General features: G+C 39.8%; 1 protein-coding gene across 2 annotated transcripts; it reads right to left on the bottom strand.

Annotated features, from left to right (window-relative positions):
• Window positions 1–1,834: 1,834 nt before the first annotated feature.
• On the bottom strand, window positions 1,835–37,566 carry SPOPL (speckle type BTB/POZ protein like). 2 transcript variants are annotated; one of them, XM_054971438.1, is made up of 11 exons: window positions 37,214–37,566; window positions 21,420–21,556; window positions 17,210–17,331; window positions 15,289–15,440; window positions 12,582–12,709; window positions 9,262–9,439; window positions 9,126–9,181; window positions 7,806–7,928; window positions 6,579–6,721; window positions 6,432–6,485; window positions 1,835–5,768 (listed from the first exon to the last, which is right to left on the bottom strand). In XM_054971438.1, exons 2-11 carry the CDS (start codon window positions 21,495–21,497, stop codon window positions 5,624–5,626), a joined length of 1,179 nt encoding a protein of 392 aa, XP_054827413.1. In that variant the 5' UTR covers window positions 21,498–21,556; window positions 37,214–37,566; the 3' UTR covers window positions 1,835–5,623. The 2 variants fall into 2 exon arrangements, with proteins under 2 accessions (XP_054827413.1, XP_054827414.1); XM_054971439.1 differs by lacking the exon at window positions 37,214–37,566 and having other exon boundaries at window positions 17,210–17,284; window positions 21,420–21,518.
• Window positions 37,567–60,948: the final 23,382 nt, after the last annotated feature.

The following is a 60,948-nucleotide window of genomic DNA, read 5'->3' as shown; positions in this document are numbered from 1 at the left end:
TTAGGAGCAACGAAGATGCATGGCCTTTGCCTACATTCAGATGAAAGTTATAAACCAAAACCCATAGCTTGGCCTGAAGCAATACTGCAAAGGGTCCTGAGGATATGAGCTGTCGGAGACCTGGACTTGGTCAGTGACTACTCAATTGCTTTGCCCAGAAAAAGTAGATCATAGACTTGATGATAATTGGCCATATCATTTTTCTGTAGGGACTTTTTAAAAAAGTAGTGTCCAAGGGAAGGCACTGCCAGTTAGTGATTATGATGAAATCTAGGGGCTCAGTGATGTGGTCCTTACATGAGTGTAGCAGCCAGAATGGGCAAGGGTCCAGGTCTAGGGTGAGACACAGAGACCATATTACTCTAGTTTTGTTCCATCTTCACTGTCTTCCAATCTGCTTCCAGACCCAATTCAAGGTGCTGGTGTTGACCTTTAAAAGCCTTGTACATCCTGGGACTTATATACCATTACAATTATCTTCAGGGCCCTGCTTAGGACGCCACAGCAACTCTCCTAAACTAACATCTACTTCAGATTCTACCAAACAACTGAAGGTTGTTAGAAAAGTAGAATCGGAAAATAAAGAGCAGGAAGTGGAGTTAACATCTGCTCTTGAGGAAAAGTGTGCAACTGTTCTGTCTGTACAGACAATGCCTGAGGGAGTTAAAAGGGAATGTGTGGCATAACACAAGAGCAGAATTTTCACCAATGCACCAGAATTTGGCTAAATCTGAACAAATTAGGAAGGACAAACCAATTAAAAGGAGGCTTCTCAAGCCCTGGTACCTATTAACTGTAAGGGATGGAGTGGCCTCTGGCAGGTTGCACTGGTCAGCGATATCCTAGAGGCTTTGATCTTGGGAAATTATCTGAAATAGTAAAGTGTGTTTTAGTTCTCACTTATAATCGGGCCAAGAGACCAGTTACCATGGAGACAGAAACAGTGACTAAAGTGGGGAAAGCTAGTGCTACAGCTGCTGAACCACCAACTACTGTTACAACACAGTAATAGCAGCTGATAGATACCTGTATAGATTATCTATGGTTATCTATGAGAAGACTCTTTTGTTCTGAGTAGAAAACAAAAACAACTTGCGGTCCTTAAGAAGTACTAACTTCAGTTGCTGGAATTAGTATGATATTCCTTGTGGAGGACATCTAGGTATAAAAAAACCCAAAGAATATTTGGCCTACAACTGTCTTATATTGGCAAGACAAAGAATTTTGCCAAACTTGACACATGTCAAACTGTGGGAATATCAGGAGATAAAAACAGAGCACAACTTTATCCATTGCCAGTAATAATTACATCAACAAAAGAATGATCCAGGCTTATGTGGCAGATCACACAAACCACTGGAACACCAAAGTACAGCACCTACTGTTTGCTTTCCACGAGGTCCTACAAGAGAGTACTGTGTTCAGTCCTTTCAAATTACATCAGGTTCAAGGCCCATTAGATCTCATAGTAGATGCATGGGGAGATGAAACTTTGGAACTAGAATACATTGTGAGCTATATGAGTGAGCCACAGACCACCTGGAGACACATTTGGCCAGAGCAAGAGAACATCTACAATGTGCCCCAAAAAAGTAGACCTGGTATGATGCCAAAGCTCGAGCTCAGACATATGCAGAAGGAGACAAGTTTCTAGCATTGAGACCTAAGAAGCAAAATAAATTATAGGTGGCTTTCAGCCTAACCTACCCTGAAGGGAAGTTATGAGGATAAATGGGAGAGGGAAACCACACTCTTTAGAGGAAAGGCAGGATTAAAAAAAAATAACTACCAAGAACTCAGTATCCAAAAGACAAAGTGCACAAAGGCCTTCTGTATAAGTAACAACTTTATTGTAACTTGATGTCCTGAAATGCAAAAATATTTTCAGCAACAAGGTACAAAAAGTATTTCACTGTTAACATCAGGCAGATATAAAAGGCTGAATGGTTTGATGCACATGTTTAACATGATAGGTAATATGAGTAACTTCCAAATAAGACCAGGTTTAAGTTCTTCCAATGTTTAGATTCTAAAACAGGATTCATCAACAAACCTTCATTTTGAAATATCAAAATCCAGGATTAACTAGATTACAGAGTATGATTAACTAAAACCACAGCACACTGACAAAAATAATGAATTGCCATTTCAGGGAAGTCCATTTGCTGCAAGCAGAAAGCAAGCAAACCAATGCAGTTGTGTTGTAGGATGAACCAACAAAAATGATGTTTGTAGGAAGTGTTATGAAAATCCAATCATCTTTCCCAATAAAAAAATTAAAGTTGGGGTAAACTTCAATCATTTTAACAAGTCATACCCTATGATCTAAAACAAAGCGTCCTCAAAAGGTTACCTAATTCCTACAGAAAATTTACTACCACAAAAACTTAGTCTTGAGCTTGAGAGCATGCTCTCATTATAAGGGGGCTTAAGGAGATAATCAAGGAGCATGCAGACCATGTCCTACATTACTCTCTCTGAAGACAAAAGTCATCAAGGTCTTATTACCATTCCACACTTAAATAACAGAACCATCAAAAAGCTTATGTTAATAGCCACAGTTTCGGATTCAGCCCATTAAATGTAAGGAATGCCTACAATGATTTTTTTTGCAGAGAAAGTAAGTATCAGGGCTTCTCTCTAGCTTTCCTAAGTATTTTCAAAATTTTGCATCCTATTCTCTTACATTTGGAAAAAGGCACTATGAATTCATACCTCAGCATGCAGTAAATGGACTGTCAAGTCTAGATGCATTACTGAAGTTTCCTTCATTTGAAAACACTGCCATGGAAGTCATTTAAGTGGAACCTCTTGCTACTTTTAAACTTCCCACCATGTCCTATTTTTCTGAAAATAATCTTTGTTAAAAACCCACACACCACACACAGGACACATGCAGGGTATTCCCCTAGGAAAAAATGTTCAATGGCAAAAACTGATGGGTGTTAAAGGTAGAGCTGGCAAGCCAAACATGGCACTTGGATAATTGTGCTGAAAATCCTGTTAAAGGGGCTTATGCCTACCTTCTCAAGATTTCTAGTTTTCAACCTGAAAATATTTTTAATTGACATTTTCTCCTGCATTACTTTGAACTTACAATGTATTTTTAGGGAGATATTTGAAGTGACTAAGAGAAAATTGTTCTTGCCAGCTCTTTTGGAAGAGTGAGAACACTGCTTGTGGTTCACTAATGAAAAGAGGTGGATTAGTACATCCACTTAATACAACATTTTGTTATACTTTTTTCATACACAGCCAACACACACACAACACAAAACAGTAGATCAACTGTCATGATTGCCTGTTTGTGTAATGTATAGTATGCATTTTGTTAATTTTGACAAGTGGACATTTAAGGAAATATACATAATCTTACAGCACAGTGTTTGATATTTTTGGTACAAAATGCTGCTATTAAGATTTTAAAAACTTTTCAAAACACTTAAGATGTTCCATCTGACAGCCGTATCTAGTAATATTTGAACAAGCTGAAATGGACAATTGTAGTATTAAATATTCAAGTCATTTTGTATAATTTAGCTGCAATTTTCAAGACGTAAAATTGGTCATTATGATTTATTAGTTACACAGCGGCATGAATTTCTCCGTTATGAAGGGATAGGCATCCTTATGTCTGACTCTAAGAACACCCACAAGGCCTTAATTTAGATAGGGATAACTCCCAATAAACATTAAACACTATGATGAATCTCTGGATAGGACGCCTCTCACTCTGTACTTCACTGAATGAAGTGGAGGCCACTGAAAATCACCAGGAGCACAAGTGAAATGGCTCTTTCACTTGTGCCTGAAGGATGCCAGTACAGAATTTTGCATTCAGCTCCGCCCAAATAATGAGTTTGGTTAAATGTAGGGTTTCTTCCCCCCTAGTTTTAGTACTGTGCTGGGATTGGGAACCTGCTATTTGCCCCCAATTGTATTTTAGACATTTACTAGAAATCATAATTCAAGAACAAACATGCTCCAGATCTTTCAGTGCTTCACTGCTGAAAATAGGAAGGACATCCATTTGGAAAAGGCAATAAACCATAACTGAGTTCAGCAAGCAAGTAAGCTGAATAGGCAATCAGAACTCTTCAGCTGTAATATTCTGAGAAATCCCCTTTTCTTCAATTTTACTGCAACTTTGACTGAGCCACAGATATAGCACATCACCAGCATTAAAGTAAAACTCAATGTAATAACTGAAGAAACATTTAGGATGCGCATTGCTGCAGGACAAATTCCTCCCCATTGTAAACAAGCTAGCAAAAACACTGGAAGTGGTGGCATTAAAGCTAAGGTTCGTATCATACAAAACTGGCCCATTACAAGCAGTTTACAGGCTGTTATATCCTTTTTCACATTATGAAGAATTTCAATACCATCCACAATGCTAGTACAACAACAAATGCTAGAAAGAACAAGTCAATGCTTACAAATACTGACATTTCAGACTTCTATTCTTCCTGCTAAGTGTGTGTGTCTGTGCAACTTCCACTAGTGTGAACAGGCTTGTGCGTACACACACTGAGGGAATAAAGCTAAACCTGTCCAAAGTGTGAAAATAGAATGGATTATAACATGAACACGCGAGATATTTACTTTGAATCAACATCTCTCAAGTCATGCTTTCCTTGTTTGCAGTAACAAAACTAAATCCCATGTGGCTATGGGTATCTTAATGTATTTCAAAAGTTAGGCCACAATTACTGTACCATATTTATCAAAACCAAAATATATATGTACCACACAACATACAAAAGTTACACATTAAAAGTGCATACTGAGAATCCATAATTTGGCCCATTTCTGAAATTTACATTTGGTCATTCTTAAGCATCCTTGATCTTCAATGTATTCCATTTAAGGGGGAAAAATTCCTTTGCTACATGTATCATGTATTCGCTTTCCATAGCAAAATGCTAACTTTCATTCTGGTTCAGTAAAATAGCAATAGATCCTAAAGAAACACAGGCCAAAATGGTTACTGTATGTTTCTTTTAACATTTGATGGACACTCTTGCACAGTAAGCATTTACAAACTCTAGTAAAATACATTTCTGGGCCAAAACATTGCATATTTCCCTCACTCACCTGAACCAATGAAAAATAAATTATATTCAGAATAGTGTATTGCCACAGCATGCCTGTCAGCACTCTCTGATGCACTCCAAATACAGTACTTGGACTGGAGTGCTTGCTGCCCCCCAATTCAAGTGCTTTCCATGAGAGTCTAGTTAAAAGCTTCCAGTTACCACAAGACCAAATGCTACCCTTGGAGGGGGGAAGGAGAAGAAGAAGATCCCTTTCAAGAATGGTCTTCATTTATCAACATTACTGCATTATGGAGCTAGTGCAATCCTACATGGCCTGGTCAAAAAGACGAGGCACAATTTTAAAAACAAAACAAAAACGCATGAACTAGAGTAGTTGAATTTAAGGCCTTTCAGTGAACTGGAGAATTATCAGTCTAATTTAAAGCTGATTTTTAAACCATATATTATCCATTCTTAAAAGCTTTCAGGTTATGTTCTGTGGACAGGGATAACAAATTCTGGCTGATGGTTGAGAAGACTCCTCTGGGCGTGGAGGAATATTTCTCTAAAGTCCATGGAAGATTTCATGACTGTTTTAGTCGTTTGCGTGGAATGCCGAACTGAGGACACTGTGCAGATGCTAGTGCTCGAAAGGCCTCAGCTACTAAGTGGGGGTGGGAGTGGATCATTGACTTCCAGCCTGCCGTTTCCATTATGTCTGTCGCTTGGCTGTAAATAAACAGATTTACCAGAATCAGGAGACTAAAGTTGTAATGCTAGGCAACTTTCTAAGAAGCAAGCCCCACTGAGTCTCACAATATGTTCTTCCAAGTAAATATGTATAGGATCCAGCTATAAATAATACAAACCAAGTATTATTTGTACACAGGAGTGCTGAAATTGCTTTTGTGATTGCTCGTGCAAAACAAAAGTACCCCATCTCCTATCTTTACCGTGAGATCTCAGTATCCCAAACTGAGATCCACTGGATGGGACCTGATGCCATGTATGGGGTCCATCAGTGACACAGGGAGAGGCCTGGCGATGTCACATTGAATAACTGAATAATATTAATAGTAACACTACACATCACATAGTATTCATGGGAAATAACTATATGCCCATAATTCAGAGGTGAAATATGACATTTCAGGGTGGGGGGAGTGTTCTAGCAAATGCCCCCCATACTTACGGACCTGACTAAGCAGCATTTACATCTTGTATAAGGAGTTCCTACTATTTATAAAACTGGTTACTTACTGCTATAATAGAATGTTAAGGACAACTGCTTTAATGATTATATCTAGTATGTTTATTCTAGTTTACTAGGACTTAAGGTGAAGACAAGCATGGGTTACTTCTGGATGACCCAGATGCGAATATTTTACTTACTTGCTGTTCCAGTTTTTCCCATCTTTACAACCAAGTTGCCTAAGAACACTGCACCTGTGGCATAAAAAAAATTACCTAGATATTAATTGTAAGAATATTAACTAACAGATGAAGGATTTTTTTAAAAAAAGAAAACCAAGTACGTGCCTGTTAATAAAGTCTATTGCTTGTGCTTTCAACTGTTCTGCACTGTGCAAATCAGCAAGGATAAGAATGTCTGCGACATTTTCTACCGAGAGGTTACTACACAGAGCTTCTTCACACATGACCTTCAGCCGTTCCAGTGCATACTAACAAGAGAAAAAACTTTGCTCATTGTTCCCATTATTTTTTTCCTGTTAAAGTAGACATCTATAACACACACATAATTGCACAGGGAACTGTGAAGTACTTGGCCCTTAAAGTACAAGCAAGCAGCCACTCAAAATAAAGCAATGTATTACAAGGCTCAAATATAATCCTGTAACATAAATCAGCATCCATGACTACAATTGTCCACTAGTCCACCCCAGACCCTTGGAATGGAAATATCTGAGAAAGTGTCAAGAGACCAGTTCAGATTCATTGTGTTCCAAGAGGTAACATCCTAAACTGTTACTCAAAGAGGCTACATTTACATCTTTAATTATGTGTATTGAAGAATGATGTACTTTACCCATTATTCGTTATTGCTAAGCTGCAGCATTCACATTTAAGCCACAAATACCTAGACTTGCTTAAACTACATCTTTGTATCCTTGCTCTTGTGCTCATCTTGAAATAGTAAGTTGGATCTAGCAATCAATTGAGTACAAGGATTGCAGATCTTTCCCATTTCCCCCTCCATGCAGCAATCCTTTACAAGTCCAGGAAAATTTGTTCTTGGAGTTACAGGACCCACGTGCTGAGAGAGGAGGCCGGAAGGGAAGTTTCCTCTCCTTGTAGCCCTGCATGATTACTGGACAATGTGACCCTAAGAAATCACTTTTTCCCAGGGTTAAATTAGACTACAAGAAAGTCTGGCAATCCTTGTGCTCACATATCACTGCATCCAAACCAGCGTGACCAACACTAGACACAGGAGTTTTTCCTGTATAGTTTTTCTTTGAACATTAACTTTCATAAATAGCCCAATCAATCCACAGTTCAGCTATTCATCAAGCTCTCCATAAAGACATCCAAAACATTTCAAGAACAGCAATTTACTTAATTACATAAGCAATTTCCATACAATTTCTAGATCTTCCCTTTTCTAACATTTCTATTACTAATTGCCCAGTTTGTTACTTGTGGATTCTGCTTGCGCTGTTCAGAGTGATATGGAATACTCAAATATATATATTTTTAGGTTGTTAAAATGATCTGTAAGAGCCACTATGAGAGCCAATTACTTACTTTGTCTGCTGCTGCCAACAAGTTGTCAGCCATTTTGTCAAGGTTTGGTGCTTTCCCTGTATAAATGAATCTCATCATTTCTTTAAAAACCTCAGGGTCTACATCATTTATTTCTACGCGATTCTGTTACATAAAACAAAAAAACCTCATCATGTTTATGAATTAAAATATTACAGTCTTCCTACACTGCATAATATATAACACTCAGCCCTTTACTTTCAACAATATTTTAGTGTGAGGAGACTGAATGCTGTTAGGTTCCCATTATAGCTACTTAGGATTCTTTTAAATGTAAGGTTAATGAATTCAGATGTTAAAAGATTAGTTGAATCAGAAGTACAATTGTTTCATTCTGTGAATGCCTCAGTCTTTTTGTGCAAGGTAAACCTTAAAGATTGTACTAACATTTAGAAGGAAGAGACACAAGTCACTCTCAATTTCATGCATCTCAGTAGGAGTTCTCTCTCCTCTCTGCTTTTGAAGCTTGAATGCAGTACTACATTTAAGTGCTTCTAGGATGCTTTTCAAGCTTAAATCAGAGAAACTATATTTTCAGCTTCTCAACCAGTACAGCACAGGAGACAATGGCTCAGCTCCTATGAACAAGTTCCATGTGCATTAGATAGCAGAAGAGGAAGTGTGCAGAAATAAAAACTTCCATTTGCACAACATCAATGGTTTTCAGCGGGTCCACATACAAACGAAAGAGGAAGAGCGCTCTGTAGCAGATGCTATCAGGATACACAGAACTTGCTCACAGGATCCAAACCAGACTAGCAGATTTATTTTTTCTATAGACCAGTAGCAACAGCCATGGCAACCCCATGGTTCTGTCTGTTAAGGGTGCAGCAGCAACTGCTTCATAGACAGCTAGAACCCTCCAGTGTATTACCAGGTGCATGAGCATCTAATAACTAGGATAACTGCACAATAAGACATTTTAGTCAACAACATATTGATTATATCTGCAATGCTCTGCATGATTTATATAGTTTTAAAGAATGAAGCACACTTCCTGTGTTTTGAGATTACCTGCATGATGCAGCAGGCACCATTTTAAGAAACATTCCACCCTGTAAAACAGGAGAGGGAATGCTCTTCTAAGAAGATGCCCTCTGCCCATCATTTTTGTAAGTACTTAGGTTTTAAAAAATTACAAATTCAAAGAATATCCACAAACTGATTGAATTGGTTACCCTTTATATCAAGAAGTTTAGTTAATCTAATCAAATATTGCACCTATACTGTAAATCAAAGCTTAATAAGCCTCCAGGAAACAACTCCCCAAATGTATTATGTCAAAGAACCATATTCACTCACCTTTTTGCTTTCCTCCATTTCATGTTCAAACATTGCATTAAAAACTGGTGAACGAGCTGTGGCAAGGAACATATGTATTAATACCATACCAAGACTGTACATGTTTAGTTAAAATTAGAATAAAAGTAGAGTGTACCTGAAAGAACAGATTTATGAGCTTTGAATTCTTGTCCTCCTACATAAAAACTGCAATCTGTAAATCTAGTTGTCTCCCAGAGATTTCCTAGATCTTCTGCAAGTCGGCATTCTGGTACCTTTAACGTGTTTGCATTAGACTGTCCTGATATATTCACAGAATCCTGTACTACGCTTACCTAACAGAAAATAGCAAGGTAACACACACAATGTTAAAAATCTTGATGCAACTGCTCCCAGAGTTAAAATACAATACAACCTAGATTAGGAATTCATGCAGTTTGTACCATTTGATGCCCAACCAATAATAATTCAAATATTTCATGTATATAGCGAGATTATGTGAGAGCAAAGGAAACTTATTTCAAAGCTCTGGCTTGCCCATTTGTCTGACAAGTCAACAGTATCCACTACAAAGTGTCTAATTAATGCAAAAGATTAGCAAAAATCTTTGAGATCAACAACTATGTATGCAATACAAATTTCGTGCTCTCAGTGGATCATCCCCATGCTAAGCTGATTCAATAACATGGGAGACTTGGACTTAGTTGGAAGTCAACAAATAGAAACTTGGAGGAAGAGGCTTAGGACGCAACATTAAAAAACACCTTCATAGCTAACCCACAAAAAGTTCTGCTAACGAACATCTTGTAGTAGTCTATGCAGGTAAATGTGGCTTTGTTGCTGTTTTCAAAGTTGCAGCAGCACAAAATAGAATGCAAATGTATCAAAGTTCAAAAGGAAATGGCTTTGGCAATGCCAGAGCAGCAGGATTTCTTTTATCTGAGGTATTCAGCCAAGGACTGGCCTTTCTTTTGGAGTCAATATTATTACGACTCTTGAAGAAGATAGGTCAAGTGACTCTCCCGAATTCAAAAATAAGGAATGTTTTAAGGTAAAATTCAGAGCTAGTGTCTCAGACTTGCTATGCCTTTAAAGAAAGTATTCAACTGAGCGACTTTGACAGGAGTATTTTTGTGAAAACCAACGACAAATTCTATTTCCATAAGCCCATCTGAACAATGTACACAACACTTTTTAAACACCCCGTTCATCTCTCACCCCTGTCTTTATTAATATTCACCTCCCAAACAAGTTTGGCCAGCAGCATAAACTATTTGAATTGGGAATATTTTATGAAAGCATAAGGATCCTTTCAGACCCAGAAATGTGTTACATCCACTTACCAACTGAATAATTGTATTCATAACAAATTCATCACATACCTAATTTAGCTTGTCTGTCTAACTAAAATAAGATATATTTGCACCATTTAGTCTCAGGGGCCACATTTCAATTATTCTTCCTACACAGCATAATGACACATAATTAAGTTGTAATATTGCCAAGAAATTTTTTATACATTTCTTGTAAATATAAAGATCAAAGCAAACTTGTTAGCTGTTAGAGAGTCTATCATCTTCCTAAGCCCCTAATCAGTCCACAGCAGCAAGTGATAACCTGCCAATGTATATTTAACACTCACTGTACTTGGATCATAACCTTCTTCACTGGATTCCATTTTTAAGTAACATAAGCAGTCTTACTGGATTTTACTAAGACAATTTAGGTTACTGGAATAATATAGGGCTATTTGCATTTATTTCTCATGCATTTTCTCCCCAAGGCTAATGATATATTCCACCAGAGAATTAACACTCATCAGGTTTTTCAATTCCTTTAAGTAATGTGCATTTGCTCATGCCCTCATGAGTAGTAAGATTTGCCTCCATTTTGTTAGCCTCTGTTGATAGGCCTAAATCTGAAGAGCGACAACTTACTGTTATCAAGGGATGGTTGTTGCAGAAACCTTAAATACAGTAAGCCAAAATGGCTTTTAATGAAGTAGCTATATCCACATTACTAAGGTTTCTACTAACAACAGCATGCAAAATTGTGTGCTGCTTTTGGTAACAAGTGGAGTAAGAGCTCAGTTCCTCAGCTGCCACTGGTGAATTTCAAACTGTACATAAACAAGACCAGCAGACGGTTTTCTCCCCCACTTAAAAGGCACGGTTCAGCCTGTATCTTCTTTCTTGCCTCGCTTCTCTAGACACAAGATGGCCACAAGGGGACAAATGGCTAGCATCCAAAGCACACTGACCCAGAACCCAGACTCATCCAGCCTTAAGAGATTTGTCACCTAATATTTTGAACCAACATAAACATGCTATCTTCAAAGAGAAACACACCTTTGAAATTGCAAACCAACAAAGAAGTGGCCAAAACCTGGTAGTAGGATGGTAGGTGTACATGGCAGAACTATGGGGCATGAGTCCAAGAGCCAGCTGAAAGTGACTGTGTACAAGCCTGGATTTCAACTTGGAACTCACTTCAGCGTAGATGCTCCTCACCCACAGCTCTGCTTATGCAAACTAGCGCTGGGACTTGGATGCCAGTAATCTATTGTTGGACAAATTATACAGGTGGAAAATTGAGTGCTTTGCATTTATTAGGTCTCAAATTCAATTTCTGGTGTCCCTATCTAAGACCCAAAAGGGTGGTAAACTGTCAAATGCTGGACTGCAACAATCCAATACAGCTCCTTATATATTTATAAAATCAACCATGAATCAAAGATATTTAGACAAAAGATTTAAGCATATGATCTCTTGAAATGCAATCAGGGTGACTACACCTCAACACTGGCCTAGCTATATATCACCCTGAAATAAACAAGCCACCACCACAAATAACTAGGCAGAAAGCCACAACTATTAAATGCAACTAAGTGTTAAAGTGTTGTGTGTTTTAAATTGTTGTGATCCGCCCTGAGCCCACTTGGTTGGGGAGGGCGGACTATAAATTTAAGCAAACAAACAAACAAATAAATAAATAAAGCCACTTTGTCTTGCAGTGAGGAGAAACTCACTAAAGTAAGCCTTAATGGTGACCTCATTACAGCTTGCATCAATAAGTGGCCCACAAGAATTATCCAAGCACGACTAGAAGGCAACAGGCATCCTCTGAAAGAAAGACGCATCCCTGTGACAAGGCATTGGGAATTCCTGTCACGTTACTGAAGCCCCCCAAAGTGTTACCTTCTTCCAATCCTCCCCATTTAGTGAGACTGCAGAAAGTCTCCAGCTCTAGTTCTTTTCATCCCAAGCCACTTCATGAACAACGTACAAGACCAGAAGTCAAGCTGATGTAACACAGGATTTACAAACATTAAGCTTTCACATTAAGTTCTTAAAAAAATTGTTATGGTGTTTCTTCAACATAGAATAAATGTAACATTTAAACCCCTCCCCCCCATTTCTCATTCAATGCTGGTGCAAACCAATATTTTGTTTTAAAAAGCACTGCTTGATTACCTACCTCACAAAATAACGTAAGTTTATCATCTGGTAAAAGACCATTCGCTTCATCAAGTAAAAAATCTCTTCGAATGAATTTTTTAAAACCCCAATCCTTGCCTTGAACAAATCGATAAGCTCTTTGGCTTTCTAGTAGCAAATGAATTAAAAAAAAGTATTAAATTAAAACAGTTTTCACTTTAAAATAATGATGTTTGTTTATATATCTATACTTTTTTGTATTTCTGTATGCATTTTAAATGTTATTTTAATGTTTTAATTATATGGTTGTTGCGTTGGAGATCCTGTTTCGGTTGGAAAGATGGCATATAAACAATTTAAATAAATAAAGGAGGTAAGTGAAGTAAGTCAAATCAGAGCTATATTAAGAGAACCTATGTATTGTACTGGCTAGAGTGATGGACCTGGCAACTCAGGTTTGATTTCCCGCTCGACCACAGCAGCTCACTGGGCGATCCTGGGCCAGTCACAAACTCTCCGCCTAATCTACCTCACACATAGTTGTTGTGAGGAAAAAATGGAGGAGAAGAGAATGATGTAAGCTGCTTTGGCTCTCCATCGGAGAGAATGATGGGATACAAATTGAGCTTTAAAAATTAAAAATTGTTAATATATTACTATAATAGACAAAACTTACATGGTTGATTGCAGATTAACACAACTTACTCAAACCTACCAGTGAATAAAATACATACAATACAATACATATGTAACTTGGTTTGAAAGATCAGCACAAAAAAATAGCAATGGTATTATGGCAAGCAGGTTTTTTTTTTTAATTAAGCTGGAAACTTTTGCACATTATTCTCCCATTCAATAAACTAGACTGGCTAGGACTCAATTTCATTTTTATAACTAGCTCCATCAATACATTTTAGACAGCATTTAGAGTATTGCTGACTGCTTTATAATCCTTATGGTGCATTCCTATGCAGAGTTACTCCAGTCTAAGCCCATTGATTTCAATACCCTTGGAATAACCATACAAAGCACTACACTATTTATTCATTAACAAGAGGGTTGCTTTTCAGTAACAGATTGTTACTGAGCTTCAGTTTCTGTATTAAAAACTATGTAATAATTTCCTGACCCTCATCAGAGTCTGTACTGGCTGAGATTTGAAGCCAGGTCCATTACTGAGCCACATTCAAAGCTATTTTGCTCATTAAAAACAGGAAATGAGTATTTGCCATCACATGTGCATATGGCAGAGGACTAAACATAACCTGAATGTAAAACATAACTGAATACAGAAATTATATTTTTAAGTATATACAAAAACATATTGACCTAGATCCTAGGAAGCATGCACATAATGATGTGGTTCTCCCCAACTGCTTTCCCCAGCAGCTCTCAAGATCTCTAAAATACTGATGCTGGAGTTTGTAAGACTCAAGTGGACAAACAGCCATGTGGCCTGAAGAGCTGCAATAAGAAGATGAAAAATGCCATCCCTCCTTTCCTGTTGGTGGAAATTTCACTGGCACAGAAAGCACTGTAGCTGCCCCACATCAGTGGAGCACTCTGAGCTGCATGTCTTGTTGTCCACGTGAGCTCCACAGTCACCAGCATCAGAGTTCTGGAGGTCTTATGGGATTAGTGGGGTGAAGTGGACAAGAACCATATCCAGATTTGTCCTTAAACATGCAGTCTATGGGATCCAAGCTGATACAAGTGACAATCTATGAAAGGGCCCTTTTTACCAAAACAGCTTTTGTTGTAATGTGCAGTTGGAATTTTATACATCCAGCATTTTCACAACCAAAAGATAATGACATCATGAAGTCCTTAGGTAAGATTTCAGAGGCTAAGCAGGGTCAGCCTTGGTTAGTAATTGGATGGACAGCCTCCAAAAAAGACCAGGGTTGTAGAGGCAGGCAGTGGCAAACCACCTCTGTTAGTGTCTTGCCTTGAAAACCCCACCAGGGGTTGCCATAAGTCAGCTGTGACTTGATAGCACTTTCTACCACTACCAGTTTCACAGGAAGCTTTCAAGACTATGAAAGTAGTTTTCGAAGTGGGTACTCTTAAATAAATAAAAGGGCCTGGGAAGTCAGGGTTAATTTATTAAGCACGTTTTTATCCTGCCCTTCCTACAGGGATCTCTAGATGGCATATATAATTCTCCCTTCATTTTATCTTCGTAACTGCCCTCTGAGGGATGGGGGGAGAAGAGAGGGAGTGTGTGTGTGATTGGCTCAAGGTTTGTTTCATGGCAAGCAAGGAATTTAAAAATGATTTTCCTGGCAAGCAGGGATTTTAAGATTGGTCTTTCCAATCCTAATCCAACTCAGTAGCCATGACAGCACACTGGCTTTCTGATGTAAAGCTTCACCCACCTGAATTTGCAACTTACATTGAGAAAGTGTCATGGGTAATGGTTAAACATGCCCTCCTCAATTTTCAAAGCAGCTTTATGGGGATGCTGATTAGTTTAAATGGCCAGAAATTCTAGTCAATATACTGCGGAATAATACCATCTAATTTGGTCTTAAGTAGAAAACTTAAATGCACAAATGCTCAATATTTATCACCTCTCCCAAGAGGTTCAATTTAGCATTTGTGAAGTGGGATGTTTCTGGAGAAGTGAAAACAATGTTTAAATCATCACTTTTCCACTTCAGCTTGCCTGAAGGCCAAGGTCCCTGTATTCATTTCTCAAACTGAAAGTTATTTATCAGTCTAGGAAAATCTAGAAATGTACTTACCCATTGCTTTTGTTTCTTCTCTTTTTGCATTTAAGAGAGAAAATTTAAATTTTGCTCTCACTTCACTTTTTGGACAGCTAACTAGAAGTAAATACAATGAAAGGTAATCTTTGCTTTCATCATCTAATCCTTTAGGGTTTACTCTCAGACACCTATAAATATAAGAATCACCAATTATACACTGTTGATCTATAAAGCCATACTTCACTAGTCTCCCTAGTCTGCTATGCTTGTAGGCAGAGAACAAAGCTCTGGCATATAATCCATTGTGTTTGCAAGGTGTTTCAATCAGAGTTCCCACAAAAACCTTCAAGCTTCCAGGTCTGGTGGAGAATTGTACAGTGCAATCCTTCTAAATGAACAGTGTTATTCTTCTAGGACCATGTAGTTTCAGGTAGGTTTTCGTGTTGATCTGCAGTAGAACGGCACGATTTATGTCCACAGGGACCTTAGAGACCAACAAGACGTTCAGGGTATTAAGCTTTTGAGAGTCAAAGGGCCCTTCTCAGATGATGAAGGGATTTAGGTCTCTAGAGTGCCACTGGACTCAAATCCTGCTGTTCTACATATATATGTGCCTCTCTTCTGCGGTCCCATTCAGTCACATTTTCATCATCATATTCTTTCCGCCTAGTTAGTTACAACTTTTAACCTGCCATCATGCCTTGACAACAGTTCAACGTTCCAGAAACTCAAATGCTAATGCATGCAAGTTCAGCACTTCTTTCATGTTTCAATGCAAAATTTAAGTACATGCCATATCTCCATTCATAAAAATACATCTGTGCTGCATAAAATCTTCATTTTATTCATCTTCATACCCAAGTGCATTTTGCTTTAATAAAATAGGGCATAAAAACTCTATCATTAACTGTTTTAAAGAGATACATTTTTAAATGAGTAGAAAAAGTAGCATAAGCCTCAAGTCACTTAATTTTTCATTATACACACACGCACAAGCCCCAAACATTTTGGCAACTGCCTCTTCTATAATTCAGTACTGTGATTAGTATAATCTGCTAACAGCAACCTTGTAAATTCTGTCAGGTAAATTTAGTAAAGAAATGCAAAGGTATTCTCAGTGACTTTTCTGCCTTTGGAATTTCCTTTTTCAGACATATGTGACAAAGTTACCAAAGGAATGCCAAATATTGAGGTAAGTTTTAAAAAGCTATTTAAATAAGGTTTTAAATAAGCCATTTTTAGTAACAGATAACTATTATTTATAAAGAGCCTTTCAAGCATATGCAAGAAATACTAAAACTTAATAGCCACAAGCTACAGTGCTTCTTTGGACCTGTTCAAGGACTTGTTCAAATCAAACAGAACTTTTTACTTTATTGCATTCATATTCTATCCTTTTTCCCAAGGAACTCAAGATGTCAGACATGGAGTTGTATTATTTACTAATTGCTTTGTTCCATTCAACTCCATCCCCACCTCAAAGCTTGCAATAAAACAAGACTGATAGGTTTGGTTTGTATTCAAATAAAATATCAGTCAAAACAAAGCTGTGAGAACAACAGTAGTATAGTAAAATCAGCCTGCGCCTGTAAAAACCTCAAAAGCAGGAAGCAAGAGGCATGAGCCAGGAACTTTATCATAACTACCTTGCAAGGTAGGCTTGAGTAAAACATTAACTTCCTAACTGGAGATTTTAACCCAATCTGATTTATTTCAGTATGTTCTCTAAATGACAATGACTACTATTACAAACTATATTTCAAGCAGTCAGTTGTACAGATCTCTGAATTGTAGCAAATACTTCGTGGCATTTTATCCCATCTTCATCAAGAAAACTCTTAATACTAGAAGACGTTCTGCCATAAATTAGATGCCTCATGATCTATTCATAGGATCTTAACACCACACACTTAAAGAACAAATGAAAAAATCCCTGGTAAATTAATATCACTCTTACCATTTCATTTTGTCATTTGGCCCTGATGAAAAGGTAGAGCTCTTTAAAACTTCTCCCATTTCTTCTCTGCAGAAACTGAAGTTATTAATGGTCCACATATAAGAAAATTTTACAACTTTAACCTGAATAAGAGATGCAGACAATCATATCAATTTGCTACATTAACTTTACTCCAACCTAACATTCAATAGTGACTAATAAAATCTTAAATTCAATTGTACAGTTTAAACTGAGCAAGGAAAACTATAAAGAAGTTACTGAAGTTTATATTGGAGAAATGTCGTAAAAAAATTAAGATTTCTGTACAATGACAGTTCATTAGTGTAATGCTAGAACTTGCTACATCTAAACCCCTTCAAAAAGCAGCACATCGTTTCCAGGTAATCCTAGTTTAACATTCTAGAATGTTATTCCTCTTTCAGACAATACCTGAATTAACTTCAGATGTACCATTTAAACAGTGGCAGAAGGACATTTCAACATTTATATGGCAAGGGAAAAAACCAAGAGTTAAATACAAAATTCTACAGGATGCGAAGGAGAGGCGGCCTTTGCTTATCGGACTTGAAAGTGTACTATGCTTCCACACGTCTAATGTGGATGAAGGAATGGATGCTTCTGAGAAATGAGAGGCTCTTGACATTGGAAGGTCATGACCTGAGATTTGGATGGCATGCTTATTTGTGGTATGATAAAGTAAAGGTCAATGCAGACTTTAAAAATCGTTGTATTAGGAAAGCCATTCTGAGAATTTGGAATAAATACAATCGGAGATTAGCACAGAAGACACCGTTTTGGATTTCAACACAGGACGCATTTCATAGAAGGGAGATGATTTCCAAACAGGGATGGCTGACTTATGGAGACTTATTATTAGACTTATTAGAATTCTCACAAGGAAATTGCAAATTGCAAACTGAAGACAAGGGAGGATTTAATAGCTAAAGGTTATAAATGTCAATGGTTTTTCTATGCTCAACTTCTAGAAAGGTACAAATTAGATAAAAAGCTATGGGGCTTTTGATTATGAAAAGACTGAGTTTGAAAAAGAGCTTTGTTCAAATGATGAACATGTTGTTTCCAAAATATATAAGCTGTTATTGAAATTTGAAACATAAGAAGAATCTGTGAAAGATTGTATGGTAAAATGGACTAAAATTTTTGGGTATAACATGATGGATCAGTGGGAAAATAGGTGGGTGAAGGGGCTCAAATTTACTTTGAGTTCCAGACTTAAATAATTTTTTTATAAAATGATGTATTGGTGGTATATGTCTCCAAACAAATTAGCAAAAATGAGTAAACGTATGTCAAACAAACGTTGAAAATAGGGGTGAGCAGCCCAAAAAGATTTGGGTTTCCCACTTGGGGTTTACTCGAAGCAGGAAAAAAAATTGCATTTAATTTCGGAATTATGGTATTTTACTCCCTTTGGTATGCTCCGTAAATATTCAGAGCATACTGAAGTGAGGGGAGCAACCCCTCCACCCCCACCTCCTACCCCTCCACCTCCACCCACTTACCTGGCCAGAGGGAGAGCAGGAGGGCCATCAGCAGGGCAGCAGCAACACGAGGCTGCGGCAGCCTGGAGCCAGACAGCTCCTCTGCTTCCGTACTGCTTCCTGAGCCTGCAGGGTGGTGGGGGAAGGCCAGAGCTGCCTCCTCCGGCCCTTCCTGCCCCTCAAATAGCCGCGGTGCTGCAGTGGCCATTAGAGGGGAAGGAAGGGCTGGAGGAGGCAGAGAAAGCCCTTTCTGCCCCTCAAATGGCCACTGCAGCGCCGCAGCTATTTGAGGGGCAGGCGGCAGGGAGGGCCGGAGCCACCACTGCCGCTGACAAGGTAAGTCAGGGTGGGGGGCTGGGGTGATGTTTAAAGCCCCCCAGTGCTGCTTGCAAGCAGCAGTGGGGCCTTTCAAACTCAGCCCCGAAGCTTTCCAAAGCATTACAACTGCTTCGGAAAGCTTTGATTTGGGATTTCCGAATCAGGGCCAGCAGGGAATCCGATTTGGAAATCCCGTATCTTTACGGATCGGGTCTGATTCGGGAATTTTTTCTTAATCGGATTCCCAAACCGCACGCCCCTAGTTGGAAAACAAGAAGGAACATTTTATTATCTTTGGTGGACTTGCCATAAAGCTTAAAAAAAAGGTCTCAAATTCATATGATAATACAAAAAATGTTTAAGACTACTATACAGTTTAAACCAGAAGCCTTTCTGTTGGGATTAATGGACAAACAGTTGGAAAATCAGCATGGTATTTTATTTTTATATATGACTACAGCAGCTAGGCTTTTGTATGTACAAAAATGGAAAAATACAGAATTGCCTTCAATCGAGTATTGGATTATGAAAATGACAGAGTTAGCAGAGATGGCTATACTTACAGCTTTGATCAGAGATAAAACATTGTCTATTTTTATGGCTAACTGGAAACCCCTTATTGACTTTCTGCGTGAAACAAGGAAAAATGATTTGAGGTTTTGATTGTTAGGAAGATAAATTTGGGAAAAAATAAATAGAATGGGGGCAGTCTTGGAAAAGGAAGTTTGGGAGAGATTAAAATTTAAAGTATGATGTTTGTTAAAATAAGATGTTGTAGAGAAAAATGGTAAATGAAACGTATTATTGTTTTCTGCTATTTCTAATTTCTTTCTTTTTTGTATGCTTTCATTATTTCTTCCTTTTATTTCTTTGCCATTTTTATTGGGCTTTTAACTCTATTAATAAAATAAAAATGTCTACATAAAAAAAATCCAAGTTTAACAAACCAGGAAATTTATATAGAAAAATAAAGATCTAACAAAGAGAGGCAGATTTTCATTGAAATGTAAAAAGTATTAGTTCAGTTCAGAATGGACAAAGAGCGACCCAGAAGCACTAGAAACTGAGTTCTGTAACTTCTGGGGCTCTGAAAGTTTTAAAGAGATATAATGGAGTAGAATGAATCCTTTCTGTTTTAGACACCAATTTTACATAATGTCTTGCAATACAGACTCCCTTGGCCTGTACTTAAAGCAGAGGTTCATTCCAGCCATAATTAAAGGACGGTCTCTGCACTTGTACCTGCACATGACTTGGGCAACATGAACTGATGAGGTGCCGCTCATGATAAACATTTTATGAAACTGTTAGTGACCAGCTATTGCAATCTCTGAATTAAGCTCCAAGAACTCCAGTCAGAACCTGGTTAAGGAATTGAAAGCCTAGAGGCTGCAGCAGCAAAGAAGTCTCTGCATTAAAATGGTGATTGTGGTTAAAACTGCACATAGCCAGATACTGAAAAACTCTCTGGAAAGTACTGGGAAGCAAGTGGGGGATAAGTTAAGAAATCTGTGGTTAAGCTTACCAAATTGCCAGGAGGATCTTTTGCATGAGTAGCTGGAAAACTGGGGGAGGGGGGGGGACTTATGTTAAATACTGAAACAAGAACCATGACCCAAAGCAACATGCAAAGACAGTGTGGAGGAAGACGGACCAGAAATGGTTAAGAATAACTGAATCTTGCTCTGGCTTTCGCTTCACATGTACGCATGACAGTATACTCATCTTGGACAAAATGTAATCAAAACATGCATGAGAGAGTTGCAGAGAAATGGCAAAATTGAACCTTTGAGACATCCATCAAAAGCAACAGAAACAGTTTTCTTTAAAAGCAGACCACCTGGCAAATGGGAGTTCAGAGAAAAGGAAGGGAAGGAGAAATCCAGAGAGGAACACAAGAACACAGCTTGCTTCTGTGTTCTCAAACTCGTTACTGTAGGAGTAAAATTAGGTACAACCGTGGAACCAGCTTCCTCCTAGCAATTTCTGAGAATAGATGTGCTCTCTACCTCTAAAGGGATTAGCTGGCCCACCAGTAGCTTCAGTTAGTATCCTTAACTCCCATGGGTGAAATAATATGACGTATTTAGTAAGCTTCTATTTGATTATTTGCTGTTGCTGTTTTGATTGTGTGTGGTCTGTCTTGTTCTCATCAAAATCCTGAAAAGAATCTGTGGCACTATGACTTACGCAGCAAAGTTGAATACGGGGCAATTCTACTTTCTGAAGTTACCCCTAGTTTGCTTTTTGCCTTTTGGTTACTTTAGCATAACTTTCTTATATAGTCCCTTTCTACTTTGACATTACCATTTCTACTGTGAGGTAAATTTGGAAGATTCTGCCAGCACAGTAAACAGAACTCATAAACATATAGAAGTTATTATCATTACCTGTGTATAACACCAGCTTTCAGCTACAGGCCCACTGGACATCTCTCCAGACGGTGGAGGTGTGGGGACCCTTGACATCCCCACTTTATTGCAGAACTTACAGTATAAAGGCAGAAATTCAGTTGTCAGTATTCTTCCTGCATATAGGAAGATGAAAACAAGTAAAACATTTGTGTTATTTCTATTAGTGCAAAGTATTTACTGTTAAATAATGTTTTAAATATGGTAGAATTTAGGCTATTGCTGAAAAATGTCAAAGTCAATTACAAAATTGAAATGACTGATTCATTTACAAAGTATCACACAGCAATGGAAAACTATTCTGCCCATATTCCTGGATTTTACAGTACTACGTTTTGTTTCAATACTGCAGGGAGGATATATCTCAATGCAACCAAGGTGTTGTCAAAATGCAATCTCCTCAATTGGGAAAACTGTTTAGATCTCCTCCAAAGTAGTTTACAAGAGTCAGTGGTAGGCTGCCTGTATTCATCGACTGTATTCTCGATTAGAAAATAAGTAGATCAGTATAACAAGAAAGCTGAGTTGCCAGAATTCTTTCTTAACACTGCTAAGATGCTTCAACCAAAGTCTATCAACCCATCAGTGATAAAAAAACATCACTGCTTTTAGTGGTTCAATTGAACTGGCTGCCTCTGAGCCGCAGAGTGAAGCTTCATTCTTCCCACTACTGCCTAAAAAAGTCCAGTTCTCTGCACCATTTATATAGAGGAAATAATTAGGCAAATTCAACAGGTACGCCCAAATACAGTCTGTCACGCCATCATGCATCTAAACCACATATTATATCATGTTATCTTTGAGTGACTGCCTGATTTTTCTTTTAAGTTTGGTCACAGGAGAAAAAAGATGACACACTGCTAATATGATCAGGGAATACTGGGTGGAGGGGGGCGGCGGCATTTCATCTTCAGACCTTTCACAATTTTCCCAAACTAAACTGTTGTTCTGAGGTTATGTGAAGTTTGGCCCACACATTTTGAAGTCAAAGTATAGTTCAATTTTCCCTACATCCAGTTAATTAAAATAATCATAAATCCATAGCAAGCAGGTACACAAAAATTGTCTCTCTACATCTGTCTTTAACATTTGTCCAGATACTTTTACGTTTCATGATGGTTTATAGCTAAACAATCAGAACTGTGCTAAAATGTTAAGGTTTCCACCCAACCATGCGTTTTCAAAACAAAACAATTAGTACATTTTGTTGCCATCAAGCCTCCATTTTGTTGGCCTCCATCTCCATCTGGGTAACAGAGACCAGTTCCACTTTGGCCTATCTCAGGAGGTCCAATGAAGGAATTTGAAGGTATTTCCACAAGATTAAAAGCCAGCAGAGACAGAAAGTGCAGGATTGAGAATCTCACGGGTAGATTGCTATAAGCCCCTGCTTTACTCTCAACCTCTAGCCACTTCATTTTAGAGCCTTGCTATGGAGACCATCAAACAAAACATTATTGCAGTTTTAAATACCATTTCTAATTTATTTCCAGTGTTCTGATAATGTGGTACTTTTTATATAGTTTAGTGAATGTAAATTTAATTTATAATGTAAATTTAATTAATTATTTCTATCCCACCTTATCCCCTCGGACTCAGGGCAGAGCATACCCTTAGCTATGAAGATAAAATGCATCATCTTTCTATGTGGAATGTATTCCTTTTCTGATGACATTTGATTTAAGCAAATAGATAAATGGAATGGAAATGTTATACAATCTGTTAGTTAAAGTAACTGAACTCCCCCCCCCACACTTATCTTCAGATAACTATCTCCACCTGATACATCTAAACAAATATTTTACTAGTTCCCCTCCACCATGTCAATTCAGAATTTATGATATTTACATTTGCATTTACTCTTGTTTTATTTTTGATTTACAGAATGGCTGTCAAGTGTATTCCACACTGATCTATCCCTTCCAAGCTAAACATCAGAGGTTGGGGAAACAATACAAGAAACTGCCTCAGGTTTACCTGCCATGGCCTTTTCAAAGATGAAGAAAGCAACATTAACTTTGACTACATTATTAATATATACTTGCACTAGGTACTTGTTAAATAGCTTTCCTGATATTTTGTTTAAAGCATTAATCTATTACAAGTTAGAATACAGAAAGTTATTCTAATTAGAAATATCTACCTTCTAGATGATTCTCAAGCTTAAGAAGTTGACTAGAACACCAGATCATAAAGACAGCCCTCCACTCCAATCAAATTGTTCCAATTTCTAGACACTTAGGACCTGGGACTCTGAGACAGTTAACTAGGAGCTTGTTTCCTCCACAACCCCACAGTTCTGTTCAAACAGAGATGCCTGAAGAATGCATTTTAAAAATCCAAACACACTAGTAACTTTCTTCCTCTTTATAATCAGGTTCCAAGGCAACTCCTTATGTTCCATTAAAGAGTATTTGATTTATCAAGATGAGAGTTCAGAAGCTCTTTGGAGAACAAGTTGAAGCTGTAGGACTAGGGTTATTCTATTCCTAAATGAGAATGAGCAAAAGTGATCATGACTTTTACAGGGCTGGGAAGGAAAGAACCCTCATTCCTGCATTAACCAGATGATGATAAGATGTAGTACAGAAGGTAAGCTACCTCCTACATATGAGTTTTTTTACACAGTCAAATAGGAAAGAAGTTGACCAGTATCCTAATTGTAAATCTTCTCTTTGAATGCTGAACACTCTCCCTTCTGCATCTTACAGCGCAATCCTAAGAAGAGTTACAACAACCTTTTTAGTCCATACAATTCTGTTTAGGTTTTACTTGTTCTGTTACATTAAGCCAGCATCTGAATGTCTCACACTTTCAATTACACTTTATTGGACTGGAGCAGCTGAATAAGTATGGGCAATACGCTGCTTATGTATGTAACTACAGCATCTTTATCTTACCTAGAAAGAATAAACTTGAAACAGCTGTAGCTCACTTAGTGAAAGCAAGAGAGTAAAAAGAATAAGAAATCTCACAGCATAATGTAGGTAGTGAGGTTCACTATTTTCACAGTGTTATTCAGTTTCTCAAACATGAGATTTGGAACACTGTACACTGGATATTTGGGAAGTAATTTTTGATTTTTCAAGCAGGGGCTAAGGTAGTTGCAGCCCTCAAATTAAAAAAAAAATTGAAAAAATAGTTTTCAAACATCGTACCAGGGTTTTTCCTCAATGCCACTGAATAAAACTCCTGCAAAATATAGACAACTTTTCAAAATGTGGGGGTATGCCTCTCATACTACCAAATATTAAAAAACCCTATTCTTTTTCAATGAAATCCAGATTACTAACAGTGAGACAGACACAAAAAAAGAGGCATGGTGACTCTTTAGTGGAGATTCTTATCTATACCTCCCCCTTCAATGTGGCATCACAACATCAGTCTAGTCTTGTGTCTGAACTCTGGCTCCAGATGACGTATCCATTTTGGAAAGTAAGGGCTCCAAAAACTATGTGGGTTTAACTTTCACAAAAATCAGATATTTAAGTATTGGCCCAAGTTTCTTTTATTTTTTTATTTTTAGAGCTAATAAATCGAGCCCTATTTTTATCAATGAAGAGAGACTAACATGGTTCCCAAGTAATGGCAGCCACTAAAAAATTTACATCTAAAATTGCTTTCCAATATTTTGGTAGTGAGCCTAGCCTTACATTTACAGTGGATACAATCCAGCCAAAAAACACAATCCAGTCACAGCTAAGTATTGATTTCAACAGAGAAGTAAAACACATGCCTAAAGTCTCTTGCACTGAAATAAAGAAGGTTAAAAATATCTTAACTTTGGTTGGATTCTGTCCAATGTATAGATAAACCATATGTGGGAACCTGAAGCTTTAAACAGAAGTTCTGTCAATAGATGATTGAGAGCCAGTATGGTGTAGTGATTAAAGTGCCAGACTAGAATCTGAGAGAGCCAGGTTCAAATCTCCACATTTATGGAAGCTTGTTAGTGATCTTGGACACATCACACATTCTCAGCCGAACCTACTTCACATGGCTGTTGTGAAAATAAATGGAGGAGGAGAGAATGGATCGCCACCAGGAAGAAAGAAGAAATATAAATGAATTAATAACTAAATTGAGCATATGAAATCAGTATGAGAAATATATAAGTAGTTGAAGGCAATGCTTTTCAAAATTCTACTATGGATGTCTCACCAACAGAGTTCTAAAAAAAGCTTCAACGTGGGTTCGCAGTGCCACAGAAAACTAGCCGCTTCTGCTTGTGGCAAACAACTCACAAAACCTCAGATAAAAACCTGACCTGGCCTCAAGGTATCTCTTATCTAATTTTAAATTTCTGCTGTCATTATTAATGCTTAGCAGCCCATTGTGCTATTTGTATTACAAGACTGATATTGTCCCTTTCAAGATCAAAGACAACATGCACCAGAGGCCCAAAAAGCACAAGGTAACAGTGAGATTAAGATGAATAGCTGTCAAAGCACTTCACAACTGCCTGCTACTGTCAAACTCTCTTTCATGGTTCACAGGACAGCACAGGGAAGCTATTAATGATGGATCTGATCTGAAGAGGTATGCAACATCTGCTTTTCAGATGTTCCACAGTGAACTACTTCAATGCATCTGGTCGGTGCCCTGGGAACAGGAAGAAGCTTACTGTGAAGTCTGATCAAATGGGTATTTCTAGCAGAGCACAGGTTTAACCATCTCAATGATCAAGATAAAATAGAAATTCAGGAGGAAACCAAAATGAAGTAATGAACCACAAGTCTTTACAGTGTCATTAGAACAGCCCGTACATTACCCCCAGTTGAGATTTCATGTTTTGCTAAAAACTTAATATTTCTTCACTTAATGGTACACACTTAGCAGCAAAACAGTGCCAATATAAAATTATATACCAATTATATAGTTAGACATCTTTGATGCATAGTAATGTGCATGTTCTGGCTTATACAAGGCTAACACAACACACTGGGATAATTCACACTCAACATCATGTGTCTATTTTTATTAAAAAGAATAACCATTTTAATAGCATTAGCAAAGAATAAAAAACTGACTGTGTCAAATTCTTCCATCACCAGGACATCTAGTATATTACGTATTCAACTATACTCTAAAACTGCTGTTATAATGAATGCTAAAAAATCCTATTAATATCCTCAACACAGTATTTCCTCTGTCCATCTTCAGGTGATTCATGCCGATTAGGGGCAATGTAAGAGTTCTAAAGAGGTACAGAAACAGTGTTACAATATTGCATTATGTTCACCATCAACGGGTCTGTTCCAAATATTTATTTATTTATTTTATTTTTAGCATGCCCTCCCCGCAAGCGGGCTCAGGGCAAGGTACAACACTGATTAAAATACAACTTAAAATCAATTATAAAAACAGATAAAATAAGGTTTCACGAAATCTGTATCAACATTTTCCTGATTCTACATTCACATCTCAAGGACAAATCAATTTATCCCTAGTAACTAAATATTTAAGAATTATGAATATACAGAGAGTAGAGATGGGCATGAATCGAAATACGAACCAAAGCTCGTGACGAACCAAGCCAGTTCGTGGTTTGCGAACCAGCGGTTTGTCAGAGCCCATTTCTGACAAACTGCCACAAACTTTAGGCTGGTTCGTTTGGTTCATCACTGCAGACAGCCTTGCGCCAATCAATCAGTTCCCTAGGCAACAGGGGAAGGACTTCCTGCAGACCTTCTGTTGACCCAGAAGTGGCCTTCTGCTGGCCCGGAAGTAACATTTTCATGAACCGGTTCGCGAACTGGGGCAGGTTTGTGAAAGTTCATGGTTCATGAAATGAGATGAACCACGAACTGCATGGCACTTTTTTCCCAGTTCGTGCCCATCTCTAACACAGAGTATACAGTCATATTTTCTGCATAAAAGGCAAAGTCTTGGTGACCCTTGTGAGGGAAGAAAGGCATGGTAGAAATGTAAAATAAAATAAATGCAACCAAGGCAATTCTGAAAGGCATGCGATTTTAGGAAGATTACTCAGTATTGTTCAGATATTTTTAGGATCTCAGTGCAATTACCACAATTACACTCAACACATACATTCTTTTTAAAGATCCAGCCCTAGCAAGGGGAACACCGGTAGAAGATTCTTCCATGCTAAACAATAATGCCTTTCAGATTACATCAAGATCACTCTTACAACACTTTTTCAACATCTCTGCTTGCTCTCTTCTCAACTGCATTTTACTTCCAGTTTATACTACATTTCATGAAGAAAGTGCCATATTTGGGGAGGGAGAGATGGACCATCTAGAATTACATACTTTATTTCATGTGCCACTTTGTCTTTAGTCAGTTAAACTAGCCCTATTTTAGAAATGCATTACATCTCTAATATTGAACTGAAGTGTAACCAATGATCCAAATGCTGATAAAACTAATTTCAGTGTCCCGATAGTGACTATAGTGCTTCTGTTCTAAGACTAGGGCAATGGAGCACAAACATGTTTCCTCAAATTTATCTCATTACCTGCAAAGCAACAGAGTTGTTGGCCAAATATCAAGAACTCTTACAACAATGTGATTGGTAATATCTAAAGCAAGATGCACATTTTTGCTTTCTGAGGCAATAGAATAAGTCTCTGTTATTCTATACTGAAGTTTTTACATAAAGAATAAACACTTCTTCCTGGAACAGATTTTAAAAGATGTCAGATATTTCTGTGAATCAAAGTTTATCAAAAGGTGGTGGTGGAGAGTGTCCTCAAGTCATAGCTGACTTATGGCGAACCCAGTGGGTTTTCATGGGAAGAGACTAACAGAGGTGGTTTGCTATTGCCTGCCTCTGCAACCCTGTTCTTTATTGGAGATCTCTCATCCAATTACTAACCAAGGCTGATCCTGCTTATCAGAAGTTGCTTGGTTTTAATTTCAGAATTGGCATAGTTCTTTCCTCACTGCACCTAAGTACTTCTACAGGCCTAGAACATCCTAAACCAAACAGTGATTCACTTATATTTTAATACAAGAAGGAAGTCTAGAATTTTGCTCCGATATCTGCTTTCAATTCAACATCAGAATTTTGTTTTTGTATATTCTGAATATGTGTTCATGATTGGTAAGGAAATATTGCTGCTATCTACCATTAAATGAACATTAAAATGTTCCTGCAGGGTCATTTCCTTCAACATATTACTGAGTGCAACCTGTGTCTAGTAATCACCCTCAAGCAAGTGATAATTTACTCTTCAATTGGCAACAGCCATCCTACAAACTATGTTTCGTCCACATGACAAACATATGAAAGAATGAATTCTGATTTTTTAATTTTTACTACTGAATGTGGTCTACGACCAGAAGTTTTTTGTCCTGCTATTGCCCTTTAAAATAATGTAATTCCTGTTTTTCTTAGGCTGATTTCCATTATATAAATGCATTGTACGTGCAAGAACATTTGAGTTTGTTCTCCTTCCCTGGTATCTAACCCTACTGGATCTTACAATAAACTACTGTCCACAGTAAACTACAGGCAATATTATTTTTTTAATTTGTAATCTCAACACTCACTGCCCAGCTGACATAAACACAGCCAAATCAACTACTCACTACATTCTGAGATGGCAAAGTTGAATGTCACTAGTACTACAGCTAGTAATCATAACATGCTACTTCAAAAGTCTCTTCAGTGCTATGGTTGAAATATCATAAGCAGTCTGTTCAGTAGCCATCTGGAAAAATAAAAAATTTGAAAGCATGCATCCTGCTCACCTACTCTGTTTCCAGAAAAATGGATCTGAACAGCATTACTGGCAGAACAAGGCATGCAACAAAACATGATGGATCCCAGCTAAGCATGTTAGTTCTTCTTCTATTACATACCCTCTCAGTGGATGAGTTAAACAGCAGTTCAGCTCTCACAAAAAAATCAAATAAACCAAGGCAACCCCCCTAATGAATTAAAGCTAGACATACCTAATCTAACTGCAAGCCAAAATAAGAAAGTTTTGTAGTAGAAAGAGCTTATGCCTCTAAGTGTAGGATGAGAGCAGGACCACAGGCGCCGTGGGGCTGGAGGGGGCGCCGGGGGCGGAGGTGCACGCCCCACTGCTGCCGGCCAGCCCCATGCTGCTGCCGCCGCCGCCACACCCCCCCGGGTGGGCGCAGCAGCCACGGGCCAGAAAGGGCAGGTGGCAAGGGCACCGTGCAGACAGCCTCCTCGTGCCACCCCAGCCACCCACCGGCCAATGGCCCCGGCGTCATTGCATGATGACATCATCACACAGTCTGGGGGCGCGCGCGAGAATGGCCTCAGGCGTCAGTAACCCTGGCGCCGGGGCTGGATGAGAGCATAATGTAGGGAAAGGGTGCAAGAATGAAACTCCATTTGGTTGAGTCTCATCACTTGGGCCATAGAAAATAAAGTAAGTTGTTGCAGAAGTCCATATTTATAATGGCATCACATCCTAAACATGTTGAATGTGTGTGTGTGTGTACACATATACATAGACACACACACATCCCTTTCCATGTGATCAAGCAGTATGACTGATCACTGTTTCAATCAGCTGCCCCAACAGGCTAAACTGCAAGATTATACAAGAAAATTTCAGGCATGTTTACTTAATTTAAAACATTAATGGGGCATCTTCTGAACCATATTTACCTTCAATTTAATAGGCATTTTAAATAGATACAAAGATCTACCCAGGACTAAAAGCTGAGTGGTACATAACATCTATAAACTCCATGCATAACAAAAGCAAAGATAAAGCACATAATTAGAGAAACACCAAGACATGATTTCACTGTGATGTAAAAACTAACATTCTCAAAAAGACCAGCTGTAAGTGCAACGTAAACATACTAATCACTCATAACTATACACTATTTTCTTGGGGAATCAATTATAACCAGAAGAACCCTTGCTGGACTTGTAGTAAATCAAAGTTCATATTTAGGCTAGGATTACAAAATATCATGCTATACAAAACATATACCTCTTGATGGGAGAATATAGGTTGTATTCTGAAATAAAAACACAAAAAGAAATTATAGGAGAATAGCAGCTATCAAATATTAGAGGTCTCATTCCAGTTTAGAATCTTGACTAATGGGGAAGAAACAAACTCCAATCTGCCCAGGCAGTTGCACTTGGGACATCACAGCAAACCAGTTCAAATGAAGGCTTCCAAAGCCAGGAACCTCTAATTACACTCCACGTGCAAGGGGAAGAAGAAGGAGCATGTGAGTGTGCCAACAAGCCAAATGTGTGGCTGCCACGGGCAAACAGATTAGTCATCATGACATATGAATGGACGTAGAAAAGGAAATAGACTGGAGTACTATATGTCTGCACACTTACCTCTTTCAAAGACACGTGGCTTTGGAACCCTTTGTATTTCTATGGCAAATGAAGAAATCTGATCCAGTAACCACTCCTTACCCCTTATGAACATGCATCAACAGATTTGTGTAAAGATTGCCCTCGGAAGGACAAGGCTAATTTAAGGCTGTATTTCAAAACTGGAATTAAATTAAAAAATAAGTGATACACCGAAGTAGCTGAATAGTTAGAAACACTGATGTCAAGTCAAATCACTTTTCAAAAATCATTTTTATATCAAACCTTTTTGCAAAATCTCAAGATGGTTTCCTAGATTTCCCTCACTGATCATCGCAAAAACCAAATGAGGAAGCATCAACTATGAGCTGCCCAAAGTTACTAAGCAAGCCCAATTTCATGATTCAGGAGGTGTTATCCAAATCCAAAACTTTACGCAACACATCACACATGAACACAGGCACTGTTCATTCACCTAACAGGAAATTACAAATTTAAAAATAGGGAATGCTGGCCCATGAAGGTGAATGGAGAACTGCCTCACTAAGCTCAGTTTCCCTTCTAACCTTCCACACTTAAGAAGAGAAACTGGGGGAGAAGTAGTTCCAGGACCAAGGAAAGACTGACTGCCCAGGTCAACAGATTCTTATATTCACTGACCCTTCTTAAAGACAACGAAGGCCTTTGCCAATGAACCTGTGTGCTGTAAACAGGGCTCTGGGATGGTTTGGACTAAGCTGCCTGGGCTGATGCTGCTTTTACTATCTGTTTTCTGTATGAGAAGCAACTCCTTTCTGCTTGGGCAACAGTCATCCTTATGCAACTACTCTCTGGCAAGGAGGGAAGTAGGATGGGTTTTTGTTCCTGTACAGCTGAGTGGTTTCCCCAGCTGTTGGTGTTATTTCACTCATTCTGCCTGTGTGGGAATTCAGCATTTTTAAGGTTATATCAATCAGTGTGTTAACTTCATATCTGGGGAGTATGAACTCTAAAAAGCACAATCTAGAGAGGGGGTTTTTTTTTTGCTATTTCTATTGTAAATTAGTAGCGGAACCTAGTGTAGTCCTGCCTACTGTCATTTGCAAAAAAAAAAAAATCTTGGGAATTTACAATGCCCAAACTATAGCATGTCTGTAGACAATTAAGAAATCTTAAGTTTAAGATACAAATATTCTCTTAGATTAATAAAAAGTATAGCGTATCATTGGCTCTACTAAGCAGAGCTGGGTTAGACCCAGCAAATTGTTAATGGAAGATGCTGACCATTGCAGACCTTGCCCACATTCCCTCCCCCGTCCCCAACAATCCCAACAGACTTAGGAAAGTTGATTTCCAGCATCACAGGATGAGCATGGTCCAAGAGCCATATGAGCTGGGGACTATAGTGTGGAAGTGGAAAAGGATAAAATCCCCCTTCCTACCTATTCTGTCAGGAGGAGGGAAGAGAGAGATATTAGTCTGCACAGGACCCAGAAACATGGAAATCAACTTTCCCGGAATCAGAACGGACTGTCGGAGGAGGGAGAACATGGGTGAGATCCTCGATCCTTGCACCCTCAGATCCAATCCATTCTCTCTTGAGACACAAAAGCAACTGTTTATTTTGAAAGAATCAATTAATTACCTTCAAATTCAATCTAATATATAGAACAACCCCCCTTTTAAAAATAAGGCATTGTTCCTTCCCTGAAACAGCCCTTCAGACCGCCGTAGAAAAGGTAGGCATCTCTTCAGAGTGAGTGCCATCATCTGACACAGGACACATTCCAACATAAAAGCAATCACTTAATTCTGATTTTAGCCTTACAACATACTATATGTTCCTTTTTAAAGTGTACATAAAGCATATATTGTCGAAGGCTTTCATGGCCGGAGAACGATGGTTGTGGATTTTCCGGGCTGTATTGCTGTGGTCTTGGCATTGTAGTTCCTGACGTTTCGCCAGCAGCTGTGACTGGCATCTTCAGAGATGTAGCACCAAAAGACAGAGAGATCCCCTCCTTGCCACACTGAGAGATCTCTGTCTTTCGGTGCTACACCTCTGAAGATGCCAGTCACAGCTGCTGGCAAAACGTCAGGAACTACAATGCCAAGACCATGGTGATACAGCCCGGAAAATCCACAACAACCAATGTACATAAAGCACATAAGGTTCGAATACGACAAATTTGTTTGCAAGCATGCAAAACCCAGAAATACATTAGTCAGAGCTATTATTAACTGTAGCCCCTTCTTATGCATAGGTTGTAGACCCTTATTATAGCAAAGTTTGCTTTTGCATATTATGAAACTGACTTAAGCCTTTTTTATTTCTTCAGATACTACTAAATATATTGCCGCTCCTGCAGCCTATTTTTACTTTCTTGAATCCAGTAACTCCAGAAGGGCATTTACTTTAGCTACAAGTTCGACTCTACCCTCTGCCGTTCTGGAAGGAAAGTTTAAAGCTGTCCCTTACTCTCTTAGACTTTGTTCCTGTCCCCTAAGAGAAACGGACTCAGTGGAGCACATCTTCTTTAACTGCCCAAGTCATAGTAAAATTAGAGCGGAAGCCATCAATCCATTAGTAGAAAGATTCCCTGGAAGTTCAAATAAAATCAAACTTGATTATCTTTTGTCTAATCAGAATCACCAGACAACACGTCAAGTAGCAAGATTCTGTGCCCAGGTCTACAAGCAATGTAAATCTCATAAGGCAGACTGAATGTATTTTAACCTTTTAAACAACTACTTTATGATGATTTTATTTTTTACTCTTATATTTATTTGTTGTTCTTCCCCTGTATCCAGTCTCAACTGTTTTTAAACTGATTTGCAAATGGTTTTATATGTACTGGTCACAGACTGTAATGATAAACTTGACTTGACTTGAGCCTTCAAATTCATCAGTGCATGCTACAAGGAAGTTCCTGTCTTATCACCATAAATATCTGGAAGTGTTTTTGATCTGAAAAGGAATCCTGAGTGCTGGAATAATTTGGACAGTGAGCATAACAAGCTACTCTATAGCTCTTTTTCAAATCCACAATTTTAAGAGGTGAGGTCAGCTTTACCATGACTAGGTCTCCTTTGTGGTCCCATCCTTTATAGTATTCCCGCTGCCAGGTGCAATCCTTCTAGGTTTTCAGAGGAATACAAAGATTTCAGGAAACTTCTGTTTTAGGTGACTGCTAGAGCTTGTGTATTAGAATGCTTCCTGTTCAATTCCGAAATTTTACTGAATTGCTAGGTAGGATTGTAGATTTGTGATGTGTTGCTCAAGCAGTGGAGTAAAATGCTTGAGCAGGCTTAATAAGCAATACATTGAACAAGATGACAATTCCTTCACAGCCACAGAACCACCTGTAGATACACTAGCACAGGAGGACAAGTTTAGCATTCCTACTCTGAATCATGAAAATTCACCATTTGACCCTACCCCCCCCCCATACCCACCCACCAGTATCTAGGTCTTCACCCTATGTTTGTATAAGGCAGAACGCTTAAATGATTTATTCACAGTGTACAACAAGTATTAGACTTGAATTCCACATTAAGAAATCCAGACCTTCCTGCTTAAAAGGTGGAGACACATTATTTGTAGTAAACAGAATGATTCACTGACTATGGTGTGACTATGGCAGTATAAGAGCATTAGCACCACACTAGCAATTCATTTCCTGTGTATGAAAAGATGGTCTAACAGGACATTTGTCTCAGCCAAACAAATTTGTAGACTAGCTCAAGTTCCTTGAACAACATAAGAGTTGCCAAAATGCAGTTAGGACTGGAGCTCAGGCAAGTATTACAACTTGGTCATGTCAGTATTTGCAGCTATTCAAGAATAAATGTTTTATTGACTGCAGATTTAATTCCTAGTTTAATAAATTCTTAAGCTGTTCATTACATGCACATACTCATACCAGTAACTATTTCAGTTTCCAATTCATGTACTTATCCAGCAAATGCAATTTTGAACTTGAAGACAACAACAAAGCAATAGGTGCCAAAATGTTCTTTACACAAGTATTACCACTGAGAAGCTCAGGTCATGAATTCTGAGCACTGAATATTTGCACCACTAACCATATGCAAAACTCTATGCACCATTAAATGTATGATCTACATATCAAGTTGGGAATTACTGTTAAGTCATATCTATTATTATGGTCAAAGTATGTTCTGTTCACTTTGATCATCTTAATTGTTACCATATTTCCTTTACCTGCACCATTAAAAATTGCCACCTTTATCAGCACCACCACCACCACTATCATTATGTAGAAAAAGCTGGATTATACTTCAAGTGGAGTTTTAAGAACCTCCTTTTACTAGGATCAAAGGGACTACCCAAATATTTCAGCTAAACTGTTTTATGGACTGTTATAAATGTCTCTGAAATGACTGCAGTTAAATTTTGATTGGTACAGAGTGCTATTCTTGATTCCCCATTTGGTCACAAATTTTGGAACTAAAAAAAATCCAAAGCAGGTCAATGTTGGAGAAGGGAATATGACAATTGGCTAAAAGGTATCTGTAATAGTTTAACTCCTGAGAATAGACTTAAAAAGAATAAAAACAGGAAGGCACAAATCAAGATTAAAACTATGAGTTGGATCTATCACAATTAGTTTTTCATACTAAATATTTCAATCAATTGGGACCTGAAATTAAGATTCCTGCACAGGCTAATGGCTGGATTACTGGAACATACATAGGTGGGAGGCAGAATTGGATGTGGTGATGCTCCTTCTGCAATCATTCAGAAGAGCTCTTTCAAGACTTCAAAAAGGAACCTGTACAAGTGATCGATTTACTAAGCAGGTACATTAACACTAAAAAAGATAATCATTTCTCTCGGGAGTCTATCAACCCCACATAGAGTGAACAGGTATCTATCAAGACCAAAATCTTGTCTGTTTCAATCTTACTTTGAAAGAGAAAAGTGGGATAAGAATATTTAAATAAATAAATTCAAACATTTTCTTCTTCATTTATAGTGAACTCATAAGAAGAGTTACCCTCTTATCTACTGACAAAATACCTGGGTCCAATAATCTTTTCCATTTGTGAAAAAGAAATGTCCCGAGAACACCAAAAAGGCTAAGCAGGGGCTCATAGGGCCTGCATAGACAACAGTTGTAAGTGGCAGGAGCTGTAATAAGGAGGGAATTTGGGTGAAATTGTCAAAAAAGGCTGGCAGGATCTGACCCACTATGGAAGAGAACTAGGACTTTGAAAGAAGCGCCTACGGATTAAAGAGTGTCTTGAGGTTTCCAGTATAAAAAACTGACTTTATCCATACATTTCCAGTGGGGTTTACTCAGAACAAAATAGATACATATGCTCAACTATGGTAAGAAAACTGCATTAGGCATAAATATTCCAGAGAAGAGTTTTCCATTAGGCTCACAATGATAAAAACAAGAAAGCAAGCTAATCATATCTGCCTGAAATACAACCTTAGATATGGAAGTTCAGGCTTTTTATAAGATCCAATTGCAAAATTATCTGCACAGAACTGTGTTCTTTCAATGGTTCCAGAATCCAGATATGAATTAAGGCAAATTTATCATATTATAGAAATGCTTTCATAAATTACATCCAGCCCCCAAATACCTTACTAACATCAGGACAGGAGAATGGAAGCACCAAGGGCCTAAAAGATTCATGAACAAAGACTCCTAAGATACCTTAGCAGTAAGACTGCTAAAAAATTGGCAATTTAATTGTGTTTATAAAATGTATTCCTAATACCCAACCAATAACAATGTTGGAGCAACTGGAGGCCTTGTTATCAGATATCTCTGAAGTATGGTTTTAACCCACAAAAGTTTGTCCTACACTATAACTGTTTGCCTTTAAGGTGCCACAAGACTTATTTTTACACAACTATCCTCCTGGAACACAGAAAACAGGCCTCGCCTATAGTCAGAGGCTACAGTAGTCCCATGTATTCACAAGCACAATCAAGACTGGACCTGTCTAAGGGAGAACTGAAATAAGATTTAGATGGGAGCTTACCCCCCCCCCCCTCATTCAGAGAGGGAAGGTGAAAAAGGAGGACCAGGTAAGCAAGAACACACCTGCTAAGCAAGTTATCTGAAATAAAAGACCATAGAACATTTCATTGCCCCTAACAGAAAACAGGAAATCAACGAAAAAGGAAACATAAACCATCAAGTATTTTCCCTAAAAATGAAACTGACGCATGCTTGGAGAAATGAGACGCAAACGACCCTACGCTGACCCGCAGATCTGGCAGGGAGGGAGGCCCTGCTCCGAAGCCCGCTTCCCATTCATGCCGCCTGCTTTGGCCTTGTTGCCAACCTGCTGGTTTATATAGGGAGAAGCAGAGGAAAGAAAGGAAGAAAAGGGGGAACATGCGAGTGGCGCTCTCCCCCCGGCCCGGCCCCACAAGAGAGGCCCAAGGAAATAAAGGGGCGCCAGGAAACGAGGCTACCTTTATTGCTGTTGTTGGGACGAAAGGGGCATCCCTTACCGTAGCTGGGCGCCGGCGGGGCCTCTCGGCCGGTCTCATCCTACCGAGGACTCTGGAGGAGGGGGCGGCTGAGGGCCCGCAGCTCGTCAGTGGCCCCCAGCGATGGCGAAAGGAAGGGGAGGAGGGGGCTGTGGCGGAAGCGTCGCGTCCAGGCAGAGTTCGGGGCGGCGGAGCCGCATTTCTCTCTCCGCCGCGAGCCGCCCCAGCCACCCCTCAGGAGGGGAGCGAGCAGCCCCCTCGGCCCACCGTGCCCGCTGCGGTAGGCCGCACCCGCCCGTTCAAAGAGGGGGATCCCCTTCGTGGATGCAGCAGAGGCGGAGGCGGCGGTTACAGCAACAGCTGCTTGTTGCTACTACCGCTGCTTCCCCTGCCTCTTCCTCACTTCCGGGAGCCACGCAGCGTGGCTATATGACGTCATGACGTTAAGACAGAGCAGCAACAGCAACAAGGGAAGGGTGGGGGGAAAGCCCAAAACAAAGCGAAGGCGGTCTTCGGAAGAGACCGTTGGGAACGGTGGAATACGCGCATCCGGGACTATGCCTTCATACAAGCTCAGCTTGACAGCCTCTATGAGTGCAATAGCGCCTTTTCATTAAGCGTGTGACTGGGGAGGCGTCACCCCAGGGGCGGCTAACGGCTGGCTTCCTTCCTTCCAGCCTTGTCCTGGGCCCAGCGGGCCAGGGAGGGCGTTCGTTTCGCTAGGCGCCATGCTGTGCTAGCTGCCTTGTTGCACCCGAGCCAGGCTGCGGGGCTAGGTGGGTGGGATTTCCAACTCCAGGTTGGAAAATTCCTGGAGATGGGGTTAGTGGGGCGAAATGCCTTCCAACCCCCAGGGCAGCCATTTTCTCCAAGGGAACTGATCTCTGTAGTCTAGAGATCAGCTGTATTTCCAGATCTCCAGCCGCTGCCTGGAGGTTGGCAGTCCTAGTTTGCAGGAGCTTCCTCTCCCTGCTACCCAGCCGAAACAAGTGAGGTGGGTGCTTCTCCCATGTAGCCTTGGGGGATGGAAGGAGGGCTGCCTGCAGAGGCACAAGTGCAGGCAGGCACACGCCTCAATCTACACCTGTTCCTCCCGTACCCATTTGGTGCCTCAAACGGCCGATTGGACATTGAACTTGCACCATGTCAATCGCGGCTCTGTTCATCTGACCCGTGGCCTTAGCCCTCAAGTGCTTAATAAATAAAGTTTCAGGTGGGTAGCCACCTTAGTCTGTAGCAGAAGAGCTAGATGCGAGTCCGGTAGCACCTTAAAGACTAACTAGAGTTCCATGCTGAGCTTTCAAGAGTCAAAGAGAACTTGAATCTTAATAAAGATATCTGCCTCTCAATTTAACCAGGTCACATACACGTTCGCATCACTTGATGACTGATAACAGGGTATGAAAATTGACCTACTGATAAGCTTTTCTCTTGAGATGATATGAGGATAAAGTAGTAACTGTAGCCCATTGGTGCAAATCAGTATAAGCTCTTCCAGGTTAATCCTAGCAATGACGATTTGGAAATGTTCTGCTGACCTTAATGGGACATCCAGAAAGCAGGATATAAAACTGCAGGATTAATCTGGCTACCAGCTTGAATATTTCCCACCCCCTTCCATCATTCAGGCTCATCCCTATTTGCTCTAATGTGCCAGGAACTGGAATTCAGAAAAGTATTGCCACTCCAGTGGCAGTGCTCAAAATCCGCCACCCAATGGGCCACCCAACCAAGCATAGGCATAGGTTGGTTGTGTAATGGACTTTCTATGGACTACTCCCAGCAACCTGATACTGACATAGTAACAGTTGCCTTTTCCTGAAGAGAGGCAGAAGAGGGGAGAGAAAGGGAAGGTCCCTAACAATTTTTAAAATAACATTTCCTGCAGGTGCTTTGTGGCTATTGGGAATATGTCATATAGGACGGCACTGAAAAGGTAATAACAGGCACTTTGAATTGGGCTTGGAAACAAACAGCATAGCTGAATCAGAGCTGGTGTAATATATTCATGGTAGCAAATTGTAACTGCATATTTAATTAATTAAAATTTCCAAGAATTTTTCAAAGGTAGCCCACAGACCATCTTTTACAATAATCCAGTCTCAAATTCACCAGAGTATGTGTAACAGTGGCTGGATCTGCTTTCTCAAGAAACAATCCACAACTGGTGTTTCGGCCTAATTTGATTAATCTAGGGTTGCCAGTCTCCAGGTGGTGGCTGGAGATCTCCCAGAGTTACAGCTGATCTCCAGGTGACAGAGATCAGTTCCCCTGGAGAAAATGGCTGGGGTGGACTCTATGACATTTTACCATTCTGAGGCTCCTCCCCTCCACAAATCCTGCCCTCTTCAGCCTCCACCCCTCCTAATTTCCAGGAATTTCCCAACCTGGACTTGGCAACCCTAGCTTATACTGAAGTATCAGCCTAATCTTGCCATACATACTTAGGAGAGTGCTTAGATCAGCTGATAAATATCTACTGGTGGTCTCTGGCCTTAGGGAGGCTCAACTGGTCTCGACCAGAGCCAGGGCCTTTTTGGTGCTGACTCTAGCCTGGTGGAACTCTCTGCAGATACTCGGGCCCATCAGGATCTTTTATTCTTTTGGCAGACCTGTTAGACAGAGATGTTCTGCCAAGTATATGGTTGGGGCTGGCCTTGTACCCATCTAGTGAGCCTTCCTACCAGTGTCTTGTCAGGGGGAGGGACTGTATAGTCATCTCCCCCCCCCCCATGGAGTCATGACCAGTGTGATGCTCCTTCCTCACTGGTGCCCTCCTCTGATGGTCTGCCATCCTGCCAGCTCTCCTGGCAGGGAAGAAGGTTGCACCACTTTGTTTCTTTTCCTGCCATGGGAGTCACAGCAGTCTTCAGCTGCCTCTCCCTTCACAGGAACCTGACTTTAAAGACATCTCCTTGCCCCACCTCCTGGGCGCCTCTCCCAATCTCCACCCAGCCTCCCTGACTGGCCCTGCTCCCAACCTATCTGATGGGCCAGGTAGACTGTACAATTGCCTGGTCCCACCCACTCCATCCCAACCTAGGGTGGGGCATTTGGTCTGCTTTCTGCCTGGCTCACCCCTGTTGCTTCTGAATCCTCTCCAGTGGTACCCTTGGCAGCTTGCCTGGCTCGAGCTGCTAGCAATCCCCTTTGGACCTGGCTGAGATGGGGCTGCCTGGGCAACTGCAGGAAAAGCTAGGTGGCTGCAGGCTATTCCCCGGGGTTGTGCCTGGGTGTCGGCTGCTGCTGGCCTGATGGTGGAGGAGGCCTGGAGCCATGTAGAGGCATCTGCAGCTGAGGTATTGCCAGAGGAGGTGCTGCAGTGCCTGAAGATGGGGCCTGCTGCTGTAAGGAGGGAGGACAGAAGGATGGCATCGCTAGACCACCAGAATTACTATTTCCTCCTTCCCTCACCTCCCTTTAAGAGTTCCTCCCTCTATGCACTATTGGAAGGGGAGGTTGGTAGAGACCATCATCTTGGGAAATCATATTGTAATTTTTACAGTATTTTATGCTTGCTAGGATCATCTAGTCTTATTATGTATTTATACCCGGTTGTGACTCACCCTGAGCCTACTTGCAGGGAGGGCAGGCTAAAAGTCCAGTGAATGAATGCATGCATGCATGCATGCATGCATGAATGAATGAATGAATGAATGGTAAAAGGTACTCCTAGCAGGTGTGCTAGGACTGGTCTGGCAATCAGCAAGAGAACAGAGTGCATAAATGTGGGTGGCCATCTGTGATGGCATGATATCACTTCCTGGGAAACCCTGGAAGTGATGTCATGCCTCTCTAGGAATCACTAGAAATGGTATGGTAAAAACATAGAATTTTCAGTGATTCCTAGAGAGGACTGACACTTCCAAGGGAAATTCATACAGTTTTTACCAGGAGTTTTGCCATACAGTTTCCAGTGATTCTTTAAAAAAAAATTCTATTATGGAAAAGTAGAGCAAAGGAAAGAAAGTAAAACATAACAAAAACAACTACAAAGAGCCTACAATGTCCTACGTATCGATCTGCAAAGTAAAAAAAAAAAGGGAAATTCATACAGTTTTTACCAGGAGTTTTGCCATACAGTTTCCAGTGATTCTTTAAAAAAAAATTCTATTATGGAAAAGTAGAGCAAAGGAAAGAAAGTAAAACATAACAAAAACAACTACAAAGAGCCTACAATGTCCTACGTATCGATCTGCAAAGTAAAAAAAAAAAGTGAAAAGCATAATAAAGCATATTATTAATCCATTACAATTTTTTGCCTACAACACTTCCTCCTTTATTATTTATCCACTTGTGGTCTAATTAATATCTTTTTTCTGTGTCTTATCTTCTTGACATCCCAGATCCTTATTCTTAACAATCAAAACCAGAAATCATTAATTCATTTGTCTTCACTCTTGCAGATAGTCCATAAAGGGTTTCCAATTTGCCATGAATTTAGAGAGTGTTTTGTCTCTAATAAACGCTGTAAGTTTGGCCATCTCAGCTAAGTCCATCATCTTTCCAGTCCAATCTTCCAATGAAGGTAGATCCTTGTACTTCTACTTTTGAGCGTATAAGAGCCATGCTGCTGTTACCATATATAAAATACCATACTCTATAAAATACCATATACTCTATAAAATACCATACTCTTTTTCCAATTTGTTATACATAATTGCCAACAAATAGAACTGTGTTTTAAGCTGTAGATTAACCTTTAAGATTATCTGCATTAACATATGTACTTGTAACCAAAAAAAAATTCACTTTGTTGCAACTCTACCAAAGATGATAAAATGTTCTTTCATGTTGTTCACATTTCCAACATTTATTTGAGGCACCTTCAGCCATTTTTGCAATTTTGTTTGGAGACATGTACCACTGATACATCATTTTATAAAAATTCTTCTTGACAGTGGAACACAAAATAAATTTGAGGCCCTTTTCCCACATATTTTCCCATTGATCCATTTGTATATTATACCCAAAATTCTTTGCTCATTTTATCATACATTCTTTGACAGATTCTTCCTCCGTATCAAATTTCAACAACAATGTATACATTTTAGTAAAATATGATCATCATTTGTACATATTTCTTTTTCAAAATCTGTCCTCTCTTGCTGAAATCCAGTTGCCAGCAATTCCTAAAAAAGTGTGATGCCACTTCTAGGGAAAACTGATGGCCATTTAAAAAAAAATTCTCCAGGAGCAGGGGCAAGAGATCCCTAACTCTTTGTTAGGCGACCCTAAGTACTAGTCATAGCTGAACATCTTGGAACAAGTCTGGTTACACATGACAATCTTTTTGTATTGCGCAGTAGTTCATTTTCTGCATTCATCTTCAAGTCTAACTGAAACAGGGTTCCTATACAGCACATGATAAAGAGCTATATTTCCCATAAAAATCCATCTTCATCCCCAGGGAGAAGATCTTATTGTAAGAATAATGTATGTAAATTCCCTTCAGCAAAGGTCCTGCTTCTCCATGCAATTTCCCTTTCATTCTGCTGCTTTGAGGCTAAAGAATAGCTTCCTGTTTTCTTTGGGGTTACTGACTCTCTCCCAGAGCTCATGAATAGATGCTTGATTAACAGCTCCTGTTGGGGAATGGAAAGAGACCTTAAATACTTTTTTTTACTTTGTAGTAAGCTGAAATCATCAATTTTATTATTTTATTGTTTATTCTTATGATAACACTATTTTTTAAAATAATGATAATTAAAATATAAGAAAGGTCAGTGACATTCACAAAAAAGGTTCCTAAGCCGCCTTCTTTCCCCACACAACAGCAGATAATCAAACCTCTATTCATGAGTACTGGGAGAAAACCAGTGAGGACAAAACAGGAAGTACAGTGCTCAGTGCTGTGCTTTTTCCCTTGTTGTGTTTGGTGTATGGGTGCAGGGAGGGTACTCTCAGGAAGGTGTGCCAGTACTGCCATGAATTGCTTGGCTGCTTGTAGATATGGCAGTGGTGGGGACATTGTTGGCAGGACACTTAGGGTTGCCAGCTCCAGGTTGGGAAATTCCTGAAGATTTGAGGGTGGTGCTGGGGAGGGCAGAGTTTGGGAGGCGAGGGAACTCAGTGGGGATATGATGTCATAGAGACCTCCCTCTGAAGCTACCATTTTGTGCAGGGGAACTGATTTCTGCAGACTGGAAATAAAGTGTAATTCCAGGAGTGCTCCAGGCCCAACGTGGCAGTTAAAAACCCTAATGTTTCTCCATGATTGATTGGTGAAAGTCAGTGGTGTCACTATGGACTCCAATGTAGTTGCTATGTTCTCCCTTGGAGTTGGGTTGTTTTTGGAATTTTTTTTCTCTCTGCTGAGAGGACATAAAAATACTGACGAGGTATACCACCACTGTGCTGGCATTAACAATGCATCTTCATCCAAAATTTAGGGTTATGAAAACCACCTCTGCTATAGAAATCAGCAGGATTTAAAAATGCTTATGTTTGTCTGGATTACGCCAAACATAATAAAATCTGTGTTAGTATTTTATTTACAATAGAATTAAAGAAAAATGGATTGAAACAATTATATACTCTCCAGTCATGGCTGTTCGTTATTGCTATTTCTGCCACATTTATCTTCATCCATATAAGGTATGTTATTTGTGTTTGAACAGTTAGTTCTTTGACATTCACCACAAGCAATAGTGCAGAAAAGATCAGATTTTTATCAAGAACATACATAATTTTTACTATCTGTTTAGAAAATTATCTGGAGCTGGATGAATGGTATTTATTTCCAGACTAGCAGCAGAACCCATTTTAAAAAAATGAGCTCTAGAAAACAGAGCGCAGGAATGCTGTCTGGGCGGGGTGATGGGCCCTGGAGTGCTCCTGTGCTCCATAGTGGGCAGATTTCTGCCCCTAACAGGCCCGATTCGGCCTCAAATGGGCCGAAATTGGGCTGCTGTGGAGCACAGGAGCACTCCAAGGCTTGTCATGCCACTCAAGCAGTGCTTCTGCACTTTTCAGTAGCCACATTGAGACTGAATTGGGCCTGTTTGGATCTGGAGGGATGTGCCACCGCATCTGGGCCACCTCGCCTGGGCTTCCCACCCCGGCAGCCTCAAGAGGGATGGGCCGCCTTGCTTGGCCTTCCTGCGTGGCAGCCTTCGGAGGCCATATTGCCGATGTCTCAGTTTTTATCCTGGTGTTCCTGCACAGGTGCACCAGGATAAAAAAAATGAGTTATTGGCAACACAATTTGCCTTTTGTATAATATGAATATACATGTTCCCTATAAGCTTCCAGTCCCATTTCCAGGCCCGCCATGAGCCACAGTGAGAAAGGCAGACCATAAATGACAAATAATTTTTTAAAAATGCCTTAGTGACACCAGGGATCCTTTTAAATTCATTGCTTGAAAATGCACTTTCAAAGTTTGATACTGAAGAGCGTATTATGGGAAAATCTTTGGCTCCAGGTGTAGTGTAGTTGCTAGCTTCTTCTGCAACTGTCTCAATGAAACAATACTCTCATTCCCTCTAGAATGGTCAAGTTCCATTGAGGTTAATTATTAGGATTGTATATGGAAGAAAGTGAGTGTATTGGTTGAAGAAACTTTATTTAGAGATCTATTCAGGTCAGGTATGCACTCATAGGTAGAAGTTGGCAGAAGTAATTAGTGAAACAATAGGACTACTGATATAGGGGGATGTTCTCCCGACTCCCGCCCCTTTGCATTCAGGCACGAAAACCCAAAAGTTACATGGGAACAAAGTTTAGTCTAGACAAAGTACAGAGTGGAATCATCCCCTCCTGTGAACCTTGATAGGCAGTTCTGGCTGCCAACCAGAGAGCTCCCATTCTTCTCCATGCGAGCAAGGAGCAAGAATTCATTCCCTAGGCAATGGAGGGGAATGGATGTTCTGCAGCCCTGGGAACACACCAATCCTAGCCTTTAAAAACGTGATAGGCAGCTCTGCCTGCCAACCAGGGAGCTCCTATTATTCTCTATGCAAGCAAGAAGCAAGAATTAATTCCCTTGGCAACGGCTGGGAAGGTGTCTGTGTGGTGAATGAGGGGGCTCTTCCCCCACCCTTTTCTGTTTGATTTTGCTTCATTGCAACTTTTTGGTGCTGCAAGCCAATACAAGTTACTTGGCATTTGCGACTCCAAGTATCTACTGGAAGTTTCCTGGGGGTGGCTGCTTTAGGGGTCTGTAACTCAGATGTCCGAAATGCGTTCTTGGCCAAACTTGGAAGGTTGCTGGAGGAGAGCCTGCTGAAGCCTTGCTGTGAGTTTGGCATCTCTGAATGTGAAGGGGGCAGTTCTAGGGCCCCAGAAGTGATGGACCACAGAGCGATGAACCGGTCCATGAACAGCGCGGGTCCATGAAAAGTTTGTGGTCCATGAAACGTGATGGACCATGGGCCGATGGTCCATGGGGTTTTTCCAGTCCATGCCCACCTTTATCTGGTAGGATATGACTTTTTCCACACAATATGGCATGCAAGTCCCTTGTATAAAATTGGTTAAGTATGCAAAGAAGAGTTGCAATGTCATCTCCTTGGGGCTGTTTTTCATTTAAAAAAGCAAATAGAAATTAGGAAAGTATAACATGCATTTGTTTATAATATCTAGTTTGGTTATGACATTAATTAGAAAGGAAGAAAGGGAGATGGGCAATGAAAAAAGAAACAACACTTCCAAGTGCATGAAAGTGAGGGGTTCTTTTGAACTGCCCTCTTTATCTCAATTCTTGTCATTGCCACAGTCCGCAATGGTTACAATATGGTCCTCAAAATGTGACATAATCTTCATTTCTTGAGCAAACTGGTTTCTGCATTTGCTATGAGCATCTTGTAGAAGGTACTAACCCAATGTAAGGTAGTAAAAATGCCAAAAGCAGACCTTTATCACTCCTTTTCTCATTTCGTCTATAGGGTGGGAGGTGGGTAAGCATTATGCAGAAACATCTAATTCCTTACTTTGTAATACTCAAAAGAGATCTAAATATGTTTTTTGGAAATATCGTTCCATTGTTGTGGATGAATTTGCTACTTTTTTCAACTGAATACTGTATCTAAACTATTGGGGAGCAGGATATCGGAATTTATTGCAGAAGAACAAGCTGGATTCCTACCTAATAGACAAATTAAGGACAATTTAAGGACAGTAATAAACACTATTGAATATTACGATAAGCACTGTGATAGGGAAGTTGGTTTCTTTTTTGTAGACGCGGAAAAAGCATTTGACAATTTGAACTGGGACTTTATGTTTGCCACTATGGAAAAGCTGCAAATGGGAGAAAAGTTCATACAAGCAGTTAAAGGAATTTACAAAGACCAGTGTGCAGCGATTGTAGTTAATGATGATTTGACTAAAAAATTGAAAATAAGTAAAGGTACAAGACAAGGCTGCCCATTGTCTCCATTGTTGTTCATTTTGATTTTGGAAATTTTGCTGATTTAAATTCGAGAGGACGATACAATTCGTGGCATAAAAATAAAGGAATTTCCCTACAAAGTCAGGGCATTTGCGGACGATGTAATGTTGATAGTGGAAGACCCAATAGACAATATGCCAAAAATAATGGACAAAATAAAGGAATTTGGTGATTTGGCGGGATTTTATGTGAACAAAAAGAAGTCGAAGATATTGTATAAGAACATGACGAAGCAAAAACAGCAAGAATTAATGGATATAACGGACTGTGAGGTAACTAATAAAGTGAAATATTTAGGAATTGAGTTGACTGCAAAAAATATAGATTTATTTAAAAATAATTATGAGAAACTGTGGCAACAAATAGAAAGAGACTTGATAAAATGGAATAAATTAAATTTGTCATGGTTGGGAAGAATAGCAGCAGTGAAGATGAATGTGCTACCACGCGTGATGTTTTTGCTGCAAACTATTCCAATTATCCGAGACTTCAAACAATTTGACAAATGGCAAAGAAAAATTTCAGACTTCGTGTGGGCAGGCAGGAAACCCCGAGTGAAAATGAAAGTATTACAAGATTCGAAAGAAAGAGGGGGGCTGCAACCGCCAAACATAAGATTATATTATGAAGCAATTTGTCTGACATGGTTAAAAGATTGGATAACGCTAAAAGACCGTAAACTGCTGACTTTGGAGGGACATAAAAAGTTGTTTGGATGGCATGCCTATTTGTGGTATGATAAAGTTAAAGCGAACTCTACATTTTTGCATCACTATTTTAGAAGAAGCCTTTTCACAATCTGGAAAAAATATAAGAATTACATGGAAAGTGGTATCCCTTCATGGGTGGTACCATATGAAATAATAGATCCGAGAACTGTCTATAATGAACAACAATGTTTAACTTATAAAGAGATCATGTCGATAGAACATAGAATACCAAAAATAAAGACACAAGAAGAGTTATCTCCTCACTATGGATGGTTTCAATATAGGCAAATTAGGGATCTTTACAACTCGGACTGTTTAAAGGGAGGAATAAGATTAAAAAACTCGGAGTTAGAAGAAGTGATTTTACAAGAAGGCAAAAAAGATATTTCGAAAATATACAAATTACTTTTAAAATGGTATACGGAAGACGAGACAGTCAAAGTCCAGATGGTGAAATGGGCAATAAACTTTCATAAAGAAATAACAATGGAATCATGGGAATACTTGTGGAAAAATACTTTGAAGATTTCAACTTGTACCAGCATTAAAGAGAATGTATACAAAATGATGTATAGGTGGTATTTAACGCCTAAGAAGATTGCGCTTGGAAATGCAAATATGTCAGACAAATGCTGGAAATGTAAAAAGCATGAAGGATCATTTTATCATATGTGGTGGACTTGTGAGGTAGCTAAGCAATACTGGGGAGATATAATAGAAATAATTAATGAGGTTTTGCAAACCCAAATAAATAAGAACCCAGAGTTGTTGCTACTGAACTTGGGAATGGAAGATGTTCCAATGCAGTACAGAACATTGTTATTTTACATGATTACAGCAGCAAGACTTTTGTATGCGCAGAAATGGAAAGTGCAAGAAATACCAACTATAGAAGATTGGATTTACAAATTGCTGTACATGGCTGAGATGGACAAAATGACAAGAAAACTCAAAGATCTTGATCCAGGAGAATATATTGCAGACTGGGAGAAATTGAAACAATATCTAGAAAAAAAATGGGATGTGAAAGGAGGACTCTGGCAGTTTGAGAATTATTAATATGTTATTTTTTAAAGGGGAGAGAGAAGTAACTTTACCATTAATGGGGAAACTTAGCTATTAATTAATCTAAGCTAATATTAGTAATAAGGAGATTGTATTAAAAATAGATAGTTTAAACAGTGAAATGTAGATTGATATATTAGAAAATTGGAGATATAGAAGAATTTGAATATGCTTAGAATAAGTGATATAACATATATATGATTTAGAAAAATTATGGTTAAGAGTAATCTGAGAAATAAGATGGGTTAGGGGTTGGAAAGCTGTTGGAAGTCAGTAAGGAGGGGGGAAAGGGGGGGCTGATATAATTTAGATAAGACGGGGAATTTGTGTATTGAATAATATTTTATGTACTCACCAATAAAATTTTTTTAAAAAATAAACTATTGGGGAGCAGAAGGGGGCAGACAAACGCAGAGAAATCCTCACCATGTTTCACTGTCGACAATTACATTCAAAATGAGAGGAAATTGGACTTGAAAACATTATTGCTTTATCCTGCAAGGGGGAAGAATTTTACATGTTTCTGTAGCTTAATGATATTTTTTCTCAATTTCTGTGAATTGAAGGGAATTTGTCTATCAGAAAGTTGTGAAAACACAGAGTATAATGATTCTGAATTTTATGTGGAGTGGAAGCCAGAAGGAAAGATGTTGTTTGCATAATAGTAACATAAATTTAATAGAAACAAAACCAGTAATGAATGAATACAATTAGGGCTCTGAACTAAAATGTGTAAAGGCTGAAGATAACAGAATAGCAGGCTATCTCAGATTGCTGGATGTAAAATTAGACTTGGAGCTGATAGAACTGTAATATGTTGTTGCAAAAAAAAGGCTGCTTCTTAAAACTTAACTCCTTTAATAGGGTCTGGAAACAAATACATAACCAATGTCATTGTTGAAAGTATGTGTTATGTGGTCCCACTTGCTAAGACCCATCAAAAAAGTATCAGCAGTATCATACTGGACTAATTGATGTTTACAAACCAGCAAAGCATCAGTGATAGTCTCACACAGAGTACGTTACAATAACCTAATCTGGAAGTGACCAAGAAATGGACGACTTGGGCCAGACTGCTATGTTCCAGCAGTGAGCAGAGACAACAAATCAGCTGAGGCTGAGGACAGGGGGAACACTTTTAGCCATGGTTGCTGCCTGATAATCTAGAATTTGGATTAAGAAGTGCCTTCAGACTCTAACAAGCTCCTTCATGGGAAGTGTCACTTCATCCAGATTAGGTGTTTTCCCCAGAACCAAGATCATCTATTATCATCAACTTTCTGGCTTGCCTGAATGAAACTTCTTTCACTCACGCTCATCCACTGTATTAGAGACTGCAGAATCTTGTGCAGGTGCAAATGAGAAATAAAGTTGGGTATCATCCACATATTGACACTGAACTTCAAACCTTCAGGCAGCAACCTTGAATAGATTCTTATAAATATTAAACATCACAGAGGGTAAGAGTCAGCCTTGTGGGACATAGCATGACAAATACTTTTGAGAAGTATAGCAACACCCCCAGCACCACCCTCAGGGATCTGCTTCCAGATAAGATTGGAACCACCCAAGGGCTCTGCCCCTGCAACTAAATAGGCCAGGCCTCCCTAAAGAGGATTATTCCATGACTGATAGCATCATATGCCATTGAGAGGATCAAAGGAATTAAGAGGGTCACAGTCCTCTGTCCACTGCCTGAGGTGTGCTATCCACCAGGGCAATAGCAGTTCTAAAACTTGACCTGAAATCTGATTGAAATTGATCTAGATAATTAGTTCAATTCAAGAGTACTCACTATCCTCTCCAGCACTTTGCCCAAGAAAAATAAACCAGACACAGTATTGCAATTATTTGGGTCAATGGGGTTGAAAGTTGATTTTTTTTTCATCCGTGAATGATGCCCATCTCCTGCAGCAATCGAGAAATAAGACCCCCTCCCCATTCACAACAAAGATGAATTGACAACAAGACTGCCTAAACCTGCCAGTGTTTTTGCAACTGGACATCATATCAGGATGGACAAAAGTCCAACAGGCATGTTCTGCTATGGCCTATCCCAAATACCTTGTCAGCATCCTCAGGAGATCAATTGAACTCCTTTAAAATGTTTCAGGCTTTAGCAGAATTACTGAAACTATTCTGGCTAATTCCATCCAAGTGGTCACTGGTGATTTTACTAATTATTTGGTTTTAATGGGGCATTTCTAAAAGAATTTTGGAGGTGAGAATGAAGTGCAGCATCCAGCTGATCCCATTTATCTGTTTCCTAGGCTCTTATAATTTTCCATCTTGCAGGAGTGCTAGTTTCACCCAATATACATTTCTTGCCCCCACACTTAGTCAAACTAACAACCTTTTAACTTTTACTCCTAAAACAATCTTATAGTTCCTTTCGTTTATTTAATATTTCTTGATCTGTGACAGCATTCTGTAGAGAAAATGATTGAAAAGCATTAGGCACAAAGATTGCACAAACAGTTTTTTATATTTAAACAACCAGGTACATTGTTAACAGTGAGCAAAATGATATCTTTTCTTTATTAGATAAACAAACGATTTTCTTAAAAATAAATGGAACATCATTCTGCCCTATTTCTAACTGACACTTTCCTGAAACTATAACATTCTGCTTAACTTTAAAAAAATAGTGTGGCACTTTAGCCACACACACCACTCAGTGTGTGTCCACAGAAATGGCTGTGGACCATGCATTTGGCTGTGAGTGAAGGTGATTAGAAAGCTTTCAAGCATGTAAAGGAAGAAGACTCAGGCTTGTGGTAGGGGGATGTGGGTAGCAGGGCAGGAAGGGAGGTGTGGGCAGAGGATGGCCCTTGGGCACTCTGCCCTGGCCCCTCAAAGTCTGGAACTTGTCCCATGTACATTGGTGCTGTTTTCTTTCCATCAACCCCTTATAGATGCCATTTCCCCTGCAGCATCACCAGAGGGATTTTATAACATTAAGCCCTCTGGTAACAGAGGCAAGTTCTTTGTGTAGAAGCTTCATTGCCAGTATATGTGCCTCTGGATTTGCAGCCATAATGAATGCAAAACAGTGAATTTCTGCCATGTAGGTGCGGCCAAAGACTGTTTCTGACAAAAGAAGTTGTGTATAGAAATCAATAGGGCTGTGCACTGAAAAAAAATTCAGTTTCAGTTTCATATCCAGGGGTTCCCATTCGACTATGTGCCCTTATTGGTTCTTTCCATTTTGGGTGCTGTTGGCTCAGATCGAATCCCTTTAGATTTTTTCATTGTCATAAGTTTTGGGCCCTTTTTTTGCAATGATGGCTTCCAGGCTCTTTGAGGCAGCTGTTTTTGCAGTTAGCAGAACCAAAATTGAACATAACACAGTCCTCCCTCTAAAACTTTGATTATCTGATTTTTTCCTCAGTTACCCCCCCCCCGCCCCCACACACACACTTGCCTAAAGAAGGCAAGTGTCAATGAGTGCACAGTGAGAAACTGCCTGGCAAGGGGATAGAGGGGCAGAGGCGGGGCAGAGGCTGTGGCATTAAAAACAATCCTGCTTTAGATTTACTTTTTACTTTTTTAACTTTTTTCTTTTTGTATAGTGCCAATAAATTATCATCTTTGGTGCCATGTTTCCTTGTGCTTACTTCCAGGTAAGTGTCTTTCCAATTGCAGCCTATGATTGGAATCTGCACAGTTCCCTTCCAAACGTTTCCAAAGCTGATATAGGAGGGGAGAGGTCTTCCCTTGTGAGGACTCAGCCAATTGGCAGGGAGATAATATCATTAACCTGATAGTGACGGGGGGGGGGAGATGCACTCATGTGCATTGTACTCATTCCCCTCCCCAGCAACAGAGTTAATTAATAATTTAAGGGTTCTCCCTCCTTGGAATCTGATTGGTGAACTATTAAGGAAAACAAGATGCTGCTGTGCAAGCCCAGTATTGCCTGCTGCTGCAAGGCATGGCCCGAAATGAAACACACAAACTTTTTAGTGGGAGGTATTCGTTACAATTTCGCTTCCCAGATTTGGTTCACCATTCTGGAAGCTGCTTTAACAAGCCATGCCAGCGATTTCTGGGTGTATTTTCAGCTTGTTTGTTCCCTTAGAAACTAATAAGTAAGAGTGTTAAATTTATGTGTTGATAATCTTTGTCAAGCATACAGAATGCAACACTAAGAATATAGCTATGATTACATTTTAAAGACTTGACATTTCCAGTTAACTAACAAGAGTATCTACCACAAACGAAATACCTTTGAAGTCTAACAATATCAGGACATAAAACAAGAATGTTGACCACCTGATCATACTGTAAGTAACCTTTCCTGCATCATATGTAAAAACTTCACTTCATCAGTGCTTTGTCTCATACAGTCTTTTACCAGAATTCAAAACAATGGCTTGTGGTTATTTTCCATTTCCTAGCATTTTCTAATCTTGTGGCAGAGATAAGGGAATGTATACGATTTTTATGCAACCCATTTTTATTTTGTCTTTGAAAAATCTCTAATAATGATATACATGTATCCAGGATTACATTCTGTCTAAGTCATATTGAGCTTGTCATATATCTGAATCAAAAAATCTGTATATAATTGCATAACTACCACAGATTACAATATCCCTGCATCTGACAGCCCTCGCACAATAAGGGGGAAGTCTGACAGAATGTGAAAGTAGCTTCAGAGTTTATAGGAGTAATCCCTAGCAGGAAAACTCAAATGTAGGTCCCTTTTGTTGAACATGGCTCATTCCCTGGAAAGTGTTTTTTAAGACTGTAGTCACTTGTTCAGGTTATTCCCCCATAATTCTTTTAAACAGTTGAAACTAGCACAGAGATTAAACAGTTTAAACTAGCACAGAGATTAGAAATCAGATTATAGAGACCAAACCCTTAGTGCTACTTCCTATCTCTAGTGATGTGTACAAATGTAAGGACTATGAGGCCTGCTCTAAATCTCCTGAGATACTGATCAAATTCCTGAATTGATGTAGGTGACCTGGAGAATATTTTTACAGTGGGACCAGAAATTTTTTTTAAGTGTACACTAATGCAAATAAATGTCTAAATTGATATCAACATTATTGTTTAACATAGTTTAAGTTCTTATTATAATAAAAGGAAATGGGTGTTCTGAGAACAGAATGCAAGGTGATTAATGATCCAATTTTTCCAGATATTCAACTTTTGATGTGTAAGTTTAGTTAATAGATTGCAGAGTAACTCTGTATTATGGAAATCTTAACTGTGTGGCCTTGGCTGAACTATTATTAAAGGGACCACATTTCTGCTTTGATTCTCACAAATAACATCCACAAGCCAACCAAAGTTGACTTGTATTAAATTCATGAACTTCCTGGAAAATCAAGAAATCAGTGGACTTAGCTTTCTGGATGCTGCTCTTTGATGGCTTTATTTGGACCAAAGGAGAGAAATTTGATAAAAATTATATAGAAACTGAGCAGGTTTCTGAAGATTGTATTGTAAGGAGGATTTGATACACCACAAAGACATCTCCTTTTTTTGGTTTTATTTCATCTTTAAATATCTTGACAATGCAGCCCATAGGACAGTGTGTATGCTCTATCTAGCCACACAGAGGCCACACATGGTCTGATGGGTGCCAAAGTAACACCATTTTACAGGCAAAATGTTTTAAACCATACTATTTACTAGTCATTGTCTGAATAGTTTCAAGTAGAAATCTTCTGATGAGGGCATAGAATGAATCATTCAAAAGAGAAACTCCTGCTGACATTTGGCGTATGTTCTGCACCAGCTTCCCTGAGGTACCACTCTTTTTATTTTGTTTTGTGTGTCAGTTTTCCTCTGCAACTCTTGGTACATTTCCTGTACGTGGTTGCCTCTTTCCTTTCAGGATCATGAACTAGGTTTTGGATTTAGGACTTAGGGTGTCCTAGACTAGGACTAGGACTCAGGGTCCTAGTCTAGTCTAGTCTACTCTAGTCTAGTCTGAGTCTAGGACTCAGGGTGTCCTAGACACAGCCGTTGCTAGGCAGCCAGGCTTTCAGTCTTGGGGTGGGGGGGAATCCAGATAACTTAAAGAAATCTGACTATGCAGACAGATAGCTGTGTCCTTTCACACTCCACTACCTATAACCAATACAAGATAAAGGAAGGAAAGTAATATCAGGAGAAAGCTAAAAGAATGGAAGTATCAGTGGAAATAGCTGGAAAACGCAAAAATTCCAGTAATGAACATAGTGTCAGGGTAGGTTAAAGGACATTAAAAAATGTCTGTCCACACTAGTGTGATAAGCCCTGCAGGAAGGCCAGTTATTAAGCACGGGGCATAATTTTTTTGCATCTGGTGCAAACTTAGAATCCCATCACATTCATACAAATCTATTTGACTAATTCTGAACATGGTCCCAGAATGCAGATTAAAAACTCATATTAGAAAGAGAAGGGGGATTTTTCCAGAAACCCCAGGGAACCTATCAGGTGTGCAGAAAAATCTGAATCTTGTAAAAAGGCAAGGGAGATTTAAACATTTCTCAAATTCAAGAAAAAATGTTGGAAGCTGAGGGAGAACGTGGGGAGCAGTGGGGGAATTTCCCTGCATATTTCTTGGTGTCCATTTCTGAAACAACATAAATAGACAAATCATGATAATGCGCTTGCAGCCTTGAACAGATTACTCTGGACTAGACATGGGCACGAACCCCCCAAAATATAACGAACCTGTGGTTCATGGTTTGGTGCCACTGACGAACCTGAACAAATGAACCATAACGAACATTTCCCATTACCGAACTGGTTCATGGTTCAGGGGCATTGGAATGGCCCCTGTTGCACTTAGAGAGCCAATATTCACAGGGAGTGTTTAGCAGGCTCTCCTCCAGCCAGCAGCCAAGTTTGGTCAAGAGCCCTAGCCCACCACTCCCACAGACCTGACCAGATCAGGCAATAATAATATTGTGTGAGCCCTCAGCCGAGGTGCCCACTGAGCTTGGCCCCAGAGCCAGACAGCAGCCCTGGAACCAGAGGAGATAGATCCCTATCCCAAAAATCCCAGCTCAATTATACTCTGTCTCTCTCCCCAAAGGCTAGCAAGTAGCCTGTCTGGCTTCATGAACTGTGGGCGAACACAGTGAACCAGGCTTCCAACGAATGCTGGTTCGTTGGCCATGGACCCTCACGAACCGCCAGATTGCAACCAGACAATCAGGCGGTTTGTGGGTTTTTTGCGTTCGTAATGTGGTTCGTGCCCATGTCTACTCTGGACCTCCAAGTGCCAGTAAAGTAGATCTGTTTCCCTCTTCTGCCTGTACTTGTACCCTGCTTGAGAGATGAGGTATTACCTTTCACACTTAAAAAAGAACTGAAAGTCAAGCACTAACTGGGGCAAGGCATGAGATGAAGTGTGGACAGCATGAATTGTCCACAGTGTATTCAGGTATAATTCTTATATAAGACCTTTTGAGATTATGATACTCTACTGCTGATCTGTAAGCCCCCATTCTGCAGCAAAAGAACATCAAAGGGACGCTACAGTATGAAACAGTAGAAACAGAACTTATTAACATATTAAACACTATCTCATTACAAATCAATAAAGACAACCCATTCCTATTGCCCTGCAGGTGTTACATTAGCTTTGGTTTAAGAAATCTAGAAAGATTTTGTGCTGTCATCTTTGGTTAAGTGGTTTGGCTGCGAATCAGCACTCTACTGGTTCGAATCCCATTACTGCCGTGAGCTCAGTAGGTGATCTTGGGTAAGCTACTCTTCTCAGCCACAGCTCCCCAGCTATATTTGGGGATAACAATAACACTAACTTGTTCACCACTCTGGGTGGGCCACTAATCTGTCTAGAAGAGTGGTATATAAGCTCAGTTATTATGATTATTACTGTTGTTGGTAATAGTCACTGTGTGTGTGTGGTACCCTCAAATCACAGTTGACTTATGGTAACCCCTGGTGGGGTTTTCATAGCAATAGACTACTAGAGGCAGTTTTCCATAGCTTACCGCTGCAACCCTTGTTTTTGTTGGTCTCCCATCCAATTATTAACCAAGACCAACCCTGCTTAGCTTTTAAGATCTGACAAGATCAGGCTCACCTGACCTATTCTGGTCAGTATAATGGTCACTCTGTTTAGCTTATATACATTTGCACGGAATGAATTGGACCCTGTAACTTCCCTCTACTTGTGGAGTGCTGTCTTCCTTTGTGGAGGTGATATTTCATTGCAGAGCACCTTCATGCAGCCAGTGCTTAGAACCAAAGGGCCACATTCTGTTATGAAGAACAGCACTGTTCAAGCAGGGAAGTTATAGGATCCAAGACAGACCTACTGAGGTTATAGGCAATTCATGTATTTGATTAAGTGGGCCCTAGGATTGAATCTTAAAGCATGGTTATATTAAATTAGTTCTGCTGAAACTAGTGGGATTTAATGTAAATGTCTTTGAGAGAAAGGTGCCCAACCAGGCTTTTCAGGTTTTGTGGACTTCATTTTCACTAACAGTTTTCCAGAGGTAGGAACTTTTAATCTATTTTTAATTGGCATTTGGAAGACATAGTGGAATCTCAGCCAGCTTTGATGAAAATCTAGTCTCAGATCCTGAAAAGAAGATTCTATTGCCAAGTTTTAAGCTGTACTTTCAAGACCATATTGGCATATATCCACAAAGAATGAACTGAATTTTAGAACTAGGCTATTTTGAACATTGTTGTACTGCTGTGTTTTTCCTCCTTGTTATTAGCTGCATTTGAAGGAACCTGTTAATTCTTAACTATTGGCCAACCTCACAGACATTTGTTCTTGGAATCCTTTTTCTCTTTGCATGTATCTTATCACTTACACTGGCTCTATACTCTTTGTATGTTTGCATGTCGTTTCATGCAGTTCTTTGTAGCTTGTCTTAGATCTTCAAAAAGGTTCATCTGCAGTATCTCACCCCCCACCCCCACATCACAGCATACTTTTAATTTCCGATCCTTTGGTATTGCTTTAAATCATTTTCTAGCGGTTCCTCCACTGCTTCTTTTCGATTTAAGTTAAGATTCTCATGATTTCACAGCATCCAAAAGCCAGATATTCAAGTATTTATTAGATCTGTGGACTTTGGTCCTGTTCTTCAGATATGCTGCTAACATGTATTTTGTCTACTCCATAACTCTAAACTATAAAGATTCTGGCACTGAGTGTACTATCTCAAAACTAATTATAAATATCATAGATCTAATAGCCAAGTGGCCATGACATGTGGATAGTTAAATCCGCCAATCTGGGCCATTGGTTACAAAGCAGACAGCTCGGCAAACTTGGGGACCCCCACCCCCCGGCTTGCAGAAAAATATAAAAAGAGTAAAAAAATACATTGGGGAGGTTTAACTCCCCTCAAAAACACCAGTGTTGCCTGAGCCAGCAAAGACAATGCACCTACCTCCATGTTCTACACAAAGGACTCTGGGCCGCTCCCTCCCAAGTTCATCAGAGTTCCTGATGGAAAGACAGCTGCTGCAGGGCTCCTGGAAGTCTCCACCATCAAAAAAAGCTCCTGAGGGGTCAGAAGAGGACAAGGAAGGCACCTCCAAGCCTGGCCCCTGCCAAGCCAGGCAATGCACTTGTCCACCAGTGCAGGAACTGCTAATCTTCCTCTTGAAGCTGTGATGGGATGGCAGTCATTTTTGTGAAACATGCTAAGGTACTGAATTTTAAAAAATCATCACCTGGCGCAAATGTGCCACGGGGATGTTGATACGCCTTATGACAGCCTCATCATTTAATGCCATGGGTGCAGGAAGTATTTAGTACGCAGAACCACCCTCCCCCGAGGGTTATGTGCAGCCCTTGGTCCACGGACCCATGACATTGGAACCACAGGCACACAGAGGAATTCAGTTCTTTGGAAACACAGTTTGGGGATTCCTTCTCTCCAGTGCAAGGAAGAGTGCCCAGGTTTGCGAACAAAGGGATTCCACTGGTCTCTCTCTCCCCTCCCTCCCATCTGCTTTTTATGGGGATAGCAAATATACTTGCTGTTTTGATAGTTAGTCAAATCACTTTTTGCCATCAAAGCTTCATATGAAGGGGATCTGCAGATCCTGATCCTCCCATATTGAAACTTCTGTCTCTTTCAACCCCTTGTTTTCTTGCCACATATTCAAGTACTGTAACTTCCAATCCTGTCTTGAATTGATCCAAATTGCCCAATTGGAATGTAGACGTGTACCAAGGGTCTATATTATGTATAGGTAGAGTTGCTAGCTCCGGGTTGGGAAATAACTGGAGTTTTTTGGGGGGTGGAACCTGAGGAAGGTGGGGTTTGGGGAGGGGCTGTGTTACCCAATGAGTTCTCCTTGTAAATTGGGGGAATTAGCAACAAGGAGAAGCTTGCAAGAGGAGGGGTAACATAAGTATATTTAGCACCTATGTATATGAGGATCCCTTCCTCTAGAGAACTCTTTCAATAAATAGGCAGATGTTCAACCAAAAGGGTTTTTAAAAATTTATAAAATAATTAATGGCATAAAATATACACAGCAAATACACACAGCACACACACACAGAGAGAGAGAGAGCTAACCAGAGAAACAGTGAGGAAAGTGGGAATAGAAGTTCAAGGGTCGGGTTGTATTTACCAACCCCAGGAGAAGTTTGAGAGCAAAGAAGGTTCAGTGGAGGAGCAGCATGGATGGCCAGCATCTCATCAAAGGGGAGAGGGGACATGCAGTCTGAGAGTGCATGGGTAGGAGGTCCCAGGACACACTGAGCACATGGCAGGACAGCCTAATTATAGAGCAAAATGTATCCTGAGGCAAAACTGGCATCTTGTTCCCAAAGACAATAGCTTGATGGCTGTTTCCAGAGGTGGGGCAATAGGAGTGGGAGGGCTTGATTATATCTTCCTGTGAGGAACTAAAGGGGTAAAAAGAGGATTGATGACTCCTGATGGCTGGATGGTTTTGCTTATCAGTCCCTGAGTGACTCAGGTGGGGAAATGGGATCAAGGAAGATTGGCAGGGTGGATGATGAGATTAATTTAACAGCTACTGGAGACCCTTTTGTTATTCAGTTCTGCACACCTCCAGGGTGGCGGCTGAAGCTAGTCTGACCTCATGCTTACATTCTTAGCCAGACAGTCTGTTTTGGCTTATGATATTCCATATTCATAAGCCTTCTTAATAACGTGAGGGCAGGTCTGACCTCTAACAGCTGTAGCTCAGCAGTCCACTCTCCAAAACAGTCATTTTCTCTAGGGGAACTGATCTCTGTCATCTGGAAATCAGTTGGAATTCCAGAAGATCTCCAGGCCCTACTTGGAGGTTGGCAACCCTAAGTATGGGTGATCTAGAGTATAAAAATAGCATCTCTACAGGTGCTTTTTGCTTACTTTCATGGCCCATATTCTTGGCCTACTTTTGGCCTCACTTTTAACATGTTTGGCCCTTACATTTTGCCCTGTATTTTGGTCATTAATTTCCCCCATGTTTTCTTGGACCTTGATTTGTTTTCTTTTGCAGTTCCAGTATTTTCTTGGTGCACCTTTTTTTGAGCCGTTTTGATATGCTCCAATTATACATTAGGCATTCTAAGTGCCTAGACACTAGGCATCTGTTTCAGTTTGTGAGCATGGCTAGACACAATCCTTCATGTCTACTCTTCTGGAGCTATTCTGGGGAATTTTTCATCATGGACCTCACTCTTTAGGACAGGTCATTTGTTTTATTTCAGCACCTACACCTACACTAGCACATACAGGAACATCTCAAATATCACCACAAATAGCAGTTCTATGCTGTTTGTTGGTTATGGCTGTATATGATTTATAACTGCTGCTCATATGGAGTGTGTACGAGTGAATATGCTTTTGTTTTGCTATGTATTTTTGTTGTATTTGTTTTAGTCTGCGCCTTCTTAACTATTCTATTGTTTATTTATTTAGTAGTAGTAAAACCCCATTACTGAACTTGAGTGCCAAGTCTTTAATTGCGCACAATTGCATTAAGAGTATGAGGGATACAGCCCCCCTCCCTCCCTCCCTCAGCTTTCCTCAGCCTTATACCATTTGCAGGACCCTGGTATATGTAGGAATAGACCCTGGGTTATACATTAAACCTTTTGGTGCCAGTTTGCTCTCTGGATATGCTCAGAAGAATGTCTCGTAGGGATAGAGAGTAGACACAGAGGGCCATTTGGGTAACAAAGCAGCTACCTCTTCCTCCTCCTCCCAGCACCTTTTTGTGCTTTCCCATCCAAAACCAGGCCCAGGAGCAGCCATGAAGAGATTAAGAGAAGGGGAAGGTTAGAGAGTCAGCAAAGGGGTGTGGTGGGGTGCTCAAAGGGACATCTCCCAGGAATCGGGGATAGATATGGGTGGTTATTTGAGTAACAAAGCAACCACCAGTCCTCTGCCACCACCTCCTCCTCCTTAGGTAAGAGGGAGAAAAAGCAGTGCCTTCTTGCCCTTTCTCACCAAAAACCAGGTCCAGGAACTGCCACAGAGAGGTTGGGGGGTGGGGGGAGAGGTTAAGGAGTCAACAAAAGGTTGGAATGGAGAAAAAGAGCAAGGGGGGTTGGGAGAAAAAAAGGTAGTGAATGGGAGTTGAGGAGGAGAAGAGAGGCAACTAAGAGGTGG

The sequence above is a fragment of the Eublepharis macularius genome, chromosome 2, assembly GCF_028583425.1.
Source record: "Eublepharis macularius isolate TG4126 chromosome 2, MPM_Emac_v1.0, whole genome shotgun sequence".
NCBI lineage: Eukaryota > Metazoa > Chordata > Lepidosauria > Squamata > Eublepharidae > Eublepharis > Eublepharis macularius.
The sequence above is the reverse complement of the archived record's forward strand: the minus strand, read 5'-3'. Positions and strand labels throughout refer to the sequence as shown.

What these genes read in the sequence shown, in the direction of transcription:
- SPOPL (XM_054971438.1), bottom strand. Translation starts at nt 21,497, where the DNA reads ATGTCAAGGGTCCCCACACCTCCACCGTCTGGAGAGATGTCCAGTGGG. An exon ending in AACTTACGTTATTTTGTGAG is followed by an intron (nt 9,440 to 12,581) that starts GTAGGTAATCAA and finishes ATTTTCTGTTAG; the next exon opens with GTAAGCGTAGTACAGGATTC. An exon ending in TGTTGGCAGCAGCAGACAAA is followed by an intron (nt 6,722 to 7,805) that starts GTAAGTAATTGG and finishes TTCTCTTGTTAG; the next exon opens with TATGCACTGGAACGGCTGAA.